General features: G+C 33.2%; 6 protein-coding genes, 3 long non-coding RNA genes and 1 pseudogene across 16 annotated transcripts in view; 4 read left to right on the top strand and 6 right to left on the bottom strand.

Moving 5' to 3' along the window:
• The first annotated feature begins 1124 nt into the window (after positions 1–1124).
• On the top strand, positions 1125–3538 carry LOC149493136 (putative CCR4-associated factor 1 homolog 8). The gene is made up of 3 exons (XM_089715612.1): positions 1125–2135; positions 2870–3027; positions 3421–3538. The coding sequence occupies exons 1-2, from the start codon at positions 1368–1370 to the stop codon at positions 2963–2965; spliced, it is 864 nt and encodes a 287-aa protein (XP_089571738.1). The 5' UTR covers positions 1125–1367; the 3' UTR covers positions 2966–3027; positions 3421–3538.
• A 9074-nt stretch (positions 3539–12612) lies between these two features.
• On the bottom strand, positions 12613–15410 carry LOC149493137 (pentatricopeptide repeat-containing protein At3g57430, chloroplastic pseudogene; annotated as a pseudogene).
• A 5583-nt stretch (positions 15411–20993) lies between these two features.
• Positions 20994–21787, bottom strand: LOC149493138 (uncharacterized). The gene is made up of 2 exons (XM_089726588.1): positions 21277–21787; positions 20994–21040 (listed from the first exon to the last, which is right to left on the bottom strand). The coding sequence occupies exons 1-2, from the start codon at positions 21785–21787 to the stop codon at positions 20994–20996; spliced, it is 558 nt and encodes a 185-aa protein (XP_089582714.1).
• Positions 21788–25741: 3954 nt separating this feature from the next.
• Positions 25742–37310, top strand: LOC149493139 (receptor-like protein EIX2). Its single transcript, XM_089715417.1, has 4 exons — positions 25742–26520; positions 28475–30191; positions 33964–33968; positions 36708–37310. The coding sequence occupies exons 1-4, from the start codon at positions 25742–25744 to the stop codon at positions 37138–37140; spliced, it is 2934 nt and encodes a 977-aa protein (XP_089571543.1). The 3' UTR covers positions 37141–37310.
• A 3699-nt stretch (positions 37311–41009) lies between these two features.
• Positions 41010–43403, bottom strand: LOC119369537 (uncharacterized). 2 transcript variants are annotated; one of them, XR_016322818.1, is made up of 3 exons: positions 42768–43312; positions 41432–42102; positions 41010–41255 (listed from the first exon to the last, which is right to left on the bottom strand). It is a non-coding gene; the product is annotated as an uncharacterized LOC119369537 (long non-coding RNA). The 2 variants fall into 2 exon arrangements; XR_005177070.2 differs by having other exon boundaries at positions 41010–42102; positions 42768–43403.
• Positions 43404–48590: 5187 nt separating this feature from the next.
• On the bottom strand, positions 48591–51042 carry LOC149493140 (uncharacterized). The gene is made up of 3 exons (XR_016322805.1): positions 50570–51042; positions 49754–49819; positions 48591–48924 (listed from the first exon to the last, which is right to left on the bottom strand). It is a non-coding gene; the product is annotated as an uncharacterized LOC149493140 (long non-coding RNA).
• Positions 51043–55193: 4151 nt separating this feature from the next.
• On the bottom strand, positions 55194–57644 carry LOC149493141 (uncharacterized). The gene is made up of 3 exons (XR_016322833.1): positions 57172–57644; positions 56357–56422; positions 55194–55527 (listed from the first exon to the last, which is right to left on the bottom strand). It is a non-coding gene; the product is annotated as an uncharacterized LOC149493141 (long non-coding RNA).
• Positions 57645–60810: 3166 nt separating this feature from the next.
• LOC105629073 (uncharacterized) lies at positions 60811–64989 on the top strand. The gene is made up of 8 exons (XM_089715699.1): positions 60811–61017; positions 62010–62159; positions 62760–62936; positions 63172–63260; positions 63346–63410; positions 63665–63767; positions 64444–64554; positions 64638–64989. The coding sequence occupies exons 1-8, from the start codon at positions 60924–60926 to the stop codon at positions 64758–64760; spliced, it is 912 nt and encodes a 303-aa protein (XP_089571825.1). The 5' UTR covers positions 60811–60923; the 3' UTR covers positions 64761–64989.
• A 3901-nt stretch (positions 64990–68890) lies between these two features.
• Positions 68891–72089, top strand: part of LOC105629080 (putative CCR4-associated factor 1 homolog 8) — a 3695-nt gene continuing 496 nt past the window's right edge. Inside the window, exons 1-4 of one of the 4 annotated variants that reach the window (XM_089715794.1) lie at positions 68891–70023; positions 70695–70852; positions 71246–71369; positions 71833–71901. In XM_089715794.1, coding sequence (XP_089571920.1) covers positions 69192–70023; positions 70695–70852; positions 71246–71314 — 1059 coding nt within the window. In that variant the 5' untranslated portion in view covers positions 68891–69191 and the 3' untranslated portion in view covers positions 71315–71369; positions 71833–71901. The remainder of the gene's footprint in view (positions 70024–70694; positions 70853–71245; positions 71370–71832; positions 71902–72089) is intronic. The other 3 variants (XM_089715795.1, XM_089715797.1, XM_089715796.1) reach the window with 3 other exon arrangements.
• LOC105629086 (leucine-rich repeat receptor protein kinase HPCA1-like) overlaps positions 71211–72089 on the bottom strand; it is a 3014-nt gene continuing 2135 nt past the window's right edge. For 2 of the 4 annotated variants that reach the window (XR_016318601.1, XR_016318600.1), the window contains exons 2-3: positions 71791–72089; positions 71249–71345 (exon numbers count right to left, since the gene is read on the bottom strand). The exon at positions 71791–72089 is cut by the window's right edge and continues 878 nt beyond it. Coding sequence is in view for 1 of the 4 variants with exons in the window: in XM_089715798.1 (XP_089571924.1) it covers positions 71304–71345 (42 nt within the window). In the remaining 3 variants the exon portion in view is untranslated. Of the gene's footprint in view, positions 71346–71790 lie in introns of those variants that run through there. The other 2 variants (XM_089715798.1, XM_089715799.1) reach the window with 2 other exon arrangements.

Here is a 72089-nt window from a genome sequence, read left to right on the forward strand (position 1 = left end):
AAATATCAACTAAAAAGGAATATTAAATCAATTAGGAATCCTAATATTAATCTAATTAACCTAAAGACTCACTATAAAGAGGCCTTTTAAAGCTATCAAAGAGAAAAGTTACAAGAGATCAATTGTTGCAACTTATAAAGGTAAATATTCTTCTAAATATATAATTGGGACATGTTAGTTTTTACCAGTTTATTATATTCATAACTTTTTTTCAGTGAATTTTTAATATTTTTTTAAGTCCAATATTCATCATCGTGGAGGTATTAATTATTGTGTTCTTAATTTTCTAATAAAAATTTATAGTTTTAAAAAATTAAATTTTATAGTTTAGTAATAAATATAAGTTTATTAGTTTCTTATATATTTAATTTAGTTCATGGTTATAACTTTTTATTTTCTAGAGTTTTTACATATTTTTGAATTAGATGGATATTATTATTATTATTATTATTATTAACATTGCAATAATGTTTGGGTACCTTTTAGACTCATAAAGGATAAATATTAAAAAATAAAAAAAAATTTAATTTAAGCACATAAAAATAAAATGTATCCTGTTCCATACATTCTATTTAATATTTTAATTAATTGCTCGACTTCTATTTTTATTTCAATTTAATATATATATATATATATATATATATATATATATATATTATGGATTGGTTTAATTAAAAATATCATTAATTTTAGTTCTATTTTAATTAGAAAATTTTTAATTTTATTGGTATTTTATTGATTGAATAAAAATATCAATAACGATAATTTAGTCTCATCCTAATTAGAAAAATTTTGATTTTATTGATTGATTCAAATTATATTAAAAATATTATTAAAGATAATTTAACTTTATTCAGAACTTTAAATTTTATTGATATTTATTGGGATTTCTATTTATGCAAAAATATTACAATTTAATATATATAATTTGAATATTGGAATTTATTTTTTTTAGAAGAATTATTAAAAAAGAGAATAATATTGTCATTTTTATCGGATACAAAAGTAAAATTAAAATGAGGATTTTTGTTATTTTTATTTTTGTTCTTTGATATAAAGTATTCAAAAGAAGCTGAGGGAAGGCTTCTAAGTCTTCAATATCTCAACTGTGACATCACCTCCGCAAACTACGCCAATGGCGGCAGCCACCGCTCCTTACTGGGCTGCTCACGCGTCTAATCCCTTGCTCACGCGAAGAGCAGCGCACACTAGATTTCCTACAATATAATATCATACGTAGTAATTCTTTTTCTACTTGGAAATCCTAGTAATGTCAGGTTTGGATTTCCATGTAGAGTAAGGAAAGATGAGTGTATCTATAAATAACATTGTATATTCAATTGAGCCATATATTTTTTGCCGCTGCCATGAATCCGATCATCCCTGTTTGGTGTTACAATTTGGTTGACGAACTGAAATGTATAGACTCCCTTCTTCATTTCCATAGAGTTGTTTATGTCGACACTGAATTTCCAGGCTTTCTTATCGATACTCCAAGGCAAGCCAGTGAGTCTCTTATCTATTCTAATTTGAAATATAATGTGGACGTAACAACACTTATTCAATTGGGCCTCACCTTATCTGACGAAAACGGCAATATCGCCGGTTGCTGGGAATTCAATTTCTCTTTTGATGCTCAAACAAAGGTCTATACCGATGATTCTTTAGAATTTCTGAAAGACCATGGTATTAATTTCGAAAAGTTGAAGAACGACGGAATTGATATTCGTTTCTTTTCGGATGCTTTTGTTCATATTTTAGCCAAACATAGGAATTTGAAGTGGATTACTTTCCATGGATTGTATGATATGGCTCACATGGTTACAATGGTTACCAAAAGCTCACTACCTCCATCTTCTCTTGATTTTACTGAGTTAATTGCAAATGTGTTTGGTTGCTATGTTTTTGATATCAAGTATATTGCGACATTCTGCGATGGTTTATCCAAAGGCGAGTTGGGGTTAGAGAAGTTAGCAAAGATCCTTCGAGTTAAGCGAGTTGGCGGCGCTCATCAAGCAGGGTCTGATAGTTTATTAAGTGCAACAGTATTTTCTAGGTTGAAGACAGTTTATGGAATTGATGAATCGAGACATGTGGGGTTCTTGTATGGCATTGGCAACCGAATTCGCAAATCAGTACGTCCAAGAGTGCTTTATCCTTCATTTACTCGTTACTGTCAGCCGAAGATTTATCATCCCATGTTGGTTGCTCCACCATTTTTTCATCCTTTTGTTTTGCACCCTATTTGCTCGAATGTGATGTTTTCATAAACACAATATGTTATCGTTTAGTCAATAGGTAAACTTAGTGCTTAATGCATATTGGGTAAAGTGTAAACTGTAGAGTTGTCCTGTGAGTTTGATCATTGTGATAATCTTAGTAAAATTCAGCTGTTCAGCTTTTCATGAGAAAATAAAGAGAAGTTTCCAATAAGAATTCATTCCATTTCTTATTTTTCCTTCCACATGATATGGATGAATAACCATTACAATATGTAGTTTTATCTGCTTGATATATGTATGTTTTTCCTTCTTCTTTATTGGTGTCAAACCATGTCTTCTGCAGCTAATTAATGGGTTCCTTGTATGTGTTTTGATGTTGAAGCTGACAGAAGGCTTTTTTCCTTCTAGAGAATGTTTAGTTTTACCTTAATGAGCTAATGGAATACTGTTATCCATTAGCTGGTTTTCTGTTCAAAATGGTCAGTTTTAGGGAAAAGAGTGAAAATTTTCCTTTTGTTCATTTGACACTAATTAGTTGCTTGATCTTGAGATTTTGTTTATCATTTGGATTATTTGAAAATTTTCATTTCGTTCACTTTTCCTTACAATTCAGCTTAATTTTGCCTTTGATGTGGTCTGTTGTGCAGGCAGGGTGGAAACTTTGGCCATTTGCACATCTTGTCACATATGGTGTGATACCAGTAGAACAAAGGTTTCTTTGGGTTACAATACTCTCAACATAAGTATTATTTTGGATTGTTTTCGAATTTTCTTGCATCGGGTGCTAAAGATGAATATTTATAAGGTTCTTCTCCACTGAAATAATCCTCTCTTTTCTAGAAAAATAAGATTATAGTGCTTCAGATGACGTTTTTTGGATCAAATGTTTCGATTTGAACTGTTATTTATGGGGATCCAAGTTTTGATTTGTAAAACACAAATAATTAACCACATATTTTGAAAAAACGGAAATATTATACAGGACATGAAAAGTGAGATCAGTTTCTCTAATTTTCCCATTTAAAAAAAAAAAAAAATTTCACGTGGTAAATTCTTCTTGCTGGTATACAAACATTTATATGATCTCAGCTTTAATGGAAAACCAGATGAATGCAAGGTCTTCTTTTGGTTATATGTTTACTAGTCGTTTGCCCATATTCTTTCTCCAAGCAGTCACCTTACTGTGCGCGCCTTCCAGCGAGGCGACTTCGACAGGTTTGCTAGGGATGCCGCTGGAGTTGAATTGTTGACAATAACTAGCATTTGAGAATGCAGAGCACACTGGATTTCCTACAAGTCTGAGCAAAGGGGCATAGTAAGATGTAAGATGGAAAGCATAAACAACACAGTTAATTAAATTTCTTCTGGGTTTATCAAATTTCTCATGTTAGTTTATTTTTATAGTCTGCAGTTAGTGTTACAGAAGAAATATTATTATTCTGCAGATCAACAAGTTGAAGCAGAGGACCAACGCTTTCACCCATGTCTAGTTGGCCACTGAATGCATTGTTTTTCAATATCCTGCGTTGCAAAAGTTTTGCAAGAAAATGAATGCTTTATTCTAAACTGCATTAGAACTATTTTCTGAATTCTCAATTGGTATTTTTAGATTTCAAAAAAATTCATGCTTGCTGTATGTTCTGAACTATTAATGGTGGAATTTGGAAATTAGACGATACAATATCTATAGTCTATAAAATTTTCAGATGTTTCATTTTGTGAGATACTAATTAAGGACTTACAGTATTGGTAAAATCTGATACCAAATTCCTGAATTTCATTAGGGCAAAGTCAAGTTGATGGATTGAAAGAATGAGCAGATGGCATCTTTCTGCTGATACTTGAGACACCGAGTAAGTACCAACGACACTAGGATTGATTTCATTTGCCATTCAACTTAAAGTGTTGATACTAGTTTTGTCCAGTTGGTAAATGACATATTGAGTGCTTTATCTTCTTCTCTGTATGGAATTTACTTAAAATAGCTCTCAACTGCATGCTGAAATCATGTGTTTTGGTGTTTTATTCCATGGTTGCTTAGATCCTTTTCAGCATATTATTTGAGATCATATTGGGACTTCCACTGTTAAACACCTTTTGTGTTTATGGGGACTTATCATGCTAAATATTGCTGGAACTATATGGTATACATGTATTACCTACTTCTAGTTATAACTCTTGCTGTGTCTTTTTTTTTTTTTTTGGCAATCTGAAATCTTTAAATCAGTGACGCTTGCAAGATTGTTTAAATTTGTAGGTGCACTTCCTGTTGAAGCATTTCTATCAAGCCGGCTGTAGTGAATCAGAATGGTCAGCATTTCATGGAGATGAAATTTAGAAGAAAATGTTTAGTCAAGAAAGATGAATTGGATGTGTGATTTCACTCACAGAACCTCGAGGGTCTGAACCAGTCCTAATGTGGATGGCATAGTTCCGTCTGAGTAAGTTCCCATCAAATAATCTGTCATCAATTAGAATGTTAAAACAAACAAGAAAAAAAAAATGAAAGAAAGGAGAATCCTGTTGCCAATTATCAACTTACACATGTATTAGTACCATATCAGAGTTGAAAAGCCACGAAGGAATCGAACCTGAAAGCCGGTTGTTGTTGAAATGGCTGCAACTCACAGAAGTTGTTATGCAATATTCATTGCTTAACAGCAAATAAAAAGAGTTAAAGACAGTGAATCACTAAGACTGACATTGCAAAAGGGGTTAAAAATTATACTGATAAGTGCTTAGCTTTTCTGAGAAGGTCCAAGCCTGGAGTGGTTGGTGTTGAAACTCGGATAGGTCCTGTCAAGTGATTATCTGCCAGGTCTAGCCAGTAGAAATTGGAGAGTTTTGCCAAAGAAGAAGGAATTTTACCAGTCAAATTGTTTTTGTGGAGGGCCCTGTGAAGAAAGATAAGATATTTAGAAATGAACAAGCAATGAAATATTCACATAATGATGATTCTTATTAGTTATTACTATGACAAACTCTTACAAGAAGGATAGCTCAGCAAGATTTCCTAATTCATCTGGAATACTACTAGTGAAGCCACAACCAGCGGGAATTCTGAGAGATGAAAGAAAATTTTGTAGCTATATTTGAAAGTTATTGGATCTTACAGTATAGTCAAATTGTTTAGATCTCCTAATGGCGGAGTTAGAGATCCTGTAAATGTATTGAATGACAAGTCCCTGATATCAATTCAATGAGTCCTCCAATGTCACCACTTAGGTTTCCTTTGATGCTCATACTTGATAACCCTCAAGCTGAAGACAGCGAAGGCATAAGTCGAAGCTTGTCTCTATGTCGTAAAAACAGACGCGACCCCAAAGACTTGGTCATAATATCGGCAATTTGATCTTGGCCAGAAATAAATTTGATTTGAATTCGATTACGCCGGACTTGATCTCTTACAAAATGGAAGTCAAGCTCAATATGTTTTGTATGAGCATGGAAGACCGGATTAGATGACAAGTAAATAGCTCCAATGTTGTCACACCATAGTGTTGCAGGTGAAACATTAAAACCGAGTTCAGACAGTAACGATAATAGCCACATAATCTCAGAGGTAGCATGAGCAATAGATCGGTACTCACTTTCCATTGAGGAGCGAGAAACATTTGATTGTTTCTTAGAAGACCAGGAAATTAAATTGGTGCTGAGATAAATAGCATAACCAGAGGTTGATTTGCGGTCATCAGGGCAACCAGCCCAGTCACTGTCTGAAAAGCATTGTAGGGAAATTGGAGAAGTATTGGAGAAAAACAAACCCATAGAGGCAGTCCTATGTAGAAACGTAGTAAGCGTTTGGCAGCAGTCCAATGAACCTGCGCGGGTTGATGCATAAACTGTGCAAGTTTGTTAACTGTAAAAGATACATCAAGTCGTGTGAGAGTAATATACTGCAGAGAACCAATTAACTGCCGATATTGTTCCCCATCAATCAAGAGTTCACCATCATGTTTAGATAAGGAGACATTAGTAGCCATAGGAGTAATGGTAGGCTTGCTATCAGACATGCAAAATTGATGCAGTAGATCACGGATATATTTATGTTGAGATAAAATAATACCCGTTGGTGTTGAAAACACCTCAATACCCAAGAAATAGTGAAGCCGACCAAGGTCTTTGACAGGAAAAATCGACTCTAAAGCTTGAAGAAAATAACTGAGCTTGTTAGAATCAGAGCAAGTCAGCAATATATCATCAACATAAATTAAAATAAAACATTGAATATTGCCTTCTTTGTAAATAAATAAAGAAGTGTCAGCTTTAGAAGCATGAAAACCAAGCTTCAACAAAAAAGTACTCAAGTGTTAAAACCAAGCCCGAGGGGCCTGCCATAATCCATACAATGATTTTTGTAATTTGCAAACATAATCCAGATGATCCGAATCAATAAACCCCGGCGGTTGAGCCATGTATATATCTTCATCAAGATATCCATGCAAGAATGCATTAGATATGTCCAATTGCCGTATCTGCCATTTAAAAATAATAGCAAGAGATAAAACAGTGCGAATTGTGGTGGCTTTAACTACCGGACTGAAAGTCTCCTTGTAATCAATCCCAGGTTGCTGAGAGAACCCTTTGGCAACCAAACGCGCCTTGTAGCGCTCAATATCCCCATTAGCCTTTCGTTTGATACGAAAAAGCCATTTGTTGCCCACAATATTTGTATGAGGAGGACGTGGAACCAATTTCCAGGTATGATTTTGTAGAAGATCATTTATTTCACTTTCCATGGCTTGTTGCCATTGGAGATACTGTTGAGCTTGATTATAAGTCCTAGGTTCATGAGATAAATAATCAAGTGTAGCTGTAGAGATGAAAGCTTGGCGTTTTTGTCGGGTGGATGGGCGAAGTTGCATTGGGTGAGTGCGAGGTGGATTTTGTTGTGGAAAGGGAGACGAGATGTCAACAACAAGATCAATGGCAGGTTGGTTTTGCGCATTATAAGGGATGATTTGATTTTGTGGAGAAACAGGTTGCGTGGAATGGGAAGTCTGGTATTGGCTAATATAGGCGAAAGAGTATGAGGTGGTAATGTATTTGTTGAAGAATGGGACTCTACAGAAGAGATCACATTAGATAAGGTCATACCTGAGTTATCTTAAGGTTTCAAGTGAGATGGTATTTGATTGCTTAATGTAAGCCAAGGCATGGTAGGTGGTGGAGAACTTTTAGGAACAGATAATTGAGACCCAATAAATCTAGACGGATCAAACTTTACATGACGAGCTAGGTAGACCCGATTGGATGTAGGATCAAGACAGCGGTGAGCACAATGCGAAGGACTGGTTCCTAAATAAATACAAGGAATTGATCGAAAGGAAAATTTGTGACGTGAATATGGCCTAAGAAACGGAAAAATTGTGCAACCAAAAGGATTTTGTGCAAGATAATTAGGAGAAGACTTATACAAGCATGAAAATGGACTTTTATTTTGTAGAATGGGTGATGGTAGAATATTTATAGTTGATATTATGTTCAGTTGCATAATTCCAGTATCTTAAGGGTAGGTTAGCATGAGAAAGTAATGTAAGTGTGGTGTCAATGACATGGCGAATTTTTCTTTCAGCAGTACCATTTTGTTCATGGGTGTATGGACATGCTATGCTATGAATTATACCATGTTGCTGAAAATATTTATGTAACCATTGATACTCACCACCCCAATCCGAATGGAATGCTAATATTTTTGACTGAAATTGTCGTTCAACAAGAGATTGAAATTGAAGAAACACATTATAGACTTCACTTTTATTTTTCAATAAATAAAGCCATGTAAACCTTGTGAAGTCATCAATAAATAACACAATATATTTATGACCTAAACTAGACAAAATAGGGGCAGGGCCCCAAACATCAGAATGAATAATTTGAAAAGGACCCGTACTTTTGTGTTCAACAGAAGCTAACAAAAGCCTAGACAATTTTCCTAAATTGCAAGCAGAACAAGGATTAAATTGAAAACTAGAGCAAGGTAACTGGAAGTCTTTTATTATTTTCGACATTGTTCGACGATGAGGATGACCCGAGGCAGAATGCCAATCAGAAAATGAGGGAATGGTGGCTGTCATGGCAGTTTTGAGAGGTGACTTTAGAGTGTAGATACCATCTTCACTTGGTCCCTGCAGAAGAGTTTTCCTGGTGACCTGATCTTTTACAAAAAAAACAGTGAGGCCAAAACTCAAAATAACAATTATTGTCAGTAGAAAATTTTTGCATAGATAAAAGATTCTTGACAATTTTGGGAACACAAAGAGTATTTTTTAAAAGAAGTGGACCATTAGCAGATGGAATTGTAACCGTACCAGTGTAAGAAATTGGTAAACCCACACCGTTTCCAACATGAAGCTGATCATTTCCGTGATATTCAGTGCCAGGGCTTAAAGACTAAATATCAGGTGTGACATGAAAATTAGCTGTTGTGTCAGGATGCCAATGATTCATGGAGGATGAAGTAGTGGAGTAATTTGCCAATGGGGTTGAGGGAGGATAGCAATTCATTGGTGAAGGTGGTGGATAATAAGGTGAAGGTGCTGGATAATAATGGGAATAATTTGCCATGGGTGGTGGGTAGCTGGGCTGATTTTGAGTTGGTCGAGAAGTTTGATTTGATCATTGGTAACGACGACGGCATTTGTCGGCAGTATGATTTCGATACCCACATATTTGACAAGGACCCTTGGGTTTCTTTTTCCCATTTGGATTTACAGTTGGTGTTGGAAGCAAGGGAGGAGAAGAATTAGTTGGAGAAGAATTAGTTGGGAGTTGGCGAGAAGCCATATGAGCTTGAGGTGGTTCATGGCAACTCTTCAAAAGAATTTCATGAGCAATAAGTTGTCCATGAAGCTCATGAAACGGTACAGGTTCAGGTCGCAGATTTAAGGTAGTAATTATGTTGTGATATTCGGCACCAATATTTTTGTAAATAATGGCGTTAAATTCAGCTGTAGAAAGGGGTCTACCAGCAGCATGTAATTCATCTTTGAGTGCCTTGGCACATTGAAGATAATTGGTGATGGAGAGATCATTTTTCTTAAACTCTTGGAGTTCAATGTAAATTTGTAGCTGACGATTTTGAGAAATAGAGCCGAAAGCCTGTGCTAAGGCTTGCCACTCGGCTTGGGAAGAATTTAACCCAACAATATAAGAGAAAACATCTTCAGTAAGGGAGGAATGAAGCCATGACTGTAAAAGTTGGTCTTGTTTGAACCACGTTACATATTCAGGATTAGGAATATCAGGATCTGTGTTAGTCGAGGATTTAATTGTTTGAGGGCGTGGAGAAGAACCATCAATAAGATGATTCATATTATGATAGTTGAGAAGTGGCTGAAATTGAGTTTTCCAGGCCAGATAGTTGTTGTGTTTGAGTTTAATAGAAAAGGAATGTTGGGCAGTGGTTGGGTGGGAAGAAATTACACTTGGATTTTGATTTGCAGTGTCAGCCATTGTGGCTCTGATACCATGTATAAACAATAAAGGAGAAAAAGAAATGATTGTATATGTTTTCTTATCAAAATGATACAAGTAGTAAGGTATTTAAAGCAAATACAACAGATAAGAATTCATATAACTAAGGGAAACACAATCTGAATAAATCATAATAATACAAAAATCACGGTAACAAATCACTTTGAAGAGGTCCTCCATTATCATAATCTTTGACCAAGACTTATAGCTTAACACCCTCAACTTTTGTTTTGACCCATTGAACACTTCAACTTATAAAATTGTATATGATAAATACTTTATTTGACCTATTGGACATTTCAACTTATAAAATTGGATCGATTAAACATTTATTGAAAAATTAAAAAAATGTAAAATCATTGTTTCAAAAGTTACATTAACCACGTATCAAATCAATATTTTGCATATAAAAGCCAAAAAATCTTAAAATTTATTGTTTTTAGTATAAGGTTGTGTGAAATTATTGCAAATAATGAAGTTCAAAATGCCACAAAGTTTTTTTGTTAAAGTTCAGGAGTTAAATAATGTATTCGGCCAAAAAATATTATTGTTAATATAGAGAGGGATACAATATCAGTAAAATTCATAACTTCAGGATATAATAAGCCACTTCCAAAATTTAGAGTGCCACAAAGTTTTTTCGGCAAAGTACAATTGTGCGTTTATGCATTTGGTGATTAATATATTGACAATCTTCAAATTTATAACAACTCTATGAACCGTTCATTTGTGATAAAAAAAAAGAAGCCAATTTTAAGGAAATTTTTCCTTAAACACAATTTCCATAGAAAACATGTTGAAATTTATTTATTTTTATAATTTTCTAAGAAAATATAATTATCCAAATTTCAAATTTTACGAAGGAATTGAATTTTTCAAGATCAGGTTTATTAGCTATACATTTTCCATTTTTCCTTGAAAATGTGACACAAAGATAAAATATTATTTTGCAGGATTTATTTATTTTTTTTTTTAAGAAAGTTTTTAATATTATTAGTTAATATTTATTGAAATATCTAAAATTTTCAATTTTAAAAACTTTTCAATTAAAAATAAATCAAAAATAAGATGTTATAATAGAAAAACTATAAATTAAAGTTTTAACAAATATAATTTAGCCAAGTTATTTAAACCAAGAATTTTAAATTAGAACCAAAGTTAAAACCCATTAAAAACTAATCCAAAATCCTTCAAGCTAAGCCCAACCCAAAGAAAACTATAGAGAAATCAAGAAAATGAATTAACAATGGAACCAAACCATTAAACCGAACCAAGAATCAATTGTAACTATTTGAGAGAGCTGAATCGGACCCTAAAAAACCCAAACCTTCTTCTTCCTTCTACAGCAGCGATCTCCGATCACCTTATCTCCACGCCAGCCCTCCCTTCGCCAATTTCAGGCCGATCAACAGCCAAAAACCGTCACTCCACGCCGTCTAACCTCCATTTCCGGTCTCCTCTTTAAGCCGCAGTTCGAGTTCCTTCATCTTTGCTGCATTTTGAGAGAGAGAGGTCGACAGCCTCCTCTCCGATCACATTAGGCCATTTCTGGCGAGTTCCTCCGCGAAAGAAGGTATAAAATCATCTATTATCTTCTTTTCATGCCAATCATTGGATCAATTTAAGGAATTTTTGTGAGATTGCTAGAAATTGCTTTGTTAGGTTTTGAAATTTGGGGTTTTTGTCAATTAGCTTAGAGATTGTTAGCGTTTCATTAATTTGACGCCAGAATTCAGCTCTCATTGGGTTTAGAAAATTTTGACTGTACTAGGCTGGCTGTAGATTCCGGCGACTGTAAATATTATAGTTGGAATGTCACATTTTGTGCGTAGATCATGAATATAGATTTTATTTATTTTTTATTTATTTTTTATTTTTTTTTGTGAAACAACGTCAGTTTGATACTCAAATTAGCAATTGATGCAATTAGGTAACTGGGCTTTGAAGCCGAAATGTTGCAGAAATCGATAGTAAATTAGTTACTTTGAAGTCATGAATGCTTGATTTTCGTTTGAAATTAATTAAAATCAATTAGTTGCATATAAAGATGGGAAAATAGAATTTACTGAATTCAATTTATTTATTAATTAGCTAAGGTTCAGCAAATTATTGGTTATTGGATGAGAATGATTGTACATTTAATAATCAAATTGAACGAATTGTTAAAATAATTGGAAAATGAATATTTTGGTCCTATAATCGATTAGGATTTTTAAATTGCAACTTATGCACTTAATGTGTAAGTATTAGTTAATTATCAAATAATGCTTATAAGTATGTGTAAGGCAATGGGTTGATGGAGAGGAATTAGTTTGCGAATGATAAAGTAAGATGATGAGGTTAACTAATGTATTTCATATATGTTTATGATGTAATTATATGTATTAGTTGAGTCGAATTGAGAATTTAGCTGGTGATGGGTTGTGATGGTGGTGGATGGAAACTTAGTTGATGTGAATTGCTTGATGGATGGACTTTGTGAATTGCTTATTGACTATTGATTTTGTAGTACTTAAACGGTTGGTAAACTCCAGTTAGTTAGGATTAGTAACTTTTACACTATGTTGGAAAAGATGAATTATGTATCTAGAATTCATTTGTAAATGAATTCTCATATTTAGTATGCTATAATTTAAAATAAGAAATTCAATAAAATTCCACAAAATTATGTTTGGAATAAATTTTTAGATGAAAATTCATTTGTCTTTATTTCCTAAAATATATTTGACATAATAATTTAATAAAAACAAATAACAAAACCAATTATATATATTAATAACTTGTAAAATAAAATTTTATTTTTCTGTGGAGTTTGGTGATATTTTATAAAGCTTGTGAAACCTGAGAGCTGGAGCACTGTCTTTGTTGAAGAAATCTTGTGCAACCAAGCTTATGGCTTTCAATCCATTTGGTGGCAAATTTTTGGATCAACTTATATAGCATAAACTTTTATTACGAATGCCGATGATATCCTGATGAACAAACTCTCATGAGAAAAGATATTATACATATGAGAAGCAGCAGAAAGGTCATCTTAATTGTGCAGTAGATGCATTGGCACATATTAAGCTTTTGGTGGTGCTTTCAAGTCCAGAAGGGCCTTCTTATGCTTGCTTCCATAGGAAAGTATTTAGAAAAGGTCATAGTTCTCAACATGTGTAGAAAAGGTCAGCCCATGTCAAATAATGCAAAATTTTGACCTCTAGCAAGACTATCTTAGATTGAAAGAAGAAAGAATTGAACACTGCACAGGCTTTTGCATTGTATGATTTCTTCTCAAATTGTATTATCTTTATCCTTTCTCTACCTGAAGCTTCAAAGTATTGTGGAAATACAATGTAGTTTACTTACAACAAATATTAGGTTAAGGAAACAAATTTTTAGTGACACTGTACGGTCCGGGCGTCTCAACCAACATCTGTCACTTCCCAGTGAAGAACTTGATTTTCACCAATAATCCCCACAAGAACATGTACCATTCTTGAAGTGATGGAACCTCCTTACATCTCTAAGGATGATTTCCCTGTCCATTAACTTCGAGATAAACTTAGCTGCAGCATGGCAGTCATTACAAACTCTAAGATTCTTGGCGACTCTAATAGTAGTTCCAGGCGGACTGTTCAGTATGCCGAAAGCTATTGCTAATTTCTCACTGTGGCCACAAAGTAAAGCTTCTTTCTCATCCTCCTCGACATTATGAAGTACACAAGAAGTATCAGGCACGTATCCTTCCTTTTTCATCCTTTCTGACAGGGTATCAAGAAAATCATGGAGTTTCTCACTTTGCGGGTGCATTAAATCCCCAGCTAGAAACTTGTGTATTTCATCACCATGCACGATCCAACTACAGCCAGGTTCTTTCTTTACTCCTATTTCCTTCATCTTCCTCCTAACGTCTGTTGCTCTATCCCAAAGTCCAGCAGAAGAATATATATTAGACAGTAAAACATAGTGGCTGGCAACATTTGGTTGTAACTTAATTAGGTGTTGAGCAGCAATTTCCCCTATTTTCACATTTTGGTGTAGTCGACATGCTCCGAGCAAGCTACTCCAGGCCCCAATATTGTCAAAACAAGAAGGTGTTGTATTGATGAATTCATACGCTCGTTCCACTTGGCCAGCTCTACCAAGTAAGTCCACTACACAAGCATAGTGATCTGGGCCAGGTTCAATATCATGTTCCTCTTTCATGCTCTGGAACAGATGTAGTCCCTCATCAACCATTCCTGAATGACTACAAGCAGCAAAAATTGCTATGAAAGTGACATCAGTAGGCTTTACTTCTCCCCCAGCCACCATATCTTTGAACAGCTGTAAGGCCTCCTCCCCATTCCCATGCATCCCATAAGCCATGATAATCACGTTCCAGGTAATAACATTTCTAATGGGCATTTGATTGAATACTTTTCTAGATAAGTTTAAGCAGCCATTTCAATAAAAAGCATCAACGCCTTCTCATCCTGCTCATTTTGTGCATAACCAGCAATCATAGCATTCCAAACCCCTATTTTCCTGTTCAAGATACCATCAAAAACTTGACGAGCACTTGCAGCCTTTCCACAATTGCAATACATATCAACTAAAGCACTACCAACAAAAGAATTCTCAACCAGATAACCATTTCTCAATGCATGGGCATGAATTTCCTTTCCAGTACCTAACATCTCCAAGTGGGAGCAAGCAGGAAGAACACTTGCAACTGTGACCCCGTCAGGTTTAACTCCTTCAAGAACCATCAGCCTAAAGAACAATAGGGCTTCAATAAATCTGTCATTTTGAGAGAAGGAACTTATGATAGTGTTCCAAGAAACCAAATTACGATCCTCAAACATATCAAAAAGACTTTTTGCATCACCTATTCTACCTAGATTAGCATACATACTCATCAAAGAATTGTTAGTGAACGTTGCCCAATGACCCTTTCTTAAACTATACCCATGAACTTGCTTCCCAAGCTGCAAGCCGTCATGCTTACCTAAATTAGAGCAAGCCAACGTCAAGCTTACCAAAGTAAATGAACTGGGTTCCAAATTCTCAGCCAACATGTATCTAAATGCCTCTAACGCAAACTCCCACTCTTCAAAACGACAAAATGCAGAAATTAATGAATTCCAAGAAACTATATCTCTCTCAGAAATTCTATCAAACATCTTATACACATCACTTATTTCTCCACATTTACCATAGAAATGTACAAGCGAATTAGCTACAGGCACAGAAGATATCTCATACCCAAATTTAACAACATGACCATGGATCTGTCTTCCCAAATTCAAGTCCCCAAGGCCAGTCACGGCCTTCAGAACTGCTGGGAAGGCAAAATTATCAGGCGAAGCACCAGAAAGAATCATTTCAATGTAAGTGGAAATGGATTCACGGAATAAATTAGAACGAGTATTAAAGCGAAGCGATTCAATCCATGAAGCCTGAGAGCGAGATTGGGAAATGGGTTTTGGAGAAGAAGTGAAGAGGACGGCATGAGGAGAGTGTTTGTGATGTGTTTTCGTGTGCTGGTGGTGGGTTTGTGAAGAAGAGAGGGAATGTGGAGAGAAAGGGAGAGAGACTGGAGGAAGGGACTGTACAGTGTAGTAGGAGCACATTGGTAGTTATTTCAGTTGAAAGATTTTGAGCTTTCAATATAATAAATAATTGCATTAAATAAGCAGCAGCCGGCAGGGAAAGGAAGGACGGGGTTTGAATGAAATTGAAGGATTAGATTTTGGACTTTTTTGGGTACGTGCGAAGTTTGTTTTCGTTCCATATATGAAATTTTTTCAGTAAGTTGGGGTTATGTTTGATGGGGAGTAAATAAACTAGAGAAAGCGCAGCCTTTGAAAGGGTGAATAAAGTGTTTGTGTTTGATTTGCATTATTAATTCTACTTCACGTGAAGTGAATTATCCAACTTTCTTCACATTAAGAAAGTAAGTTCTTAAGAGATTGTTAGGAAAGTTGTGAAAGTATAATAAATTTATCATTTTATGCTATTATCTAAACAAAAAAAGATATTTGACCTAAGTTGAGTCTGACTGAACTAGAATCTTGATAGATGGAATATCCATAGTTGTTTTAATAATTTTTCATCTGGTTAGATGAGAGATACTGAATTTAAATTTGAAATTTGCACTCTCTCTCTCTCTTACTTAATAATTAGAATCTGACAAAGCTTCATGCTCAACTTAAAGTATTTTAACATAGTTTGGACAAATACTCTCACTTCACTTAGACGCCTAACCCCCAAAATATTTTGAAGCCATAATACCGCATATGGGATGGAAGTGGAAGCAAAAAATATTTTGTGAGCAAAAAACAGAGCCCGTGAGATGCAAATACTGCATATTATGGGGCACTACAAGCAGAGTATCAGTCCTGAAGGAGAAGCTCGGTTGCAGAAGGAGACTCTGTCCCTCTTACTTGGTGAGAGCGAGCCACCATCACTTTCCAAATGGTGACCTCTGGCACTGGACCTAAAATGGAGGCGATTCACGGTTAGATTTAAATGACTCCCTTGTAATTAAACTTGATGCAAGAGGAAAGTGAGAAATAAATTTCATCAGTTTAAATTCTTTTTCAAAAAAAAAAAAGTTTCATCAAAAATATTTCCAAAGTTCTTTCTCTCCCCCTTCCTTGCATTGACGATCCCCTCCTGAAATTTCTTGCCAGTTCGCTCAATTCTCTCTCATCCCTCTTTGTTGATGGTGGTGATGCTGCTTCTCTGTTTCTTTCTATCAAGACAAAAGAAAGAAATTTTTTGGAAAAGAGAAAAGCTTTTGATCTTTCCTCCTTCATGAGTTCATGTCCATGGACGACCATGTCCATCCTACCTCTCTTCTTTGCTTTCCAGTCCTCAAGTAAACAGAATAACAATAATAAAATCTAAGCTCCATAATTTGTGAGTGAAATAATGATATAAGATTTCTTTTTATTTTTTATTTTTATTTTTATTTTTTTTTGAAAATGAGTTTTGATGAAGAATTTTATCTATAGGCCCATTACATGGAGTCTTCGTATACCCGCTAGCTTCACAATGGGTAACTAAGTAAATTTATAAGCACAAATTCTAATTGAGTCTGGTACATGTTGGGACATTTAGAATTGATTTATAATGATAATTATTGTAATATTTGTAGTTTGAAAGCAATTTACTTTTATGAGTATACTTATCGAAAAATAGATTATTTTGAACCAGACAAGATTCACTAATGATATCAAATTGGAGAAATATTTATGTCCTCTAACTAATTTTGAGTTAAGCAACCAAGAATTTGTAAAAATAATCGAACACATAAGATTTTATGTTTAAAGTTGCTCTCTAATTGCTATTTGCTCATACTCCTCATTCATCTTTTTTTTGTTTTTTAATCTTTTGGTTGCAATTTCCTCATATTCCTCGGTCATTTGCTTGGTTGCTTGGTGATAGTAGGCATGACTGGTTTTAGAACGCCGGTTTCGATTTCAAAACCTCCGATTCCGGTTATAAAAAGGATGGAACCGGAACCGAATCACTCTATTTCTAAGACGGTTGTGGAACCGCCGGTTTTGATTTTATTCCAGTTTTGATTAAATAATATAATTTAAACTTTTAAAATGCCTTTTTAGATTTGAAGCTTTAATACATAATAATAATAATAAATATTACTATTTAAAAAGAGGAAAAAAAAAAAAACATTTCCTTAAATTAGAGTGAAATTAACACATGAACTCCTTTTATGTCTAGACATTAACTTAAGCCTCACTAAATTTTCTATGTTACATAATCACCTCCTTCCATCCAAAAATTTCCCAAATTTTCCGATAGCCTACCTCATAAATTGAGGTCATAGGAGAAAGAAAAAAATAAAAGACATTGTCATCCTTCACTCTCTTTTGCTTCCATACAATAGACAAAAAAATGAATTTATGAACAATAAGAAATGAAGAACAATAGCTGTTAAGGTTTTGAACTTTATTTCACTTGAAAAACAAATCATGTACAACATTCCTCTTATATAGAAGTGCCAAGTCTATCAAATCCCTATAAAAAAACGGAAGCAACTAAATCAATATATCAAAGCCAGATATAGTGGCTGTAAATACCACCAACTAAGTCAAAGAGCAAGTTAAGCAAAGACTCCAACAACCAAATTTATTTAGTAGAGGAATAGGAAAATATTTAACCAACCTTATCTCTCCAAAAACACCTTATTGCTCCATATTTTCCACAACAGGTCCTGATATACGAACTTGATCACACAAAGACACCTTATTACTGCTGTGATCATTAACATCCCCCCTCAAACTTGGCCGAGGTCGGAGGCAAAGTTTGCTGCGAAAAATAGACAAGGCAGACTTGTGTATTGGTTTGGTGAAGATGTCAGCAACCTGTTGAGTTGTAGGAATATATTTGGTTACCAGAAGACCTTGCGCAACTCGCTCTCGAACAAAGTGATAGTCTAATTCAATATGCTTACTTCGGGCATGGAATACGGGATTGATAGTAAGATAAAGAGCACTTATGTTATCACAATAAAGAGTAGGAGGTACTTTCATAGAAACCGAAAAATCTTGGAGTATATATGTAAGCCAGGTGAGCTCTGCAGCAGTATGAGCCATTGCTCTATACTCAGCTTCGGTACTCGAACGCGAGACAGTGTGTTGCTTCTTAGCACACCAAGAAATTAAATTTTTTCCAAGGAACGTGCAGTAACCGGTTGTGGAACGCCTAGTGACTGGACAACCAGCCCAATCCGCATCAGCAAACCCCTGCAAGATCAAGGAAGAATTGGAAGTTAAATGTAATCCAAAAGATAAAGTCCCTTTAACATACCTTAGAATTCGATGAACAAATTTCATGTGCACCACTGTTGGATCCTGCATAAACTGAGAAACAAAATTCACACTGAAAGCAATATCAGGGCGTGTTAATGTCAAATACTGAAGAGCACCAACTATACTACGATACAAATGAGAATCAACAGAAGCAGCAGCCTTTTCAATAGGCGGTTTAAGTTCCAGAGGTGTAGCCATAGGTTTACTATCAAGCATTCCGAACCACTCAAGTAACGTCAAAGCATAATGCATTTGATTTAGGATGAGACCATCTGCTGTTTGCGTAACCTCAATTCCTAAAAAATGATGCAAACGTCCTAGGTCTTTCATGGCAAATTCCCGACACAACAATTCAACAAACTCATCAATTAAAGACGTTGAAGAACCAGTTAAAAGCATATCATCAACATAAATTAACAGTGCAAGTGTTCCTTGAGATGAATTAAAAACAAACAGAGATGGGTCGGCTAAGCTACAGACAAATCCAAACGACACTAAAAACCCACTCAACCTGTCAAACCAAACGCGCGGAGCTTGTTTCAAACCGTGTAAAGCTCTTTGAAGTTTACACACATATGATGGATATTGAGAATCAAACATACCTGGTGGTTGAGCCATATACAGATCCTCAGATATATGTCTGTGTAAAAACGCATTTTTTACATCAAGTTGGGGTACCTGCCATTGTCGAACCAAAGTAATTGAAAGAACTAGGCGAATAGTACCTGGTTTCACAACTGGTGAAAAAGTCTCTGTGAAATCTTGCCCGTTAACTTAATGATACCCCTTCGCAACTAACCGAGCCTTCAATCGATCAAGTGAACCATCAGACTTGAGCTTGGCCTTAAGCATCCATTTGGAACCTATTACATTCATCCTTCGTTGCCTAGGAACCAAAGTCCAGGTGTCATTGTTGTGAAGAGCAGTTAATTCGTCCTCCATAGCTTGTTTCCAACCAAAGTGCGCCAAAGCTTGCCGAACTGTACGCGGTTCTTTAGGGATCGAGGGATCCATTGTAGTCACAAGTGCATATCTGGGATTGGGTTTAACGATTCCAGACTGAGACCGAGTGGTCATGGAATGCCTTGGGGCAATTTGAACAATAGAATCTACATCAGACACCTCCTCTGCCACTGGATTAGACAAAACAGGATGTGACATTGGCAAAGACGAAGTAGGAGCAGGTGATTGTGAAGTCGAAGGCAACGCATCTGACAAAGGTATTTGTTGTGGAGAGTCAATCGAAGCAGCAGGGGTCGCTCGTGGAGATGAGGGAACATCAGCCGACGAATTGGGATTAAAATCAGAAACTGGGGATGGCAAAGGTGAAGTCGGATTTATCAAGGGAGAAGATTGATCAGTTTCAGACGCAGATACCGTAACAGTAGGACCCACAGTGGATGGTGTCTCAATTAATGGATATGGAACTGGAATTAGGGATAATGGCTCTAGGGAACTTTGCTCTGTGGGTGGTGGCTCATCAACAGACGAAGGTAGCCAGGAATCAATCACTTGTGTCGCATGGTTAGATATACCCTCATTAGTGATGGATTTGCAGGGAAAGCACTCCTCATCAAACACCACATGCCTGGAGATAATATATTTGCGATTTTTAACATCATAGCACCTGTGACCCTTATATTTATCACTGTAACCTGAAAAAACACAAAGAACAGATTTTGGATCAAATTTATTTTTTCCGGTGTCCCAAGTATAAGGAAAACATTTACATCCAAAAACCTGTAATATAGAGTAATCCGGATGTTTCTTATGTAGCTTAAAAAATGGCGAATCAAAAGAAATTGATGACGATGGTAATCGATTAATCAAAAAAACAGCAGTAGTAAAAGCATCAAGCCAAAAAGATAATGGAGCACGACAGTGAAACAACATAGACATTCCTAATTCTCGGATTATACGATGTCTCCGTTCAACTGTACCAGTTTGTTCTAGTGTGTATGGACATGAAATATGGTGAATTATACCAGTTTTAAGAAAATGAGCAGCCAATGCAGAATTAACAAATTCACCTCCTCCATCTGATTGAAATATTTTTATAGCAGCATTATATTGTCATTCCACATAGTTCTCAAAAGCAATAAACGCCGAATAAAAGTCAGACTTCGCACGCAATGGAATTAACCAAACATATTTAGTGTAATCATCGACAAGACAAGCATAATATTTAAATTTTTCAATAGATAACACAGGAGCTGGACCCCATAAGTCACAATGAATTTTTTCAAAAGGAGCAGTAGTAGAATTAACACTATTTTGAAAAGGAAATTTACTGAGTTTCCCCAGTTGACAACTATCACACACTCGATTTATTTTCAATGGACCATTAACAGTAATAAGTCCTTTATTATGCAAATTATGTAAAGCAGAAACTTGTGGATGCCCAAGACGTTGGTGCCAAACATCAGCACTACACGACTTGAACCGAAATGAAAAATTAGCCTCTGGATTGCTAGAAATTGTATACAAATCACCCTTCTTTGGTCCCTGCATGATTAATGCACCTGTCTGCCGCTCCTTCACAATAAAAGAATTATTAGTAAATTCACAATTTATAGGAAATTGTGAGGTTAATTTACTTACTGAGAGCAAATTCTTTTTTAAGTGAGGAACATACAAAACCTCAGATAATGGTAGCACATGATTATTTTTACAAATTTCAGCATTACCAATACCAGCTATAGGAATAGAAGAACCATCACCTATTATAACCGAGTCACATCCTGCATAATTATGTAAATTTGACACTATACCTTCATTTCTAGTCATATGATTTGTAGCACCGGTGTCAGACGTCCAATCGTGATCAGTTACAGTATTATCTAATGTGATTGTTGCTAATGCTTGAGGAAGAGCACTGGACTGCGTTGATGAGGAAGGAAACCACCAACATATTTTTGTGATATGTCCCTTTTTATTGCAAATCTGACAGATTTCATTTTGGTAAAGCTCACGTTCTGCCGCAGTCATGCGTCTTTTTCCTGGTGGAGCAGGTCGCCGTGGTTGGCCGGAAAAATTCGTTTGATTTTGTGCTTGAAATCCACGACCTGCAGAAGAAAAAGATGATCGAGAATTCTTAGAATCATATATCGCGTTAGATCCATCGAACTGCGAAGCCTTCTTCTGTTGCGAATAAAATGCCAGATGAGGCGTATGAACTATTAAGGAGGAATTTGCAGAGTTTGCAAACCAATTCTGCCTCTGATCATGGTTTTGAAGCTGCGAAATTAACTCAATATAAGAGGGTCTGGGAGGTTTCAACATTGTGGTTGTAAAGGTCTCATATTACGGACCTAGACTTGTTAAAAGACTATAGATTTTTTCTTTTTCTGAAATTGGGCGGCCAATGGCAGCCAAACTGTCACAAATGTTCTTGAATTGTCGAATATGATTGCTTATGCTGACATTATCATCTTTGCGAAGATATGTCAATTGTTGTCGAAGAGTAAACTCCCTCTCTTGAGATTCTTGAGCATACGAATCTTTCAAAGCATCCCACACAGCATATGCCGTGTCGAGTCCGATGACAAGCCCAAGAGATTCTTCGGAGAGAGTACCAATTATCCACCCTCGAAGTAAACGATCTGCCTTTTGCCAAGTTGCAAAGGTTTGGAGAGCTTGATCTGTGGCTTTGTCAGAACCAGCTGGATTAATTGGAGGTTCTTCAGTTAGATGATTCAAAAGTTCTTGACTTTCAGCAAGAGCTAGAACTTGCTCACGCCAAAGTAGGTAATTGGTTTGGGTTAATTTAAGAGTAACAAAATTGCCAACATTGAGAGAAAGAGATGAGGAAGCTGTAAGAGCCATTTGATAGCCTGGATTAGGCTCTGATACCAAGACAAAAAAATGAATTTATGAACAATAAGAAATGAAGAACAGTAGCTGTTAAGGTTTTGAACTTTATTTCACTTGAAAAACAAATCATGTACAGCATTCCTCTTATATAGAAGTGTCAAGTCTATCAAATCCCTATAAAAAAACGGAAGCAACTAAATCAATATATCAAAGCCAGATATAGTGGCTATAAATACTACCAACTAAGTCAAAGAGCAAATTAAGCAAAGACTCCAACAACCAAATTTATTTAGCAGAGGAATAGGAAAATATTTAACCAACCTTATCTCTCCAAAAACACCTTATTGCTCCATATTTTCCACAACAGGTCCTGATGTATGAACTTTATCACACAAAGACACCTTATTACTGCTGTGATCATTAACAACAATCATTAGTATTAATTCCTTAGTTCAATGTTATATGGCCAAGTTGAAATTTTTGTTAAAAGAAAGCTGTAGTTTGAGGGTGTAGATACTGTGGGTTGGGAACGACACTTTTTTTTTTTGGTGGTTTTACGTAGTTTGTCTCTCTCCATCTATCTCTATTACTTGGTCAAATCCCAGTTGGCCTCTGTTTAGCAGTAATGGCATCTCACATAAATTTCATCCTATAAACTAAACATCTTTCAGCCTTTTTCATTCTCCTCTGATACTACCATGAAATGGGGGAGAAAAAAAACTCGTGAAAGGACAAAGAAACTTGAAGACCAGTACAATAACATGAACCAAAGGAAAGAAAGAGGTGCAGTAGAAGATTTTCAGAAACCAAATCAAGGAAAATATTTGATAGGAAATCTTGGTACAAGCACAATAACTCAATCTTGTTGACATACAGATATTGGATTGTCGTCTAGCAAATGCGTAATGGCGTAACAGACAGATGATGAAATGTAAAAAAAAAGAAGGATAGATCTTCGGATAGACCGTTCTCCATTCTAGGGAGAGAGAGAGAGAGAGAGAGAGAGAGAGAGAGAGAGTGTGTGTTGTCTTATAGAGAGAGTTAGAAAGTGCAGATCATGTGGGCATGAAAGAGAGAGATGGATCTGTGGAGGATTCAAGGAGAGAGATGGAGGCAGAAAAGTAATTAATTGTATAGGAAATTTTGTAAATTCTAAAGGTTGGTACGTTCATTTTATTTGCCATTTGACCGAAATTAGGGTAAGTTTGGATGGAAAGAGATGATTTTGCGACGGAATGAAAATTTATATAATAAAAGGATGCATGTGTTAATTTCACTATAAATCAGAGAGATGTTTTTTTCCCCTTGAAAAAAACTAAATTAATTTAAAAAAAAATTCTCAAAAGCTACTTTAAAAATTATTAAAAAAAAAACAAAAAAATAAGTTGAGGAGTTTCTTTTAGAACATATTTTTCAAGGTTTCAAATTGGAACTGCTGGTTTGAAACCAAAACTGTTGACTACGGTTTAGTATTAGTTTTGACCGATTTGATTTTGATTCGGTTTCAGTTTCAAACCAAACCATGATCATCTCTAAGTGATGGGTTCGGCTTAGGGATGACAAATTTATTAGACCCGATGGTACCCCATCCAATCCAATTCAATTTTGGCGGGCTCGGGTAGTGAATGAACTGGTTTGGAACGAGTTCGGGTAGTACTTTTACTATCCTTATCGGGTTTTGATTGTACTTTTATCGGGTTCAAAGATTCGGGTATCTGCTACCTGTTATTTATTTAATTAAAAAAATATTTAAAATAATTATTTTTTTAAAGAAAATTATATATATACACCTTTTTTATTATAATCATTTAATATTTTTTATAATTTTTACTTACTTTTTATTTTTAAAAAATAAAATTAAAAAAATATTTTTAATACTGAAGGGGTATTTAAACGGGCTAGAAGGTATTTAAACAGATAATTATAATAAGACTCGAGAAATGTTCTGGTGGCTAAATCATTAAAAAATTATAAATTTTGTAAGTAGTTTTAATTGTAACATAAATTTAACTTTTTTGTCCTAATACCTTAAACTTCAACTTTAGTTATAATAGCATCATAGTTTCAACTTATATCCAATTTAATGAATAAAATATTATTTTTATGGGATCCAATTTAACCTTTTTCCTCAAATCAGACTCCTTCAGACTACTAATGCCCCTAAATAAATAAATATTTTATTTATATTTATTTATATAAATATTAAATAAAAAATAATCTATTCATCTTACAAATAAAATATTTTATATAATATTGACAATCAATAATGATTTTCTACAAATAAAATAATGTCATAATAAATAGAATCTATTTTTATAATATATCTAACTAAATAGCAAAAATAACCCTAAACTAATATTTTGTGTTTATAATTAATTAAAATTTATTATTTTATTTGACTTTTTATGAATTTAAATTCCTAACTAATATTAGCTAGGGTGTTATTAAATGGTGAATTTTTGGTTAACTTGACTATAAGAGAGAGTATACGTCCAACTTCTTAAAACGGGTGTTTGCCAGACTATGGCTTCAGCTACAGAAGCTTACACGGGTTACCCCATGAGGAAGCAAGTGGCAAGCAACAGGAAAAACATGGGCACTCTCATACAAGCATTTGGGGACACACTTCGAGAGGTAACCCTTTTTCTCTTCTTCTATATTATGACTTATGTGTTGAAATGATTCATTACCTAGTTAGCTTATCATTCACAAATACGATAAACAATAATTTCTTTATTGGACAAAAAAATTGTGAGTAATTCCAAATCAGATTAAGCGGTCCCTCATAATAGGGTCCGAACACCTTTATAAAAAAAAACCACATATTCAATAATTTGTTGTATCTCACCATTTCCTAAATTCATATAGAAACACAAATAACTCAATCAGAACACAATTGTTGACTTACAAGTATGAATGCCTTTGGTTTGTCAGAAAGATGGGCATATGGGTATTGCCAAAACTATTTCCCCATTTTTATATGGGTATTGCTTTAGATTACAGCTTGTGATCTTAAGCAACCTGGACGTTTCCAAGAAAAATGGACATTTAATTATATTTTATAAAAATAAATAAATTTTGAACCTTTATTATTATTATTATTTTATTCTATCTTCGATTATATTATATAAAAGACATTTGACTCTCTGTAATATATAAATTTATGTTATTATTATTATTATTATATAAATTTGTATGGAATTCTATTAAACAAATTTATATTATTATTTTATTATACCCTATCTTCAATTATATTATATAAATGGACAAATTTATTTGTTTTATGCTTAGGAGACAAAACAAGAACAAGTTAGGTAGCAATTCCCTTATTATTTTATACCGTTAAATCATTGATATCAGTATGCAATGTGAACATTTCCTCCATAAATAATACACTCCAAACCAAATCCAATTATTTGGAGTATGGGGACCAATTTTTTCCTTCTTCACTTTCTACCCATTTTGTGCTTGTTCTCTTCACAGATAGAGATCATTAAGGTTTGTTTTGGCAATGAAGTTACAAGCATAGACAAAGAGAGAGAAGCACTTGTTGTATTTAAACAAGGCCTTACTGATCCTTCTGGTAGACTTCCTTCTTGGGAGGGAAAAGATTGCTGTAAATGGAATGGAATCAAATGCAATAATCAAACTGGTCATGTCATCAATCTCGACCTTCGAAATCCTTATACATTAATCAATGGAGGAGTTGGTGACCAAGAAACTTATGAGAGGTCTTGTTTGGGTGGTAAGATTAGTCCTTCTTTACTCGAGTTGCAATATTTAAGCTATTTAGATATAAGCTTTAATAATTTTGAAGGTGCTCAAATTCCTGAATTCTTGGGTGAACTAAAAAATTTGAGATATCTTAACCTCTCTTTCTCATCATTTTCTGGATTTATTCCATCTCAACTTGGAAATCTGTCTCAATTGCACTATCTTGACCTTTACGCAGAATCACATAGCAATGCAGGCGCGTGGGAGCTACGCGCTGATAATCTGCATTGGCTTTCAGGTCTATCTTCTTTAAAGTACCTGAACATGGGCTATGTTAAACTCCAAGATGTAGGGCATGATTGGCTTCAAGCTATTAATATGCTTCCTTCTCTGTTAGAGTTAAACTTGCAATACTGTGAACTTGATAGTATTCCACTTTCACTTCCTTCCATTAACTTCACTTCTCTTTCTGTTCTTGATTTATCAGTGTGAATACTCAAATTTTGAGGCTCAAAAAGTCAGTTTTTCTAGACTGCGAATAATAAAATTTGCTACAGTAAATTTGCTACAGTGCCTGTTTTCCCGGACTACAAACAGTCCGACCGGACCGAAGGCCATTTTGGAAGTTCACCGAAAGTATGCCAATATGGTACTTAAAACGTCCGAAAAATTACGAGAATCGCAGAACTGGTCCCGGAATAATTTTTGGAGGTCCGGAACTCCCGAAAAAGCTCCTGGAGCGAGGTACGAGAGACACCACCGCACACGGCGACTCCGGCGGCTCCGGCCGCCCTGGGCAGCCGCCCAACTGCGGCGGAAGCATCCGCCGGCTCCGGCGGCAGCGGCAGCCCTGGGCAGCCGCCCCGCCGCGGCGGCAGCTGTCGCCGACCACGGCGGCACCTGCCGCCCCACCTCCTGGGCGGCACCTGCCGCCGACCCCGGCGACACCTGCCACCCCAGACCCATTTTTTGCCTATAAATAGGCCACTTACCCCTCCATTTGAGCTTGCTCGGTCTGTGTTGACGGACAATCTTTCTCCCTCACGCTTTTGCGATTCTTTTACCGCTTTTTGCATTTTTAATTCAGTCTTTATTTTTTTTATGTGTTGTGATACTTGGCCACTAAAATTAAACAAATTCTAATTAATTAATCAATATTCCCCAAGCGAGGAGCTTAATCCGGAGTTAAGAAGCGGTCGTCGATTAAATCAGGTACTTAAACGAAACTCTGTCTATTTAATTTTAGCACTTCATGCATGCTTCTCTTCTACTCCTAATAATTCTATAACTGCATAAATGCATTCATATCATATTTAGACAAATAAACTGCCTCAATCAAATATGATTAAGCTTAAATACCCGGTTAATTAATAATCGTGGTATTAATGCTAAATCCGACAATATTGGCTAAAAAGCCTAGTTAATTAATAACTACGGTTTAATTGCTTTTATTTCGAACAGTCCGGCTTAAGTCCAATTAATCAATAATTGTGGCTAAAAAGCCTTAATCAATCACGTTTTGGCAACAAATTGCCTACAATTAAATCAACCACATTTTGGCAACGAATTGCCCACGGTTCAATCAATTTTTGGCAAACAAATTGCCTATAAATTAGATTAACCACTGTCTAGCGACAAATCGCTTAAATCAGAATTCTTTGGCAAAATGCCTTAAATAAATCAACTCATTTTGGCTAAAAGCCTTAAAATCAATCAATTTTGGCGACAATCGCCCAATCAACACTTTTGGCAAACAAATTGCCTAAATCAACTCATTTTGGCTAAAAGCATTAAAATCAATCATTTTGGCGACAAATCGCCCGACAAAATCAATTTCGGCAATAATAAGCCCGAACATCAATTTTGGCAATAATAAGCTCAAATATCAACTTTGGCGACAAATCGCCCGACAACCATTTTTGGCACAAATGCCTTAAAACCAACATTTTTGGCGACAAACGCCTAATCGAATCAATCGATCCTTTGGCAAAATGCCTAAACAAACATGCACAAAGCATACACACACTCATGCATTAAGCATACACCTTCAAAGCCCTTCAAAGAAGGCCTATCGAACTACGTTGACTTTGATCTTCCATTCAAATGGAAGTACGTAGGCACGTTAGGGATTTAACCCCGAGCGGCAAGTCGAAATCACATAAACATTTCATTTGGTCCAATTACATCATTTACCTTGCAAAGCATTCATTCTTTTGGTTAGTTAATCAGCATGACATGGTCTCGGGATCCACCTCGGGTTCGCAGATTGTGCCTTAAACATTGGGATAATTAATCTAGCAATTAGGTTAATTAAAATCGGAGTCAACTTAGGGTTTTTTCCTAGTTTACCCTAAAATAATTAAACAAGGTGGCGATTCATACATTCACGTGCATTTCTGCCCTTAGTCACATGCATTACATGCCTATGATATTTTGGGTTAGGGGTTCACAATCAGACAACTCTTTCAATTCTGCAATTCCTCAATGGTTATTCAATCTTACTAGCCTTACAAGACTTTATCTTGTATGGAACTTTTTCAACGGTCCAATTCCTAGTGAATTTGCTAGACTAAAATCTTTGGAAGTTCTTAATTTATCCAATAATTTGAATCTTGGGGGTCAAATTCCTAGTCTTTTAGGAAACCTCACTAAGTTAAAGATCTTGGATCTTTCTGCTAATAATTTAACTGGTCAAATTGATGAGTTTTTGTTTGGTTTCAAGGAAAATCTGAATAACAGCTTAGTCTCATTGAATTTAAACTCCAATTCACTAACAGGAGAATTACCTGAATCATTAGGAGTTCTTAAGAATTTGCAGAAACTTCAACTTTCTGGAAACTCATTTTGGGGTTCACTTCCAAAACCCATAGGAAAGTTATCATTTCTAAAGGAATTATACCTCTCTAGTAACCAAATGAATGGGACAATTCCAGAGAGTTTTGGCCAACTCTCAAATCTAGTGAATTTAGACCTTGAAGATAATTCCTGGGAAGGAGTTCTAGATGAAACCCATTTGATGAATCTTACAAGTCTAGAGAATATCCATCCGACAACAGATTCAACAAGGTTATTAGTGTTCAATGTGTCATATGATTGGATTCCTCCTTTTACGCTTAAATATATCAAACTAGTGAATTGTAAAGTTGGCCCTTTCTTTCCCATGTGGCTTGAAGTTCAAACTCAACTCATTCAAGTAAGACTCAATAATGTAGGAATTTCTGATACCATACCTGAAGAATGGTTTTCCAAGTTATCTTCACAACTAGCGCTCTTAGATTTATCTAATAACCACATTAAAGGGAAACTTCCTCAAAAGTTGGAGTCTCCAAATTTACAATTCATTGATTTGAGCTATAATGCATTAGAGGGCCTAATTCCACTTTGGACAACAAATGCAACAGAGCTATACCTTCAGAGCAACTCATTTTCTGGGCCTATACCTGAAAATATTGCTGTCCTAATGTCAAGACTGCAAAATTTGCATCTCTCTGACAACCATCTAAACGGTACTATACCATCATCCATATGTAAATTGGAAGAGTTGAGAGTTTTTGCTGTCAGGAGCAATGGATTTCGCGGAGAATTGATTGATTGTTGGAGTAATTTGCAATCCTTGTTTATTGTGGAAGCATCAAATAACCATCTATCAGGAAGCATACCTAAATCATTAGGTTATGCAAAATCACTTACAATGTTGTCATTAAGCAATAACAATCTAGACGGTGAAATTCCATTTTCATTGCAAAATTGTTCATTGCTGTCAAGCATCAATCTTGGAGGAAATAGACTATCAGGAAATATTCCTTCATGGATAGGACTAAATTTATCAAACATTTTAGTCCTTCGCCTTCGGGCGAACTTGCTAGATGGTCAAATTCCAGAAGAAATTTGCAATCTTCCATATCTTCATTTTTTAGATATTTCCAAAAACAAGTTGTCAGGTACCATTCCAAGCTGTTTGAGCAATCTGACTGCTTTAGTCTATGGAAATAGCACTCACAATGAATATCAGAGTGCCCTGCGACGTCTGGCGTACTTTAAGGAACAAATATCAGTTATAACAAAAGGAAGAGAATATGAATTTAGCAGTAACATTGCATTACTGAATGCTATTGACTTGTCAGAGAATAATTTGAGAGGTAAAATTCCTGAAGAAATTGTTAAGAATTAATCTCAAATAATTCCACAATAACCTAGATCGTGCAAACCACTAGATTCAACAAAACAGATTGAATAAGAAAAGGTTGCGTACCTGACATCGTTGTTTGTCGATCTTGATGTGTAGAATTAGGTTTGCAGCCTTCCAGAGAATTGAAGAATCGATTTAGCGGAAGCAGTACGAAAGGAACGTAAAACTGAATCGTATTCAACTCCTCTGGGGACCACGACCTTTATATACCTGTAGGGTTAGTACAATTCCTATTTCGGTCCTTTAACGAAATAGGAATTATATAATGGTCTCTACACTTAATATCTATAATTAGTTGATACCTCAATAGTCAATTATTCACAATCAAGACCACATTTGAAATTGACTTTACAATTGGACTGCTGTACATATTTAATTTTACATATTAAGCCCACAATAGAAAATTAAATCCAACAATCTCCCACTTGGGCGAACATATGTTAAATAAAATACATACACCAAAATGAGCTCAACAAACGCAGTCATACAAGGTATCCAAAAACAATCTCGTCCATTAGTTATATTGATAAAGAGCTGAAGAAACATTCGCCATAGATCTCATGACTAAGTTCATCATCAACTACATTACCAATACCCCTAAATGACATAGATTCATTATAGAAGTGTAGCATGAAAACTACATGTAATGTGATCATCATGTCTGTTTCCAACTGGTCACCAACAAAAGTGAGATCAAGCAAAACAATAATAATAATACAGAGTGTAACCATCAACCAAAATGAGTACTCAACAAAATTTCATAATAAAACATATCCAAAATAAAATAGAGCATTCAAAAACATAATGTATGCATAAAGAGCAAACTCCCACTAAAACTAGACAGTCTCAAACAAAACGATACCCATATGAGCGGTGTGCTCATGGAAAACTTTCGGTATCACTGCCTTTGTAAGCGGATCCGCAATCATAGAGTTTGTTCCAATATGCTCTAAGGATATCTGTCCACTCTGTACCCTCTCCTTCACAGCCAAGAACTTAATCTCAATGTGTTTTGATCGAGAAGAGCTCCTGTTGTTGTTGGAGAATAAAACGGCTGACTTGCTGTCACAATACAACTTCAGTGGTCTTTCTATTCCACCTACTACACGCAGCCCAGTGACAAGGTTTCTCAGCCAAATAGCTTGATTGGATGCCTCATAAGATGCTACAAATTCAGCTTCCATGGTGGAGGTTGCCACTAGAGTTTGTTTCACACTCTTCCAAGAAATAGCACCGCCAGCCAATAGAAAAACATAGCCAGATGTGGATTTTCTACTATCTTGGCATCCAGCGAAATCAGAATCAGTATACCCAATGATCTCAAGCTGATCTGATCTCCTATATGTGAGCATATGTCCCTTAGTCCTCTGAAGATATCTCATGACTCTTTTGGCTGCTTTCCAATGATCCATTCCTGGATTGCTGAGATATCTACCTAACATGCCAACTATAAAAGAAATGTCTGGACAAGTACAAACTTGAACATACATAAGACTTCCTACAGCTGACGCATAAGGAACCTTTTGCATTTCCTGAATTTCAAGTTCACTCTTTGGACATTGTTGATTACTAAATTTATCACCTTTTGCAATAGGGGTATCCAATGGTCTAGAATTCTGCATACTAAATCTCTTGAGCACTTTATCAATATAGCTCTTTTGTGATAATCCAAGAATACCTCGAGAACGGTCTCGATGTATCTGAATCCCTAAAACAAAAGAAGCTTCACCTAAATCTTTCATCTCAAAATGCTTTGAAAGAAAAACTTTGGTTTCATGCAACAAGACTTTACAATTAGTAGCAAGAAGTATGTCATCCACATATAAGACCAAAAAGATAAACCTACTCCCACTGAACTTATGGTACACACAATTTTCAACAGCATTTGCCTCAAAACCAAACGGGACAATTACTTGGTTGAACTTAAAGTACCATTGACGAGAAGCTTGCTTGAGTCCATAAATGGATTTCTTTAATTTGCATACCAGATGTTTTGGATCTCCAATTACAAAATTTTCTGGTTGCACCATATATATTGTTTCATCAATGTCGCCATTGAGAAACGCAGTCTTAACATCCATTTGATGAAGCTCAAGATCAAGATTTGCAACTAAGGCCATGATTGTCCTAAAAGAATCCTTCGAAGAAACTGGAGAGAAGGTTTCTTTATAGTCAATCCCTTCCTTTTGAGTAAAGCCTTTTGCTACAAGACGTGCTTTATATCTCTCCACATTACCTTGAGAATCCCTTTTGGTTTTAAATATCCATTTGCAACCAATGGGTTTCTTTCCTTCAGGTAATTGAACAAGATCCCAAACTTGATTGTCTTGCATAGACTTATACTCTTCGTTCATTGCCTCAATCCACTTATGAGAGTCAGAACTCTGCATGGCATGATAGAAACTAACTGGATCATCATCTATCATGTCTACAGTATCCTCATGTTCCTGAAGAAACACTATATAATCATCTGGAATAGCACTTCTTCTCTCCCTAGTAGATCTCCTCAAAGGCATTTGAACAGACTCTAATTCTTGAGGTTGTTGAATTTGTTCTTGAGGAAGAATAGCATTGTCTTGAATTGGATCTTGAATAGTGACAGGAGCAACTAGAGTCTGTACGCTATCAGAAACAACAAAAGGAATGAGAACCGAATCATCCTTACTTGGTTCCTCTTCAAAGACAATGTTTCTTTCTTTATTTCTCCCTCCAAAATCAACATCCTCAAAAAATGTTGCAATTCTCGTTTCAAAAAAAGTTCTGGAAGTAGGATTATAAAACTTGTAACCCCTAGACCGCTCAGAATATCCAACAAAGTAGCTGCTGATAGTTTTGGAGTCCAGTTTTGTTTCATTCGGCTTGTAAGGCCTTGCTTCAGCTGGACATCCCCAAACATGAAGATGCTTTAGACTAGGCTTACGTCCAGTCCAAAGTTCATAAGGTGTTTTAGCAACTGCTTTAGATGGAATCCTATTGAGAAGATAAGCTGCTGTCTTTAACGCTTCACCCCACAGAGACTCTGGTAAAGTAGAATGACTAATCATACTCCTTACCATATCCATAAGAGTCCTATTACGTCTCTCAGATACACCATTCATGCTGGGAGTACCAGGCATTGTATATTGAGGGACAATTCCACATTCCTGTAGGAAAAGCGCAAAAGGTCCTGGACGTTGTTCGCCTGAACCGTCATATTTACCATAATATTCACCACCACGGTCAGATCGAACAGATTTAATCTTCTTTCCTAGTTGATTTTCAACTTCGGCTTTATAAGATTTGAACACGTCCAAAGACTCAGATTTTTCATGAATGAGATATAAGTAACCATAACGAGAATAGTCATCAATGAATGATATAAAATATCTTTGGCCATTTCTAGTTGCAATATGGAATGGACCGCAAATATCTGTATGAATCAGTTCTAAAACATTGGATGACCGAATGGCACCTAGTCTCTTTTGTTTAGTCTGTTTTCCTTTAATACACTCAATACAAGAATCCAAACCTGTGTAATCAAGTGTATCTAAGATACCATCAGAAACAAGATGCTCAATTCTTGATTTGGATACATGACCCAAACGTCTATGCCAAAGTACAGCTGAGTTATCAATATTCAACTTTCTTTTGGTACCTCTTGTAGTAACATGCAGGGATTCATGATAACTAGTATCAATGTCTAACATATATAGATTATCACATTCATTCAAGCAACCAGTACCCAAAACTTTTGAATTCATAGATAAAGTGAATACACTGTCTCCAAAAGAACAATGAAAACCAGATTTGTCCAAAAAGGAAACAGAAATCAAATTCCTTCTAAAAGAGGGAATAACAAAAGTATCTATAAGATCCAAAAAATAACCAGTACTTAAACATAATCTAAAATGTCCAATTGCCTCTACTTCAACCGGATCGCCATTTCCTACATAGACGTATCTTTCACCGTCAGTTGGCTTTCTGTAGTTGAGGCAGCCCCCTCTTTGCAAGCCAAATAGCAAATTTAGGACAGTCCTTTCTCAAGTGATCCGTCTTTCCACAAAAGAAGCATTTTGGCACATAAGGCTTCTTTTGTACTGGATCTACAGCAGTAGCAGCAGCAGGTTTCTCAATAGCCTTTTCAACAGTCTTTGCAGAAGGCCTCTTTCTTTTCTTGTTCTTGCCCTTCCCAGCTGAAGAAACAAAATGAGCACTCTCTCTTTTGTTAGAATTCATCTTTTCCTCCTCATCAACACAATGAGAAATGAGCTCGTTAAGAGTTCATTTATTCGGTTGACAATTATAGGAAGTCCTAATTTGTCCATACTGAGAAGGAAGAGAATTCATAACCAAATGGACTAAAAGGTCATCTGGTAAAGCCATACCCAGCGCCTTCAGTCTCTTTGCAATCTGAGACATGCTAAGAATATGCTCCCGAACACCATCATTGCCAGCAAACTTCATGGAGGTTAATTTTCCTAAAAGTGTTCCCACTTCGGCTTTGTCATTCTTGACATAAGCCCTCTCCAACTCGGCAAGATAGTTTTGAGCATTGTTCTTTTCAGCTGAGACAGAGTCTCGAACATGTTCTGGGACTCCTTTCTGCATGATCATCAGACCTAAACGATTAGAACGCTCCCACTTCTCATACTGAACCCTTTGAACATCAGTGCTCGTATCAGTAAGAGAAGCAGGTTCGTCCATCCTGAATGCAAGATCCAAATCCATACAGCCTAAAAAGATCATAATGTCTGATTTCTAAGACTCAAAATTTGATCCCTCAAGTTTAGGGACACAATCAGGATTAAATGACATGTTAGCTGACATCGGAGAAAATAAACAAATAGATAAGTATAAGCTCACAATCCACAAATGAAACAATTCACATAAGTAGAGATCAAAAAAATGGAAATAAGATACAGACACAACATTAATATTCTCATCTTTGGATGTAAAACATTAACTTGTAATTAGTATCTCAACGCAGCAATCAAATATTGATAACATAGTCCTGACAAATAATAAATCTTCCTTTTGGCCGATATATCATTGTCATGAAAATAATCAAACAATTATCACATACTTATTGCCAACATGTATTCAAAACTCAGCCAGATAGCAACCTTCCTTTGGGCCGATTAACTATCCGCAACGAATTCTAATACACCTGTCTAATATTCTAAAATAAATCAATTCAAGCAATAGAGGTCACTTTGGTGACTTATTGATCAAATCAATTTATTTTAACAAATATCAAACACAATAGGGACTTAATCACTCCAAATTTTAATCTCAAGTCGACAAATTAATTCATTTAATTGTAATTAAAACAAAACAATTGCAATTAAATGAATTGATTGTCTAAATATTTAATAATCTAAAATTATTTAGCCTAAAAATTATAATCTAGTCTTTAAGTCACTAAATTAGAGACTAAGTTATAAAATTGGACTAAATAAATTTGAATAAATAAAGTTCGGGGATCTAATTTAATTAAATATATATCCATGGGTCTAGACGAAAGAAAACAGGAAATTAGGGGCCTAATCTGAAGTTACAGAAAATTAGGGGCCTAATCTGAAGTTACAGAAACTTAGGGGCCTAATCTGAAGTTACAGAAAATTTATGGACCTAATCTGAAGTTACAGAAATTTAGGGACCTAATACGAAATTTTCCAGGGACCAAACCGTAATTGTTCATCCCTAACCCTAAAACCAACAAGAGACGGAAACTCCTTTCCGCCGACTCTCTTCAAAGAAACCTATACTGTTTTGTTTTGTTTTTTTTTTTTTTTTTTTTTTTTTTTTAAACAAGATCCGGCCACCAAAAAAAACAACAAAATATCAAACGAACAATTAATCGTCAATGGCGTTAGTTCAAAACCTCTTACCTGTTCTTGGAGAATCCGAAGAACAGTGAGAACAAAATTTTTTTTTTTTTTATTAAACAAAACCCTCAATTCGTAAATAGTAGGGTAAACAAATAAAAAGAAAACATACGAAAATCAATCTAAAATCTAGCAATTATGCACAAGGCTCTGATACCACTTGTTAAGAATTAATCTCAAATAATTCCACAATAACCTAGATCGTGCAAACCACTAGATTCAACAAAACAGATTGAATAAGAAAAGGTTGCGTACCTGACATCGTTGTTTGTCGATCTTGATGTGTAGAATTAGGTTTGCAGCCTTCCAGAGAATTGAAGAATCGATTTAGCGGAAGCAGTACGAAAGGAACGTAAAACTGAATCGTATTCAACTCCTCTGGGGACCACGACCTTTATATACCTGTAGGGTTAGTACAATTCCTATTTCGGTCCTTTAACGAAATAGGAATTATATAATGGTCTCTACACTTAATATCTATAATTAGTTGATACCTCAATAGTCAATTATTCACAATCAATACCACATTTGAAATTGACTTTACAATTGGACTGCTGTACATATTTAATTTTACATATTAAGCCCACAATAGAAAATTAAATCCAACAGAAATAACAAGCCTCAAGGCATTACAAGTCTTGAATTTATCAAGAAACCATATGAGTGGAAGCATTCCAGAGAAGATAGGGAATCTGAATTTGTTGGAAACATTTGATATGTCACATAACAATCTTTCTGGGATAGTTCCTCCAAGCTTGTCCAAATTAACATTTATGAGTCATTTGGACTTGTCTTACAACAACTTGTCAGGAAAAATTCCTACAGGAAACCAGCTTCAGACACTGAATGCTTCTTCTATTTATGAGGGTAATCTATTTCTATGTGGATTTCCTCTACAAGCTCAATGCCATGGAGACGAAATAGCAAAGACTGTACCCTCTAGTTATAAAGATGAAGATGAGTCAATATTGGCAGGTTTCTATGTTACTGTTGGACCTGGTTTTTTTGTAGGCTTTTGTGGTGTACTTTATGTAACTTTTAGGAGAAAATAACTTTTGGAGACTATATTGCGATTTCCTTTAGCCTTTTTTTTTTATTTTTTTTTTTAAAGTTGATTCTTAGAACAGTATGTTTTTTAAAAATTTGAACTTGGAATTTGGATTTTGTCATTGCAGCAAATACATGAAGATGTTAGTGTCGGTTTTGTTACCATTACATTTTTTTTTTCTATGTTAAGGTGGTAAGAATACCATTAAATATTTTTTTACACCCTTCAATTTTATCATATACAGTATCCTCCAAATTTTTCAGGAAATAATATGAAACAAGCCTTCCAATTAAAAGGGAATAGCTTAAAAGCTTATTATTTGAATTTGTGTAATGTTTTCATTGAAATGAATGATTTTTTTATATGCTTTTAGTTTAAATTTTGTGAATGAATGTTAACAAAGTCTTTAATTGGTTAAAATTAGGCTAACCTATTTAACTACTCCCTGAATTTTTCAATCAGACAAATAATTTTTAAATTTTGCAATAATTGAATCCAGACTTATTATAATAAAATTGAATACTATAAAATGTAATATTTAAATCTCATTTCATTCTTAAAATTTTATCATTTTTTTTAAAAATTGCCTAGATTTTTATAAAGATTTTTCTTTTCACTTTTTAATCTGTAAGCATTCTGATTCCAACTTATCCTGGTTTGGACCGGGGTAGAGATGCTAAATTGCTCATGGCTTACTACTCCTGTGGTCCAACATGGGAATTTATTATCTTTGCTAAGAGGTGTATGCATTTTTTTTTTTTTTCTTTGGTGGATGGAATATGCACTTTTGGCTTTGAACAAGAATATCCCACCTAAAAAAGTAAAAAGAAGAAGAATATCTTTGAATAGAAGATTTTTTTTAATTAAGTTGGACATGGACATTGATCTATTTATTTATTTTGAATAATTTATTATCTAGACTTAAGTCAATTGAAGTAGGTCTGGAACCATCGGTTTTGAGAATTAAATCAAAATTATTAGTGGTTCACAGAAGATTAAGGTTCATTTTGCTTTAAAAAACCAAAATTGACTTTCGATATAGTTCAATTTTATTTACTTGAATTCATTACATACGAAAAAGTTATTGATTTTAGGCTTTGACGATGCATGTTTCTATTTTTTTTTTTTTAAAAAAAAAAACTTGCCTAAATCCGGTCTATAGCTTCACTTATGAACCAAACAAATGAAACTAATTATTCTTTAAAAAGTATTCCGACTTTATCCTTTTTTTCAAGTGTAATGTCAGAAATATTCTCGTTTCAGTAAGAATCATTGGTTTCATTGATTTGGTCCATAAGTGAGGCCATGGACCTGGTGTAATCAGGTTTTTCCTTTTTTGGTTTTAATGCTTAAGAACTTTACTTTTTCAATTTAAATAAAAAAAATTATTTGTAATTTTCTATATTTAATAAATTAATGAAATTTAAAATTTAAAATTACAATCTCTTGATAATTAAATATTTATACTTTTTAAATATGAAATGTTAACAAAATTCTTTTCCCTTTCTGAGTTTTTGTAACAATTTATTTATTAGTAATTTATAGTTTAAAATCACAGTTGATTTGATTATTTGTATCTATTTGCAACATTGGTGATTTTTTTTTTTTTTTTTTGATGTAGGAGCATTCTAAAAATTATTGAAAATAAAATTTAAAAACTTTTCTCAAATTACGATGAAATCATTTTTTCGTAAAAAAATTATGTATAATGTCATAATCGAATTCTTTCAAGAAAAAAAATGTAAATAATACCGGAATCGTGGCTAGAAGCATGAATTGCCAAAATCAGACAAAAATGATTTGAAACTGAAAAATCGATTCGGAACTAGCGATTTCAAATTTAATCTTTGGGAAAAACTTAAACCGTTGGTTAACCGAACTCCACATCTGCTAATTATCTTTCCAGATATTATCAATAATATGGAAGTGTGTTTAAAACAAAATTTGGCTTAGGATTATCAACTTGAATCTCAAAAGAAATCAATTAATTAAATATAAACTTTTCTAAAATAAAAAGTTAAACATAGACCCTTTGAAAAATGATTATATTTCAATCTTTTTTTCATTTTTATTTGAATAAAGGCTAAAAGTTTAAAACTTTATATAACTTATAAAAATTTTTAGGATAGACTAAGAAAATTAATTTAATGTTAATTTTATTAATATAAAAAAGGCATTCTGTGTCTACATGAGAGGGGACTTGTTGTTGTACCTACTGATCTGGTAACTTTGATCTCCCTTTTCTACTGTTCTTGAAATCTGTTAATGCATCTCGAGCATCTTAAAGTTCTTAATCATCACAGGACATCTGTTAATTTAATGTTGATCTTAGTTTTTCATTGTTAGTTTTCATTTCATTTTAATTAATGATTCATTAGCTAAGTGCTTTGAGTCAACATTCAAAGAGGTGTAAAAGTTTTCACTTTATATATTTTTTTAAAAAAAATCAGGAATTTCCAATCAATCCAATTCAATTTCGAGCGGGACAAATATGAATTCGGGTATATAAATATCTTGATAGATCCGATACAGATTTTTATACCAATTCAAATCTGATCCACGATCAAGTCTACTCTCCATTTAATTCAAGTCTACTCTCCATTTAATTCCTTTTTTCAACTCTTAATCCAACGTGTATTAAGTGGCAATTTGAACTTTTTATCTGATGCTCTTAAAGAGAAATTTTGGTTTCGTGGCTAGTTGAAAGTGGAGAGTTAAAAGTAAGAATATAACGCAATCCAATTAAAATGACTGACTCGATTCAACCCAATTTGGTATATTTAAAAATATAATGTATTAGATTGGGTCAACTATATATTCAAAATTTACAGATTTGGTGGATTAAGGGTTCATCGAGAAACCCATAGATTCGGTTCAACTTGTGAATAGTAATATTAATGTTTATTTATCTACAATATGGACATAGACCGTGTTTAAATTTATTGATATTGTTGTTGATATGATTTTTTTTTTAAAAGAAATTCCACTGCTAGTTTTGTGATTTTGGTACTGGTACATGATAAACTCATTGTATGATTAGTTTACTAAGTATAATTAGTTTTATTAGCTTTGTTTAAATAAATTAGTCTTTTTTATGACGTGCATTGCACGTTGATTATGTTCATCATATACTCAGTATATATCATCTCAAATGCATATATTCATTTTATTTAAAAATCAATTTTGAAATTAAAATTTTTTTGAAAGGTTTAATTATGCATATTCTATTTGAAAATTTATTTTTAAAAAAATATATCCAATCAAATCATACAAATATAAAGAAAATAGAATTTTTTTTTTCTTTTTTTATCTCTCTCCTAAATAAAATATTTTAAATTATAATCAAAATAGAATCAAATATTTAAAAAATAAAATATAAAAATTCTTAAATGTCTCATTATCATATATATTTATTAAAAAATAAATTTAAAAAAGATAATGCTGAAAATTTTAAAATGCTTAATTATCTATATGTATTTATTTAAAAAGTAATTTTTATAAATATATCCAATCAACTAATAAAATGTATTTTCTAATTAGCTATAACTAAGGTTATTTTCTATTTTCTAATTAGCTATAACTAAGGTTATTTTCTATTTTTTTTATAATATGCATTGCATGTTGACTATACTCATTTTTATTTTTTAATATTAAATATAGATTATAATTTGTGTCTTATGCTATTTAAATTTTTATAATGTTAAAATAAAATTTCATATGAGATTAATATGAATATAACAGTTAATTAATAAAATAGCAGTGTATATATACATACTGTCACGACTCATTTCCATGGACCGGACCAGCACTAGGACCTGGGTGGGCTTAAGGCCCCCGAAGCCGGTAATAAGCCTGTATTACTTAAAACTCGCATTCTATTCACAATTGTGGATTCAGGCCTAATAATTTATTTCACAAATATATCCAAAGTACAATCCATATGATAAATGTCTATACTCTATTTATTCATTTACAACCCAATTGGAATACAATTGCGGAACTCTACTCCTTAATTTACTATCCTTTGCATTTACATATTCTTTACAATGATTATTACTCCTATCGATCCGTAACTCGTTCGTTCAATTGGGCTCCATGATTCTTCTTTCCATCTATTACCTGGGAAGGTTGGAGGGGGGGTGAGTACTAGACTCAGTGAGTAGGATTAGATAACCATCTCACCCCACACAATCATACAAATGCTAAAATAATTTTATCTGGTCATTCGTTTAATTATATGATCATGCAAATTATCACACAAATGACAATACAACAGCAACCACAATTATTATCACCTTCATGTAATCATATCACGTGAAAATTAGTCAGTGGAGTCACCGAAACCCGATGTGCCGTTCTCACACATGGCTCATCCACTCACATGTGCACCAAGGAGCCAATCCCCCATTCTGGCTGGCCGATATAATCCTCACACGACCGGTCCTCTCATTATTTTGCCAATCTCTCTCTTTTCTTATATATATATATACCAACAGGAGGCAACCCGGTCGTCTCCATCAAATAGAGATCCTCAGGCGCTCAAAACAGGAGGCCACCCTGCGAGCTGCGATCAGGTCTAAATTATCATGTGCGCCCAAATAAAGAAGCCAACCTGTGGTTAACGGTAACGGCAGGTGCACACGAGGGCGCCGATCTCCCATTTACCCGGCTAATCAGGATCCATATAACGGTAACGGTCTCACAAACCCATGGTGACCCACTTCATCGCAATTCCACACAAACAAGGCACAGCAATATCACATCACAAGTAATCAAGCAATATTTAATATCAACAAATAGTGCATCACAATATGGCAATAATGCATGATAACATTTAGTCGTGAATGCATGAATGCAGGCGAATTATCTAACACTACTCACAGTTCTTTATTGTCCTCTAAGGGGACTGCCTTTCTAGCCACATGCTTCCAGCCTTTGTCCTCGCATTTCAGAATTTTATAAACCTCTAAAATAAACAATAAAATTCTAAGTAAGAATTTTAATTTCAAAGATTCTTTTTCATATTCATTTATTAGTTTTGGTTTCCAGTCATTTAATTCACTTATTAATTTAAACTATATAGATATTTATAGATATATATTGGGTTTCCTTATTTATTTATTTATTCTAATTTATCGCCTTTAAATAAAACGTTTAGTTATCCGTTAAGTAATATTTATAATAACGCTAAGAAGAATACGAATATTGATCATAATAATATTATTAATAGTAATAATACGATTGATAATGTAATATCACTAACGATAATCATTTTAGTCGTAGTATCTATTACGGATTTCTTTACTAAGTGTTCGCCGAAATTTCGGCAGCATTTCCTCTATAAACTGTACTATCCAATTTATCAAATTTTCATTAATCCACATGCACAGCCCATCCATCGAGCAAATTCATATCCACTAATCTCATCCGCTATAACCGTCATTTATTCGGTCACTTAATTCACACAATCTATTCATCGGGCCCATTCTTAATCAAACTAAATTCTCATAATTAATACTTATGAAATATATTTAACAATATCTAATTTAATTTATTTAGCTACTTAATTAAATTCATTAATTCATTAATTCGAGATTTGTTCAGAAATTGCAACTAAGCTTTAGAGTGTACCGATTGGAAATCAGACGACGAATCCATAGCCTACGAGAAAACGAGAATTCTGCCATTTTGGTGCCTCGCCGGAGTATCGCCGGACCGCCGCTGTCGCCGCCATCTACGGTGACGGGAAAATCGAGCCTCACCAACGCTTCATGAGGCTTGCACCATTTTGCTCGAAATTTCATGGAGAACTCCGATTTGATGTCCGTTCATCGAGTTAGTGGCCCGTTTGGCCAGATCGAGCGCCGATAGCCGCTGCCATCATCGTTGTCGATCCAAGGAAGAACTACATCCCGCCTGTGCTTAGCCGCCGGAGTCGCGAACGGGGAGAGACGTGACGTCGAGCGTGATCGATGACTAGGATCGACGGCGCTGAGTTGTGGCGCTGCTGCGTTTTTAAGAAACGTGGACGGAGAGGGAGGTGCTGTGGATTGATGGTGGTGCGTTGGAGACCGTGGTCCGGTCAGTTCAGGTGGCCAGGGAGGCATGGCGCTGGTGGTGGTGGCGCGCGTCCTGGAGCTTGCGAGGGAGTAGAGAAAAAGGGAAAATAAAATGAGGAGACGATGGGTCTAGAACATTTTAGACCATGCCGGTTCAATTCGAATCGATTTGGTCTAAATCAACAGTTTGGCCCGACTTTATTCGGTTTACGGGATTTTCATCTAGTTTATAGATCTGGTTTGGTTTGTTTTTATTAATTTAATTAGGTTCTATAACATTTCTTCAATTTACTTAATATTAATATTAATAATCATGATATTCGATTTTCAAGATAATTAATTCAGGTATTAACCACACTCATATTTACATATTTAAAATACATTAATAGTTAGGGCTCCATATTCATTCTTGAAAATTTCTAAAGGTTCTCAATCCAGAAATTTTGATAATGTGTTTTGGGCTTGGGCCCAACTCACAATTTAGGCCCAAATTAAAATTGCTCGGTACTTAAGTCCGTACCATCACAAATTCAAATTTTTGATTTATTAAAATTTCAAATGTTTTGAAAATAAAAATTTGGGATATTACACATACACACTTTAGTTCAATTTCTATCGTCATTTATTTAAAATTCATTATAACTATACATATACAATTAACATCACCTAATACATACATTTTAATATATATTTTTCAAATTAAAATTTTTAATTGTTTGTATCTCACAAACATACATTCATTTGAAAGTTTAATTATGTATATTCTATTTTAAAATTTATTCTTTTTAAAAATATATCCAATCAAATTATATAAATGTAAATAAAAAATTTTATTAAAGACGTTACTGAAAATCTCATTATTCCCTTCCTATTCCGACTTACATATATTATAGATAAATTATAGATTTTTTTTTTTTCTAAATCACCATTGGCACATTGGCACATTTTATTAATGCATCCATATCCATTTTTATTTTTATAGTTCAAACTGTAAAAATCTAAATCTTCTTTCCCTTTCTTTATATTTGAAGTTAATTAAACAGTTGAGCTTTTAATTGCTGTTTTCTTAAGTTAATGTGAATATGTATTATATGTTGTTTGTGCTTATTAATATTTAATTGTGATTAAAATTTTTCATATATATTTCTAAATTTTATTTTTTAAATATATTTTAAGGCTATTAATAGAAGTATTCTATAATATTAAAGATGTTTGAAGAATACGAGCATTTTATTATTTTATTAAAAGTACAAAGCAATAAAATAAATAAATATTGAAAATAAATAAATAAAATGTGATAAAATAAAGTGAAAATAAGATATCACATATGAGAAAATTTTCTCAAAATAAGGATTAGTTTGACTTAGTTTTTATCAATTTTGTTGTTTTATATTATGAAGAAGGTATTTTATTTTAATTTTTGAAATTTATTGATTAATGATTAATAAAAAAATATATCAGTGACAAATCAAGCACTTGTAAAAATAAAAAAAAAAGCCAAAATTATAAACAACATTTAGAAAAAAAAATAGTTAATATATTAATTACCCTATAGCTTTGTCACGACCCGACTCCGTGGGTCGGACCGGCACTAGAGCCCAGGTAAGGTTAAGGCCCCCGAGGCCCGTAGTAAGCCTGAATCACTAAAATCTATTATCTCAATATAAATTTCAAACATTTAGCCTATATTAATATCAAAAATATACCTCAAAATTTTTTTATTATACCTCGGCCCAAATTTATCATCTTCAACATTACACAGTTCAAGCCCCATTTACAATACAACACATTTCTAATATGGGCTAACAGAATTACTTTGTCTATGTTGATACACGACTAAATATATGTAAATCCTACAACTGCGGAGTCACTAACTGTTTGTTATACATAGCTTCTTATACATATAGTTACATAACAAAATAATTATGGAACTAGGAAAACTTTTTAATAGCCCTGCGGCGAAGAAACATAGCTTAAACCGAATTAAAGAGAAACTTACTTCCTGAAAAATTTAAACAAGAAATGTGAGTTTTCTAAGTAGTAATAATTATTGCACAACACACGCAGTCACACAAATGTGTAAACATATCAATCTAGTCATCCGACTAGTTATATGCTCACGCAGCCAGTCACACAAATGGTATATCACCAGCACTCACAATCATAAACATCTTCATATAATCACATCACGTGGAAATTAGTCAGTGGCACCACCTGAAACCCCAAAGAGCCATCCTCACACATGGCTCGCCCTCTCATACATGTGCACCAGGGAGCCGATCCCCCATACGGCCAACTGGTCTAATCCTCACTGACCAGTCCTCTTATTGTTTTTCCATTCTCTCTTTTCTTTTCCATACCAACAGGAGGCAACCCGGTGGTCTCCATCCAATCTAGATCATCAAGTGCTCACAACAGGAGGCCACCCTGCGGGCTACAATCAAATCTAGATTATCAGGTGCGCAACAACAAGAAGCCATCCTGTGAATTTCCATATAATCTATATCATCAGGTGCACAAGGGGGCGCCGATCTCCCATTTTCCTGGCCGACGGTCAAATATCATATCATATTCAGGATCCATATCACAGACCGTCCTCACAAACTCATGGTGGTCCACTTCATCCCAATTCCACACAAACAAAGCATAGCATTTTCACAACACAATTAATCAAACATTGCAATCAAATGCAGACATATTGATCAGTTGAACATCGTAATGCAATGCACAATTAGACATCCATTCTCAAATGCAATTAAATAATTAAATAAATACCATTAACAATAAACAACGACAATAAAATAAATGATAATAATAAACAATAACAATGAAAATAATTAAATACTTAAATAATTAAATGAATAATAAAGGTAATAAATAAATAATTAGAGCACTCTATTTATTATGCATTAAGTTATAGAATTAATCTAAATAAACTTATTAATTATGTTATTAATTAAAACTAGACTAAGTTCTAGCGAAATTTCGACAGCACCTCCCCTCAAAATTGGACTATCTACCTGCTCAAATATCACAATATTATTATATATTTATCAATCAATGCACACAGCCCATCCGTCGGGCAATCAATCAATTTAAAATCCCATCCTCCTTCCAAAACAACAATATCAACACTCAATCATTAATTTACAACAATCATGTTCCAATGATAATAGCAATCATTATTTACTTCATATAATTATAACTAGCTTCAATAGCTAATTACCAAACAAATGAAAGCTTTAATACATATATAATCGAATAAAACTTATATCATTAAGTTAATTTCAATTACTTTCATTTGATAGTTTCATAATGTCTAACTATTATAGTACTCTTTATCAAGCTTTCATTTCTTCATTTTTGCTTAAAGATAACAACCACATATTTATACCTTTATTAAATTTAAATTAGCTACTAAGAACAAATGCTTCAATTAAACTAAAATTTAATGAATACCTCTACTAAGAAATCCAATTTACAACTAAAAAAAATACCGACTGATTAATTCTTAACAAGAATTAGATTACTACTTCAAATATTCCATATCAAGCAATAATCTATATAAATGATTGAGAATAGCTGCTGCCACTACTAAAAGTTTCTCAATTCTCATCAAATTTAGTCATTAAATCCTCTACATCCACAACAAGTTATGAAAAGCACATTTATTCCAACAATATAAACTTGGTTCAAGCAAAAATCCATGATTTTCTCTAACTAGAAGCTGCCATTATCTCAAAGAAACCTTGAGTTATTGATTACACTCATAAATCGTATGCTACTTAACCCATTTCCCACCAAGAACTTAATTTATAACTTCGTTTGCATTATACCGCAATAATTGTTCAAGCTAATTAGTTAAAATGGCATGCTGCCATTTCAGGTTTCTCAATTCTTTCGCCATTTCAGTTTATAGTTCAATTAAAATGATAAAGAAAATCAAGCATGGCTAACTGGCTACTATCAATCTAACGAATGCTCGACTTTTCATGAAAATTTATAATAGAAGAAATAACCTAACCATTTCTATATGGGAATTCAGTTTATAAATCAACCTAAAATAGTAAAATCAAAGCTTCTAATTATTTACACTGAAATAGTAGTTAATTTAGGGATTTAACTCTACCCAACTTGATTTATGCATGAAATTCTATACCCTTGTTCAAAGAATTCACTAAATGTATTAAAGAAGGGTGAAATTCGACTTACCCAGCTGAAAAACGCACTGAAAGACTGAGATTTTCCGTTTAAAGTGACCGGAAGTGAACTTCAAAGTCAAAACCCACTGCTGCCAGCAATAGCTTGACTGGAGGAGACAACAATGGAGGATCAGCGGCGATCGCAAGCCATGATTGTGCATCTGCTAGCTTGCTGCGCTAGCCGGAAAGGGAAGAGAGCGAGGTATAGGAACTTCGCCATCGACGAGACGAAGCTGGAGTCGACCGAAGAGAGCTGCAGCCGCCGGAAGATTGAGGAGTGAGTTGCAACGCGATTTCCCGATCGAGTCTCCTGCGGTTGCTGCGTTAGCCATAAATGAAGAGAGGAAGAGAGGAAGAGAGGAAGGGAGGCCGGAGCTGCGGTGAGGCAGCGGCACGGCAAGGAGGCACGGCAAGGAGGCGCTAGTCTCTAGTGATTGGAAAAACGAGAGGAGGAGAAGGGGAGGGTGAGGTCGACGCTGCTGGAAGAAGAAGAAAGGAGAGAAAAAGAAAGAAAGAAAGAAGGTCGGTTTCTAGATCATTCCGGTTCGATTCGAACCGGTTTGGTCTGATTCAATGATTTGGCTTGATTCTTGCTCGGTTTGCAGGGTTTTCACTTGGTTTTCGGATTATTCTTGTGGTTTTCGATTTTTGGGCTTGGTCCCAATTTGAAAATTTGGGCTCGAATTGAGCCTGCTTTACATTTGCAGCCTACACGGCCAAAATTTTTGATTTTTAATTTAATAAAAATTCGAAAGTTTTGAAAATAAAAATTTAGGGTATTACAAGCTTACACTAATTTTCACATTCTAGCAAAGAATAATGCGCGTTGTACATCGTTATTCGTTCATATATGTACTCGTGAAAAAAAATTATAATTTAACTTTTTACTTATTTTCTCTATTAAATTCCTAATTGTGTTCAAATATTAATTGTTTATTATCATAAAAATATTACTCCATAGAGTTCAAATATTAATTGTTATATATTAATCTTTTTCTCATATGTTAATTATAATTAGAAGATAGTAAGTGCCTAATTAAGATTAAAATAGCATATGTGTCACGACCCGTTTCCGTGGGCCGGACCGGCACTAGGGCCTAGGTAAGCTTAAGGCCCCCGAGGCCCGTAGTAAGCCTAAATTATTCAATCTGTCTACATGATTCTCCTAATTTCAACAAAACAGTAAGCCCATATGACTTAAGATATAAGTTTTATAAAATTTTTAAACATCTGGCCCAATATCAAATAATACATAAAATTTAACCAGGGCCTATTCACAATAACTCATAATCACAATAAGGGCTTACTAGTTTACCTACAGTTAATTACACAATAATTAATTTATAGCGTAGTGCTAACAATAAGGCCCAATTTAAATACATAACCCTATAACTGCGGAGTTCAATAATAATCTGATAATAGAGTAATTTATACATCCAAAATTTAATAACAGAAATATAAAGTTTACATTTACAACTCTGCGGAGAAGATTGCAGAGCTTCAGTCGAATCAGCTGCTTCCTAGTACCTGGGAGGTTTGGAGAGAAGGGGGGGGTGAGTTTTGCAACTCAGTGAATAATAATAAGTAATACACACCACATACAGTCAAGCAAAATGCACTCTAGTATACTGAATGAACACACAACAGTCAATCATATGACATTACATCAGCACCCACAAACAATATCACCTTCAAATAATCACATCACGTGGAAATTAGTCAGTGGAGTCACCGAACCCCCGATGAGCCGTCCTCCCACATGGCTCATCCTCTCACATGTGCACCAGGGAGCCGATCCCCCATACTGGCCGACCGGTCTAATCCTCACTTGACCAGTCCTCTCATTGTTTTTCCATTCTCTCTTTTCTTTTCCATACCAACAGGAGGCAACCCGGTCGTCTCCATCAAATCTAGATCATCAGGCGCTCACAACAGGAGGCCACCCTGCGGGCTGCGATCAAATCTAGATTATCTGGTGCGCCCAATAAAGAAGCCAACCTGTGGTTAACAGTAACGGTAACGGTAGGTGCACATGGGGGCGCCGATCTCCCATTTACCCGGCTAACGGTAATCAGGATCCATATAACGGTACCGATAATCATAATCAGGATCCATATAACGGTAACGGTCTCACAAACCCATGGTGACCCACTTCATCCTAATTCCACACAAACAAGTCACAATATATGCACAGCACAATTATTCAAACAATTTTTCAACGTACTACACCAAATACATCCAAATATACAATTATGCAACATAAAATAAATGAGCTTTAATATAAAAATATATATAAGGTTTGTAAAAAAAATGCTATGCAAATGCATGTTGATATGCATTATTTATTATTACTCACAGTGATAGAGAGCGAAATTCCAGCTTTGATGTTGTCTTGGAGGAGCAATGGATGGACCCGGGCGATCTAAGCAAAGTAAGAATGACACAAAGAAATAATTCTATCAGACAAAATATTTCTTACCACTCTAAGAATTTTATTTTTATATTCTAGCTTTTCTACGTAATTTACTCTCGAGATTTAATTTATTTATTTTTTTTTTATTATTATTATTTTATAATAATTTATATTTCTACCGAACACTATTTTATTTATTTCCTTTTGACTTGTATTTTATTTCTTACCGAAATTTATTTTTTTATTATTATTATTTTTTTTTTTTTTTCTACCGAAATTTCTTTTATATTTCTACCGAAATTTCGGCAGCATCTCCCCTAAAAAATTGGACTATCCACCTGTTAAAAATATCAACAATATCAAATATTTCCAAACCACACAGCCCATCCATCGGGCAATCAATCAAGTAACTTAATCCCGTCCTCCACATTATCCATATCAACATTAATTCATAAATTCTTCTTTAATTCCATAAACCATAATTTCCTACAATTTATTTATTACTAAAACTAAATTCTTTAATTAACCAAGTAATTTTAATTAATCAACACTTACTTTATAACTCAATTAACCATTCATAATTGCTAAGTCAATTTAACTAAATTAATTAACTACAAATAATGAATTTAATTCATTAGCTAATATTACTAAAATTAAATTAATCAACTAAAAGTATGAAAATTAAGCTAACTAAAATGACTAAATTTAGACTAACTATCATGAAAAAATTAAACTAATATTTCTAACATTAAATTATACCCAATATCTTACTGCCGGAATGAAGAGCAGGTGGAGGCTAGTGGCCGGAGGTGCGCTGGAGCAGCAGTAGGGCTGCTGTGGCGTCGGCGGAGGTGACCGATCGGCGCGCTGGAGCGGCGGCAGTGGCAGTAGCGCCTTGACAGGGCTGTGGCGCTGCTGTAGGCGCGACAGAGGAGCAGCAGTCGCGATCTGGGCTTGCTGGCGCGACGTGGAGCTGCTCTGTGAAGGTGCGACTTGCAGCAGTGAGCTACAGCAGTAGTGTGCGGTGGTCGATCTGCTCCAACTTGCAGGCGCAGCACAACAGTAGGGAAGAAGAAAGAAAGAAAGGAAAAGAAAAGGAAAGGAAAGAAAAGAAAGAAAGGAAGAAGAAGAAAAAGAAGAAGAAGAAGAAAAGAGGAGGTGGAGGAGGAGTGGTGGTCGGAGGTGGTGTCGCTGGTGGTCAAGAAGCGCAGAAAAAAAAAAAAACGGGGGAGGGGAGTGAGGTGTGTGCTAGAAATAGAGGAAAAAAGAAAATTCTAGATGGTTTGGGTCCAACCGGTTCGATTCGGTTCGGTTCGGCCCAAATCTTCGGTTTCCAATTGGTTTACGGGTTTTTCAATCGATTTTTGGTTCGGTTTCCCACAGAGTTCACATTAAAATATTAAAATAAATTTCCAAGCTGTCGGTTTATTAAATTTAATTGGAAAATCTTTGAAAATAAAAATTCGAGTTGTTTCAGTCTTCCCCCCTTAAAAAAATTCGTCCTCGAATTTTGAAAATAACAAGAAACTAGGATACAATAATTGTTTACGACAATGGTGGTTATGCTTCTCACATAAAGTTGCAAGTTCGTTAGTCAGAGTGGTGAATCTAATTTTTCTTAAATTTAATAATTAAGACAAACCAATGAACAGAACTGGGAAGAAAATCTAATTTATAGAGAGGGTAAGATGATTATAAGATAAATCCATCCCTAAAGTTAATTTAAACGTGAATCATACTATGTCTACAAGTTGTCACCTCAAGTCAAATATTCATAACTTAAAGCACAGATTCGACACTAATATTTACCTTTACACGTAAGAATTTTATTCACTTATAACATCTGCTCAAGTAAGGGTTATTGATCTCATTAGCTCTATATCATGTGTCCTTACATTGATGTATCGTCATTTATTCTCTCACTAGCTATCATAGGCAATGATCATCACTCCATAAGAAACTCATACACCAACCCATTATGTAATCTTACTGATATAAGAATCCACATATTCAATCAAATTTATTACTATTCCAATTTAGAATCCTTATTATTATTATCAATTCTACCATTAAATACCATTCAATCCTTTCCAATTAAAGAGAACAAATTCATGGTATTACTATAAGCTTATTTCAAACAAAATCATGACATTTCTCTAGCTAAGTGCTATCAACTGATAGGATATACTGACTTCTATCCCAATCTAATCACATATTTATCAACTAAACTATTTTCCAACAAAAGATATATAATTTATTCTCAATTCCTACTAATGAGAATTCTCATAAAAACAAATAATACATCGACTATATAGAGAAAATTTCAATTCACAATCAAGTCTCTATTTTAGTTATTAACCTCTCTATCCTTCTTCCCGAATTATCATATCATACCATTTCTTAACTAATTATGACAACAACTTATGCAACTAGCCAAATTAGTTGTTGCCATGCCGAATAATTCTTAATTTATTTTCTAAAATTCGCAAACACAGTTCTATTATACTCCATTCCATCATGAAATCCAGTCTACATTTTTTTTTTTTTTTACAAGCTTAATCAAGATGTAAAATTCTCCAAACCGTAATTTATATCCAATTTACCTAGGTCTACATATCCAGAAATCCTAAACAAGTAGTGCCTTTGCTCTAGCTAAGTATGAGATTAAGGATATTAAACCTATAATCTAATTCCTGATTACACTATGTCCATTGTTTTATGTTTATTCTTAATCCCATGAATTCTTAAAGAATATTCAGATAATAATATCATAGGGTTATTCCTTTTCTCCAAGTCTATCATAATGTCTATCACCTCCAAAATTGTAAAATTTATACCTAATACGATCTAGGAAGATTTTCAACCTTAATTATGTTCTCTCTATATTCTTTACTCCAAACAGGGTTAATAGCTCATTGAATTCCTCAACATCTGAGTTTCAATGTACCAGTCCTCAAATGCACCTAACTAATTAAATATTTCTTTAAACCATTAGATATGTCGCAAACTACCATTTATAACACAATTCTATTCATTAATTTGTTAAAACTATCCCAAATTCACCTTTTCCTTCTTATACCAAGTTTCACTGTTCCATGCAAATGGTAAATTAAAACTCAGCTTGCTTACTAATGAATGAAAATACTCTAATTACCTTCATGTTCTACCAAGGACATAAATATAACTTCCCTTCTTTATCTAATAAAACAAGCAACTTGCAAAAGTTGCACTAATTAATAGAAATTCCTTATTTTAATTGCTTTACGTCAAGAAATTAAATTTATTTACATTCGTTGTCATCTCAAGCTAAGTCCCGTGATCCTTTATCAGCTACTATTCCAACTAGATGCTATCAAATTACAGTAGTCAAAATTCTCTTCTCTCTTTCTCTCCAATAGAAAGTCTATCTTTCTTTCTGAATATAAGTACTAAATTCTTTTGTCATCGGGATTACAATCCTCGAATCATTTATCTATTTGTTTAACATAAGACATTCAATAACTTCCTACCTTTGATCTCTTTTTAGATTTAAATTTACTATTTATGAACCACTAAATTCTCGAAACTCACCTCGCAAAGACCCGATTAACTCAACTCAAAAGTTTGGTTATAACATTATCAATTATTTATTTAATATCCTATTAGAATTATCATCGACAGTGATAATTATTTTAAACCTCAAAGCCATTTTTCCTACCTTCAATAGTATACATGTTCCATCATTCTATCTTTAATAATATTTCGCTCCTTTTTTGTTTAACTACACAGTCTTAACTACTTATTCTAAAACATCTGTTAACTTTCTAAATTTTTATAAATTTTAAATTTATTTACAGCATAAAATTACTATTTATGATCATTTAAATTCTTAATATCCACCTTATCTCTATTTATTTTATTTTATTATTTTTTTTTTTTCAATATAACAAGGAACTTTACAATTACACAAATATTATTCTCCTTCAAATTATATTCTAATTATCATTTTCTAATATAATTATCACCCAACATGATAGCGTTCCAATCCCAAGTCCACTAGTTTCCTCTATTATCTTTTACTTTCATTTTATTATACTAGATCCATAAACTTAGTCTGGCTTATTAAACATCCTACATATACTAGGGTCTTACTTATGTCCCGTCTAATACACTCATGAATTCCCAAAGTATAGAAGTCTTTATCTTAAAACTGCTGAGGTATCACTATTTCTAGTTTTATCAAATCTTGTTACCCATAATCCTTAATTTATTAAACCTCTAATTACTGACTATCATCATTTAAATCATATTAATTTATACCCTTCACGTTTCTGTAATTGATTCTTTTCTTAATATCCAAACAATAACAGGACTAAATCCATCCTTACTTATCTATTTCACTAGTATTATATCAATTCAATAATTGGACAATTATCTCTCCATGTCCGATGTCATTTATCAGTACACTTAATCATCATAGCCCACTATTTACATAACATAAGTACCTTAATTCCCTTATGGAGTCATTAACTCCTTCTCAGATCATAGAATCTCCCATTAAACAAAAATCATTGTTTGTAATTCACATACCATCGAGTGTGCAATAATTATTTTAAATATCAAAAGGCTAAATACCATTAGATTTAATTCTTACTTGTACCATATTAAACCATAAGATGCCACAATCCACACAATATCCACCACTAAGTACATCATGATTAAAGTAGTTTATCTTTTACTAAGAATCACAATTTACTTTTCTTATAACCACAATAATTTATATTATTCCCTACATTCATACACTTGAAACGAAATAGCTGATGAATGCTACAATACACTTTGTCCCACCAAGCAGTAATTACTCATAAATAAAACTCACTTCATATACTCATTCAATACTCTAATTAAATAGATTCTGATGTCCTTGAATCCGAATCATTTAGTTCTCTTGTTAAATTATTAGCAACTCATTCTCAATTCCGCAAGCACACCTATACACACATTCATGCATTCTTAAATATGTATTCCATAGAGGGATTTTTTTTTTTTTTTTTTTTTTTTTATATATATATATCATCCCCTTAGCATCAGTAACCAAATCACATCTCTAAAGAACAAGGATACAAATTTAATTATACTAAACAACTTGACTTTAACCTAACTGCGAATAACGCTGAAGGGGAAAGCAAGGAAGACAATGTCAAGACATGACAGGAATTACTCCGCAGTTACATCTAGACTTATGAACTTTTGCTCTGATACCACTTTTGTCACGACCCGTTTCCGTGGGCCGGACCGGCACTAGGGCCTAGGTAAGCTTAAGGCCCCCGAGGCCCGTAGTAAGCCTAAATTATTCAATCTGTCTACATGATTCTCCTAATTTCAACAAAACAGTAAGCCCATATGACTTAAGATATAAGTTTTATAAAATTTTTAAACATCTGGCCCAATATCAAATAATACATAAAATTTAACCAGGGCCTATTCACAATAACTCATAATCACAATAAGGGCTTACTAGTTTACCTACAGTTAATTACACAATAATTAATTTATAGCGTAGTGCTAACAATAAGGCCCAATTTAAATACATAACCCTATAACTGCGGAGTTCAATAATAATCTGATAATAGAGTAATTTATACATCCAAAATTTAATAACAGAAATATAAAGTTTACATTTACAACTCTGCGGAGAAGATTGCAGAGCTTCAGTCGAATCAGCTGCTTCCTAGTACCTGGGAGGTTTGGAGAGAAGGGGGGGGTGAGTTTTGCAACTCAGTGAATAATAATAAGTAATACACACCACATACAGTCAAGCAAAATGCACTCTAGTATACTGAATGAACACACAACAGTCAATCATATGACATTACATCAGCACCCACAAACAATATCACCTTCAAATAATCACATCACGTGGAAATTAGTCAGTGGAGTCACCGAACCCCCGATGAGCCGTCCTCCCACATGGCTCATCCTCTCACATGTGCACCAGGGAGCCGATCCCCCATACTGGCCGACCGGTCTAATCCTCACTTGACCAGTCCTCTCATTGTTTTTCCATTCTCTCTTTTCTTTTCCATACCAACAGGAGGCAACCCGGTCGTCTCCATCAAATCTAGATCATCAGGCGCTCACAACAGGAGGCCACCCTGCGGGCTGCGATCAAATCTAGATTATCTGGTGCGCCCAATAAAGAAGCCAACCTGTGGTTAACAGTAACGGTAACGGTAGGTGCACATGGGGGCGCCGATCTCCCATTTACCCGGCTAACGGTAATCAGGATCCATATAACGGTACCGATAATCATAATCAGGATCCATATAACGGTAACGGTCTCACAAACCCATGGTGACCCACTTCATCCTAATTCCACACAAACAAGTCACAATATATGCACAGCACAATTATTCAAACAATTTTTCAACGTACTACACCAAATACATCCAAATATACAATTATGCAACATAAAATAAATGAGCTTTAATATAAAAATATATATAAGGTTTGTAAAAAAAATGCTATGCAAATGCATGTTGATATGCATTATTTATTATTACTCACAGTGATAGAGAGCGAAATTCCAGCTTTGATGTTGTCTTGGAGGAGCAATGGATGGACCCGGGCGATCTAAGCAAAGTAAGAATGACACAAAGAAATAATTCTATCAGACAAAATATTTCTTACCACTCTAAGAATTTTATTTTTATATTCTAGCTTTTCTACGTAATTTACTCTCGAGATTTAATTTATTTATTTTTTTTTTATTATTATTATTTTATAATAATTTATATTTCTACCGAACACTATTTTATTTATTTCCTTTTGACTTGTATTTTATTTCTTACCGAAATTTATTTTTTTATTATTATTATTTTTTTTTTTTTTCTACCGAAATTTCTTTTATATTTCTACCGAAATTTCGGCAGCATCTCCCCTAAAAAATTGGACTATCCACCTGTTAAAAATATCAACAATATCAAATATTTCCAAACCACACAGCCCATCCATCGGGCAATCAATCAAGTAACTTAATCCCGTCCTCCACATTATCCATATCAACATTAATTCATAAATTCTTCTTTAATTCCATAAACCATAATTTCCTACAATTTATTTATTACTAAAACTAAATTCTTTAATTAACCAAGTAATTTTAATTAATCAACACTTACTTTATAACTCAATTAACCATTCATAATTGCTAAGTCAATTTAACTAAATTAATTAACTACAAATAATGAATTTAATTCATTAGCTAATATTACTAAAATTAAATTAATCAACTAAAAGTATGAAAATTAAGCTAACTAAAATGACTAAATTTAGACTAACTATCATGAAAAAATTAAACTAATATTTCTAACATTAAATTATACCCAATATCTTACTGCCGGAATGAAGAGCAGGTGGAGGCTAGTGGCCGGAGGTGCGCTGGAGCAGCAGTAGGGCTGCTGTGGCGTCGGCGGAGGTGACCGATCGGCGCGCTGGAGCGGCGGCAGTGGCAGTAGCGCCTTGACAGGGCTGTGGCGCTGCTGTAGGCGCGACAGAGGAGCAGCAGTCGCGATCTGGGCTTGCTGGCGCGACGTGGAGCTGCTCTGTGAAGGTGCGACTTGCAGCAGTGAGCTACAGCAGTAGTGTGCGGTGGTCGATCTGCTCCAACTTGCAGGCGCAGCACAACAGTAGGGAAGAAGAAAGAAAGAAAGGAAAAGAAAAGGAAAGGAAAGAAAAGAAAGAAAGGAAGAAGAAGAAAAAGAAGAAGAAGAAGAAAAGAGGAGGTGGAGGAGGAGTGGTGGTCGGAGGTGGTGTCGCTGGTGGTCAAGAAGCGCAGAAAAAAAAAAAAACGGGGGAGGGGAGTGAGGTGTGTGCTAGAAATAGAGGAAAAAAGAAAATTCTAGATGGTTTGGGTCCAACCGGTTCGATTCGGTTCGGTTCGGCCCAAATCTTCGGTTTCCAATTGGTTTACGGGTTTTTCAATCGATTTTTGGTTCGGTTTCCCACAGAGTTCACATTAAAATATTAAAATAAATTTCCAAGCTGTCGGTTTATTAAATTTAATTGGAAAATCTTTGAAAATAAAAATTCGAGTTGTTTCAATATGGATCCAGTACTCTTAAACTATTGGTCTGATAATAAAAAAACTTTTCAATATATCTTAATAATGCTAGGGTCCTTTTATTATTTTAATTTAATAAAAAATATAATAAAAATATTAAATAGAATTATAGCATTAATATATATATATATATATATATATATATATATATATATATATATATATATATATATATATATATATATATATATATAATATTTGCTTTAGAAAAATAACTAGTATTTTAGGTCGCGCACGATGCTGCGTGTATTTTTTTTACAGCTAATTAATTTATATCATAAATAATTTTATACATTCGCAATAAATTTAGAACAATTTATATAATATGTATTTACATTAAACTTATGATATTTTACAAAGAATTTCTGTATTTATATTATCATGAAGTAACTAATTATACAAATAAGTAAAAACAAATTTTGGTCATATTTATCTTCATAAGCTTCTCTTTTTCCTCCTCTTTGCATCTGCTAAAAATAATTTTATAAACTCACATGAAATTTTTAATAGTTTACACAGTGCATTTTTTCTGTGAATTTATAATAATTTACAAAGTAGATGTAAAATGCATTCACAAAATGATTTATAAATTTCGTTCTTATCTTTTAAAAAATAGACTAAAATATCCTTATAGTTTATTTCCGTCATACTAAAAAGTCTTTCCATTCAATTTTACATTCTTTCCGTAATGTATCCTATAAAATGATGAAAATTTCCTTTTATTTTTAAAAATATGGAGTCCGACTAGTTTTATTTTTCAAACTACGAAGACACTATTATAATTTTTTCAATATAATATTTTAGCATCTCTCTTTTGACATTTGTATTTTCTTATTAACTTTATAAAAAAAGATGTAAAAATTAAATAGAAAAATCTAATAATACGACGAAAGAAAATTTATGAACAAATTGATATATTTTAAAAAAAATAAAGACAAAATAATTATATTTTACAAACTACGGATATTTTTCCAAAATAAGTTTAACATGTGGTAACTGCGGACTTTAGTGCGGCATCACGTTTTTCGAAAACTGAAAAGAATTCAAGGGAAAAAAAACGACAAATCAAGGTAGTTGGGACTTCGAACAAACCGAGCATCACGTTTTTTGCGTGCATCTTTCTTTCTTTTCTCCTTTTCCTATTAAAAATTTCAAATGATAACGTCATTCGAGAATTTTGTAATGTGTTTTATTATTATTATTATTATTATTATTGAGGTGATAGTTGTGTGGTGAATTGCAAGAACACGTATAAAGGCGGTTTGATTCAGCTGATTGATTTTTAACCGCTAGATTATTTGTATTTAGTATTTGCAATTGTTTTATATGAGCAGCTAACTTATTTAAATATTATTTTATTTGAATTCCATTAATCTTGAAAAAATAACTATTAATAGAATTTTCAATATGATTATTTTACATATAGTTATTTAAAATAATAATTTCATAAAATGTTGTTTAAATTTTAATTAATATTTTTTATTTATATAATATATTAGAATAAAAAATAATATATCTATATAATATATATAAAAGAGAGTAATTTGCTTTATATGGAAACTAAATGTAAATAACACAATTTGCTACTTTATTGTGTTTTAGATTATAGAATTTCAGAAGCATAAATGAGAAATAAAAAAAAATAAAATTTCATTCAAGTAATTTATTAACTGTGTATATAGATGTGTTTTTTCATTTCTCAATATATATATATATATATATATATTTTTTTTTTTAAAAAAAGCTCGTAGTTTACCTAACATTTTAATATTTATCTATTTATTTTTTCAAAATATATAGTTTCATTAATTATTGATGATTTTTTTTTGAAATATTAATTATTGATGATTAATGAATATTAATATTATAAAGTCACACTACGATGATAACTAATTAACTTTAATATCATGTTATAATCATAACTAATTACAAAGTTGTTCACAATATTTTAGGAGAAATAGATATAGATGCATAGCTTTTACTATTGCATATCTTGTTAAAAGACTTCACATAATACTTAAAAAGGTATATCTTAGTATTGCAACTTTTTCAGCATATCTCTATAAGATATAATTTTATAATTCATTTCACGATCATTTTATTATATAATTTATTATTTTTGAATGATGTTGTAAAAGATTATTTTATTCTTTAATATTCATCCGCGCATCGCGAAAGTTCTAACATTAGTTCATTTTTTTTAAAAAAAAAAAATATACATTATACATTACAATGTAATAAAAATAATTATATTTTGATTAATTATAGTTTTAATGGTCATTTTAAATTTTAGTTTTAGTAGCAATCGCTATTAAAATTTTATCAACTCCAATATTAATATTTTAACCGCTATCAACTACTACCAGCCACAAACACAGATAAAGCAAACGGACCTTAGATTTGTAATTGCATTTTTATCTCTTTTGTATGGAAATATATCACTAAAATTTAAAGCTAATTTTTCTAAACTATACATTATTTTAAATAAATAAATTTAAAATATAAAATTCTTTATAAATGATATAATTTTATTAATTATATCAGTTTTATAAAAATGTATCTAAAAAACTGAATATATAACTTTTATTTTTGATATGATTGAATATATAGTATTTGATTTGAAAGATAATTATAAATTTATAAATATATTATCATTTTTTCATTATAAAATTATTTATGAGTATATTTATTAATTTTTTATAAACAATTATAAAATATTAAAATTAAGTTTAGCAGTCGGCTACATTTACCGTCCGGTTTTAAAAACATTACCCAGAACTAACAAGAATTAAGGAATTTGCCAATTTTGACAGGGAGCCACCCTCTGATTCTCACTTGGGACCCACTTTGTTCTTATCTAATACGCAGCTGTCTAAGAACCCAAGAAAGTCATGTTCTACTCTTCACTCTTCTGGCTTCATTTCATATATATAACAAAAAAAATCATAAGCTCTTACCGTCAAAGATGATTGATTCTGCCATTTCAACACCGACTCAAATATACTGAGAGAGAAGATGGAGCCAACTGCAAACGTATCATCAATTTTTGTATATCCAATCAAGTCATGCCGTGGCATCTCAGTTTCTCATGCTGCACTCGCTCCTACTGGTAAAACCAGCCACTTTACAACTTGCTGGTTCTTCTTCTTTGCATTTCTCTGTTACCCATTTGGTGTTTTTGTTTTTTACTCATCTCTTATATGACAAATGGTTTATTCATCTTTATCCTCTTATCAGATTCTTGATTAAATAATCTACATGCGTTTTATTTTTTTATTTATGTTTTTTGATGGAATTTGCCAAAGAACATGGAAAAATTTAAAGAAGAGAGAATCTGATGTTGAGCCTTTTCCACTTACTGTTTGATTTTGATAAATTATGGACAATGAATCAAATTGCTGTTTTGCCATTTGTATGTTTCCTTTTATAAGTTTCTTGGATTAAATAATTTGCATGCCTATGGGTTTAATTTATTTATTTATAGATTTTGGTAGAATTTGCTAAGGAACATGGAAAATTTAGAGCAAGATAGAAAATATGATGTTAAGCATTTTAGAATGCTCAATTGTGATTGATTATGGGCAATGAATGAATTTGCTAGATTATGTAACTTGCAGTTGATTTGACATTGGTGAGATTGCTTCTTGTCCTAACAATTATGTGCGAGAATCGTTCTGAATAACACTAATTGATTGGTCTATCACTTGTATGCCTGCATAACAATTGAAAGGCACAAATTACAGTCAATTTATCATTGGGGTTGGGGTAGGAATTGGTAATGGAATTGGTAATCGATTTGTTTAAGCATAGATAGGTGTAAGGTTCACTTTCAGTTCACTTCCAAACTATATGAAATTTCAGTGGACAGATATAGATTCTGTAAGTAACAAATGTCTCTGTGTATTTCATATCCTCTCTACTAGCGGAGCAGATTTTCTTGAATTTGCAAGTTGAGACAAATGTTGTGTATAATGTACAACTCAGTAGTTGTGAAAATATTAATCTTTTGCTATATCATTCCGTGTTTAACAGTTGGACCTGCTAACATAGATTCAGTTTTTTACATTTCATTTGAATTTTTTTGTGTGCTTTCATATACAGGATTCCGATGGGATCGAAACTGGTTAGTTGTCAATTATAAAGGGAGGGCATATACCCAAAGAGTTGAGCCGAAGCTTGCTCTGGTTGAGGTAGAGCTGCCTCACGAGGCATTTTTAGATGGTTGGGAACCCACTAAGAACTCCTATATGGGTAAGATAAACTATTCCATATTCTTTGATCTTTATTCCTTTAAATGTTCCTTATCAAGAGTTGTGCTCTTTGAGATCTAATTTGTAGTTTCCTGTAACATTTCTAACAAAACTGAATTTCAGTCTTCTCCTATATATTAATTACTAGACAATTATTTTCCTCTAATTTATTCACCCATTGGACCTAGCACCTTTCTAGAACTGCAGAGTTTTGCTCAAAGATATAAATATTTCCAACTATCTGTGTGCTATAACCATCATGTAAAGTTCTACTCTTGCAATTTTTTTACATAAGGAAATAGCCAAGGAAAAATACTCCTAATTTGAACAGTATGAGTACCAAGTGAAGTTTTTCACGATCTTCAAGGTTTGTGCATTGCTGAAGATTGAACAAGCTAGCTAAGAGACATAATATAATCCTGTGGATGCTTTAGTTATATCCTTCAACTTTATTAATTATTAGACACTGTATAATTTGTATGCATTGCTAAAAGAAGAAGAAAATCGTGTGCATTCTTCTCATATTATTCATTAATCATGTTCATGCCTTTTGTTTTATATGATTTCTGCTTTGACCCATTATTTGTTCACTCTTTCACAGTAATAAAGGCTCCTGGGATGGGTGTGCTTAACATACCACTGACAAGACCTCATGAAGTAGCAGATGGTGTCTCAGTGTGGGAATGGTCCGGCTCTGCACTGGATGAGGGAGCTGAAGCTGCAAAATGGTTTTCAGATTATATTGGAAAACCAAGTCGGCTAGTGCGTTTTAATGCAGGTTAGGTTTCAATTTTGGTGCATTTTGCAACAAAAGGACAATAATTGGGCTACTTATATGAATTTCTCAAATGTGAAGTGCATTTTAGGTTGTCTGGATGGAGTGAAAACATTTGAATAGTATCGAAGATTGGTTAGCATAGGCCATGTTTTGGCATATTATTTGCATCCTTTACTTTGTGGGCCCACGCTTAAGTTGAATGCTTTGCTCATATTCATTTTCATCACTGCTGCAGCATCAGAAACCAGAGCCGTCGATCCTAATTATGCTCCTGGACACAATGTTATGTTCTCTGATCTCTTTCCATACATGCTATTATCTCAGGTTGTCAACTTGTGACATGAATTATAAGGTCTCCTTGCCTTTTATGTGAAACTCGGGTCTGAATCTTGTCAATTATCTTCTGCAGGGATCATTGGATGGACTAAATAAGCTTCTGAAGGAGCCTGTTCCAATTAACCGTTTTAGACCCAAGTACTTAATTAGACCAATTCCTATCTCTTCACCTTTAGTTAAATAATCCAATTTTCATTTAAAATAAAATTTAAAAGCCGTGCACTTTTTCTAGAGGCCTCTAGTAATGTCTGACTGTTTTTAATTGCTTATCTTTCAGATACTATGGGATTTCCTTAATAATTTTTCATCGGCACCAATTTTCCCTTTTCCTATTTTGATTGAACCATATGCAGGGGTCTATGTCTCTAAAATTGTTGTACTGTGTGACACAGCATTCTTGTTGATGGTTGTGAACCGTTTTCCGAGGACTTGTGGAGAGAAATTAGAATAAATAAGTTCACATTTGAAGGCGTCAAGCTTTGTTCCCGCTGTAAGGTATAATGCTTATGTTTCTGCACTAACTAGTTTTCTTATGGAAGTCATGTACAATTAGCATTATGTAAGAAGATAACTACACAAGGTACAAGCTATCATGGGTTGTTAATGATACTGGCATGGGTGTTTAATAATGCTATCCTTATATTAAACAGATAAAAAAAATTGCTTTTCCCAACTGCTTTTGGTGGATTAATATTGTGGGCTTCTTGGAAAGTTGAATTAGCTATGGTGATAATCATATAAAATAAGAAATATAGTTTGTAGTTGGGGTGTAGAGAATGAATAGGTGCTTTCTGAAGATCAAGGTTGCAGGTAGGACATATCTAGTGGTGAACCAGCAAGGAATGTCTTGTCTCTAGACTCTCTTGTTCTTAATTCATCTATCATATGACTGAAGAATGTCAACTTCTTTTCCCCACATCAAAATGTCATTAACTTATGCATATACAATCACAGCTATTTTGGGATTAGGGATTAGTTAATATCGCTAATTTCCTAATTGGATATCCTAGCCCTGTGTGCAGGCCTTTCAACTGTATGCTTGCTTGTGATCCCTCTTATCTAGCCATGCTAACTAGAAATGGTGGTTGCAAAGTTCAAATAGATAAATCTTTCACATTTTGCTCCTTATCTGTATGTTCTCATGTTTAAAAAGACATTTTACGTCTTGCAGATACCCACGATTAATCAAGATACAGGATTAGCAGGGTCAGAACCAAATGAAACTCTAATGAAAATCCGATCTGATAAAGTTCTGCGTCCGGATAAGAAACAACAGGGAAAGGTGTGATCAATATTCAAAACTTTGAACTATGTTTTACCGTAGACACCGTCAGCGCAAAATAATTATGTGAAATGTTACTGCAGATATACTTTGGGCAGAACATGGTTTGGAAAGCCAGTGATGGAGGGAAAGGAAACATATTGAATGTGGGAGATCCTGTTTTTATTATCAAGAAAGTCTCTTCTGCAGCTGAAGCTGCTGCCTAAACCCTATTAAAATATCAGCAAAACTTTGTCGAATGTCTACTAGCACAATTTGTAAGTTGCAGACTACGAGATCCATCAAATACAGTGATGAAATAACATGTATTTATGCTATGTACCAATTCATAATAAAGGAACAAATAAAATGCCTGTAAAATAAATTATACTCTCTCCGTTTCGCTTTAAGTTCTCATTTAGGATTTTGAGAGTATATTAATAATTTTTTTTTCAATTTTACTTATATTTATTAGATATAATTTATTTTTACGTTTACATTTATTTTTCTCTTTTTAACCATTATTTTAATTGTAGTTAAATTAAAATCTTTATTACAAGTTACTAACAGTTTTTCATTATATGAAGACATGGAAAAATGAAATGGAACTACTATTATAATGATGGTGATTTAATAATGATGGTGATTTAATATGAGATAAAATTAGCATTGATTATAGTAAAATTAAACGGGGAGTTATTAATTTTAAGAATCATAATTTAAGCATTTTACTGTGTATTTTTAGAAAATTAATGTGTTTCAATTTTTTTATTAATTCTTTAGAAAATAAATGTTTTCAAATCATTTTTTTTAATTTTTATAAAAAGATGAAATATTTTTGTTAAAAAAAAAAAAAATGTTGTGTTAAAGTGGAACGGAAAGGGTAGAATACGCCCATATATCATAAATGATATAAAGGTTTGTAATATCATAAATGATATTTTCAATGGTCGGTTAGTGCCTTACGCTTTCCTTTATAGCCCATATATAAAGTCGAATCCTAGAATGAGTAAGAATGAAGATATCACATTATTATATATACTAATCAAGTTTATATCATGTTCTTACATTCTCCATTTTCAAACCAACCAGTCCAATTTAATTTATCCAGTATTATCCAACGTTGTATTGATTTAATATGAAATAAGATACCATTGATTAATTAAAACAATTCAATTGTTTAATAAAAAAAAGACTGATTACTTAAATTCACTCTTGAATTTTGCAATTATAATCTTGTGGTATCGTGAACTTTGTGAATGACCTATCATGTACTTGAATTTGTAATATTGGTAATATTACCCACATTTGACTTTTATCTACAAAATATCAATTTGATATATAGTTAGCATGACTTTTAGAATAATAATTTTTAACTTTTAAGGGGTATTTAATTGATATAGTTTTGCAAGTTGAAGTGTTTAATAAAATAATTTTGAAAATTGAAGTGTTTAATAGGTATATTTTTATAAGTTGAAGTGCTTGATAGATTAAAATAAAAATTGATGGTGTCACAAAATTAAAATAATAAAATTCAGGCGTGAATTTACATATTTAGCAAAAAAATTTATAATTAATTTGAGATATATTTATAGATAACATCGGTCAGAGACTATTCCTTTTAATTATCCAATGTCAAGTGACTGGATCATATTTGTACAACAATTAATAGTAAAACAAATAAATAAATAGCAGCATATTATTTAGGGAGAATTATTATTACGTCCCAATATAAAAAATGAATATAGTAGTCTGTCTCTGTTTTTTATAAAAATACATGATTATATAACCAAGTTTTAATCCCGTTAGATACTTTAATCCTTCTGCAATTTTTAATGTGTTTAACGGTTAGTCAAATCTTAAAAAAATGGTCAGATGGGAGAGCAAAGTTTTAAATGACAATATTGGCCCTAACCTTTCCTCTCCAAAAGAAAAAAAAAAAAAAACGAGAGAAAAATATGAAAAGGAAAGGCATAAATTTCTCATGAAATGGAATTTACATATAACGTAATAACAAGAAAGCATTTTCCATATTGAAAGCAAATCCAGTAATAACTCATTATTTCTCATAAACACGAGCGCACAAAGGCACCAACCATGAATTGATTCCGCAGGTACAGAACTGAGCAATAGGCCAACCATTGGCAATCTACCCAGCATGCCTTTGGGAGAATCATAGTTTCAGATTAATGGGTCCACTTTTGCTATTAGAGCTTTTGGACTTTCTGAATTGAAAATTGCGATTTGATGATTCTCACTTGCAAGCCTTCTCTTTATTATTATTATTATTATTATCTAAGTCACAATTACCATGTATGAGTCTATTGTCAATAGCCATAACCGTTAGTAGAAGCCCCAATCTCTTCGTTGTTGTAGCTGCTGCCGGTGGCCTGAGACCGCTAAGAGAAACTGTAATGCTCTCACGATGAAACGGGATGAGGACAAGGAAGGAGAGAGAAAGACCGAGGTGTGCTGATTTTAGTTTAAATGAAGGATATTTTTGTCTTTTCGAATAAATTAACAGCAAAAAGTTTAAAAATTAACGGAAGGACTTCAGAGTCGAACAATATCAAAATTTAAGAATGTAATAATATATTTTGAAAAAAGCAGAGATCTACTAGTGTATTTGACCATAATAAAGGGATCTAATAATAATTTTTTCTGTTTGGAAAGAAGAGGAATCAAAATAATAAAGGAAAATAATGATGAATTGTTAATTTTCTTTCATTATTATTTTCCACCTTTGTATTTGAATAATGAAGGAAAGAAAATAAATTTAGTTTCCTTTGTTTGATGGGAGGTAACAGTATTTCCCGACCTATTCAAAATCAGGGCAAATTTCAATGAAATTTTTTTAAGTTTTGAATGTTTATTGGATTTACGTCTAGATTTTAGATTATTTATTCAAAATGAATTCAATAATTGATACTTAAACCATTAAAATATTTATAAAAATTAAAAATTTTAAATTTAATTATAAACTTGATTTATGTATGCATATGTCAATATATTGATCGTTTTGCGAGAATTTTAGAAAAAATTATTTTTTATTTTATTTTTATATATGAGTAAGTATAATTTGGATATTTAGAATCTTGAAAATAATTATTAATTATAACATTCGCATGCCAAGTGCGAAAAGATCACTAGTTTTATTGGTATTTTATTGATCGATTATAAATTATTTATTTTAAAAAAAATCGTTAAAAAATATTAAATTTCAACTAAAAAGGAATATTAAATCAATTAGGAATCCTAATATTAATCTAATTAATCTAAAGACTCACTATAAATACGCCTTTTAAAGCTATCTAAGAGAAAAGTTACAAGAGATCAATTCTTGCAACTTGTAAAGGTAAATGCTCTTCTAAATATATAACTGGGACATGTTAGTTTTTACAAATTTATTATATTCATAACTTTTTTCAATGAATTTTTAATATTTTTTAAGTCCAATATTCATTATCGTGGAGGTATTAATTATTGTGCTCTTAATTTTCTAATAAAAATTTTAGTTTTTAAAAAAATTAAATTTTATAGTTTAGTAATAAATATAAGTTTATTAGTTTCTTATATATTTAATTTAGTTCATGGTTATAACTTTTTATTTGCTAGAGTTTTTACATATTTTTGAATTAGATGGATATAATAATAATAATAATAATAATAATAATAATTATTATTATTATTATTAGTGTCATTATCATTATTATTATTATTATTATTATTATTAGTTTTAACATTGCAATAATGTTTGGGTACCTTTTAGATTCATAAAGGATAATATTAAAAAATAAAAAAAATTTAATTTAAGCACATAAAAATAAAATGTATCCTGTTTCATACCTTCTATTTAATATTTTAATTAATTGCTGGATTTCTATTTTTATTTCAATTTAATCTTTTATATATATATATATATATATATATATATATATATATTATAGATTGGTTAATTAAAAATATCATTAAGAATATTTTAGTTTTATTTTAATTAAAAAATTCTTAATTTTATTGGTATTTTATTGATTGAGTAAAAATATCAATAACGATAATTTAGTTTCATCCTAATTAGGAAACTTTTGATTTTATTGATTGATTAAAATTATATTAAAAATATTATTAAAGATAATTTAGTTTTATTTAGAATTTTTAATTTTATTGATATTTATTGGGATTTCTATTTATGCAAAAATATTACAATTTAATATATATAATTTGAATATTGGAATTTATTTTTTTTAGAAGAATTATTAAAAAAGAGAATAATATTGTCATTTTTATCGGATACAAAAGTAAAATTAAAATGAGGATTTTTGTTATTTTTTATTTCTGTTCTTTGATATAAAGTATTCAAATGAAGCTGAGAGAAGGCTTTTAAGTCTTCAATATCTTAGCTGTGACATCACCTCCGCAAACTACGCCAATGGCGGCAGCCACCGCTCCTTACTGGGCTGCTCACGCGTCTAATCCCTTGCTCACGCGAAGAGCAGCGCACACTAGATTTCCTACAATATAGATTTGTAATTTAGAATCCTTTTTCTACTTGGAAATCCAAGTAACGTCAGGTTTGGATTTCCATGTAGAGTAAGGAAAGATGAGTGTATCTATAAATACCATTGTATATTCAATTGAGCCATATATTTTCTGCCGCTGCCATGAATCCGATCATCCCTGTCTGGCGTTACAATTTGGTTGACGAACTGAAATGTATAGACTCCCTTCTTCATTTCCATGGAGTTGTTTATGTCGACACTGAATTTCCAGGCTTTCTTATCGATACTCCAAGGCAAGCCAGTGAGTCTCTTATCTATTCTAATTTGAAATTTAATGTGGACGCAACAACACTTATTCAATTGGGCCTCACCTTATCTGACGAAAACGGCAATATCGCCGGTTGCTGGGAATTCAATTTCTCTTTTGATGCTCAAACAGAGGTCTATACCGATGATTCTTTAGAATTTCTGAAAGACCATGGTATTAATTTCGAAAAGTTGAAGAACGACGGAATTGCTATTCGTTTCTTTTCGGATGCTTTTGTTCATATTTTAGCCAAACATAGGAATTTGAAGTGGATTACTTTCCATGGATTGTATGATATGGCTCACATGGTTACAATGGTTACCAAAAGCTCACTGCCTCCATCTTCTCTTGAGTTTACTGAGTTAATTGCAAATGTGTTTGGTTGCTATGTTTTTGATGTCAAGTATATTGCGACATTCTGCGATGGTTTATCCAAAGGCGAGTTGGGGTTAGAGAAGTTAGCTAAGATCCTTCGAGTTAAGCGAGTTGGCGGCGCTCATCAAGCAGGGTCTGATAGTTTGTTAAGTGCAACAGTATTTTCTAGGTTGAAGACAGTTTATGGAATTGATGAATCGAGACATGTGGGGTTCTTGTATGGCATTGGCAACCGAATTCGCAAATCAGTACGTCCAAGAGTGCTTTATCCTTCATTACTCGTTACTGTCAGCCGAAGATTTATCATCCCATGTTGGTTGCTCCACCATTTTTTCATCCTTTTGTTTTGCACCCTATTTGCTCGAATGTGATGTTTTCATAAACACAATATGTTATCTTTTAGTCAATAGGTAAACTTAGTGCTTAATGCATATTGGGTAAAGTGTAAACTGTAGAGTTGTCCTGTGAGTTTGATCATTATGATAATCTTAGTAAAATTCAGCTGTTCAGCTTTTCATGAGAAAATAAAGAGAGAAGTTTCCAATAAGAATTCATTCCACTTCTTATTTTTCCTTCCACATGATATGGATGAATAACCATTACAATATGTAGTTTTATCTGCTTGATATATGTATGTTTTTCCTTCTTCTTTATTGGTGTCAAACCATGTTTTCTGCAGCTAATTAATGGATTCCTTGTATGTGTTTTGATGCTGAAGCTGACAGAAGGCTTTTTTCCTTCTAGAGACTGTTTAGTTTTACCTTAATGAGCTAATGGAATACTGTTATCCATTAGCTGGTTTTCTGTTCAAAATAGTCAGTTTTAGGGAAAAGAGTGAAAATTTTCCTTTTGTTCATTTGACACTAATTAGTTGCTTGATCTTGAGATTTTGTTTATCATTTGGATTATTTGAAAATTTTCATTTCGTTCACTTTTCCTTACAATTCAGCTTAATTTTGCCTTTGATGTGGTCTGTTGTGCAGGCAGGGTGGAAACTTTGGCCATTTGCACATCTTGTCACATATGGTGTGATACCAGTAGAACAAAGGTTTCTTTGGGTTACAATACTCTCAACATAAGTATTATTTTGGATTGTTTTCGAATTTTCTTGCATCGGGTGCTAAAGATGAATATTTATAAGGTTCTTCTCCACTGAAATAATCCTCTCTTTTCTAGAAAAATAAGATTATAGTGCTTCAGATGACGTTTTTTGGATCAAATTTTTCGATTTGAACTGTTATTTATGGGGATCGAAGTTTTGATTTGTAAAACCCAAATAATTAACCACATATTTTGAAAAAACGGAAATATTATACAGGACATGAAAAGTGAGATCAGTTTCTCTAATTTTCCCATTTAAAAAAAAAAAAAAATTTCACGTGGTAAATTCTTCTTGCTGGTATACAAACATTTATATGATCTCAGCTTTTATGGAAAACCAGATGAATGCAAGGTCTTCTTTTGGTTATATGTTTACTAGTCGTTTGCCCATATTCTTTCTCCAAGCAGTCACCTTACTGTGCGCGCCTTCCAGCGAGGCGACTTCGACAGGTTTGCTAGGGATGCCGCTGGAGTTGAATTGTTGACAATAACTAGCATTTGAGAATGCAGAGCACCCTGGATTTCCTACAAGACTGAGCAAAGGGGCATAGTAAGATGTAAGATGGAAAGCATAAACAACACAGTTTAATTAAATTTCTTCTGGGTTTATCAAATTTCTCATATTAGTTTATTTTTATAGTCTGCAGTTAGTGTTACAGAAGAAATATTATTATTCTGCAGATCAACAAGTTGAAGCAGTGGACCAACGCTTTCACCCATGTCTAGTTGGCCACTGAATGCATTGTTTTTCAATATCCTGCATTGCAAAAGTTTTGCAAGAAAATGAATGCTTTATTCTAAACTGCATTAGAACTATTTTCTGAATTCTCAATTGGTAGTTTTAGATTTCAAAAAAATTCATGCTTGCTGTATGTTCTGAACTATTAATGGTGGAATTTGGAAATTAGACAATACAATATCTATAGTCTATAAAATTTTCAGATGTTTCATTTTGTGAGATACTAATTAAGGACTTACAGTATTGGTAAAATCTGACAGCAAATTCCTGAATTTCATTAGGGCAAAGTCAAGTTGATGGATTGAAAGAATGAGCAGATGGCATCTTTCTGCTGATACTTGAGATACTGAGTAAGTACCAACGACACTAGGATTGATTTCATTTGCCATTCAACTTAAAGTGTTGATACTAGTTTTGTCCAGTTGGTAAATGACATATTGAGTGCTTTATCTTCTTCTCTGTATGGAATTTACTTAAAATAGCCCTCAACTGCATGCTGAAATCATGTGTTTTGGTGTTTTATTCCATGGTTGTTTAG

This window comes from Jatropha curcas, chromosome 10 (genome assembly GCF_041381405.1).
Source record: "Jatropha curcas cultivar XTBG-Jc1 chromosome 10, XTBG_Jcur_1.0, whole genome shotgun sequence".
NCBI lineage: Eukaryota > Viridiplantae > Streptophyta > Magnoliopsida > Malpighiales > Euphorbiaceae > Jatropha > Jatropha curcas.

Bases quoted from the DNA above. Each gene is read 5' to 3' on its own strand.
- LOC149493136 (XM_089715612.1), top strand. From the start codon at position 1,368: ATGAATCCGATCATCCCTGTTTGGTGTTACAATTTGGTTGACGAACTG. The intron at 2,136-2,869 runs GTACGTCCAAGA...TCTGTTGTGCAG, and splicing joins GCAACCGAATTCGCAAATCA to GCAGGGTGGAAACTTTGGCC.
- LOC149493139 (XM_089715417.1), top strand. From the start codon at position 25,742: ATGGGGACCAATTTTTTCCTTCTTCACTTTCTACCCATTTTGTGCTTG. The intron at 26,521-28,474 runs GTGAATACTCAA...ATTTTGGGTTAG, and splicing joins TCTGTTCTTGATTTATCAGT to GGGTTCACAATCAGACAACT.
- LOC105629073 (XM_089715699.1), top strand. From the start codon at position 60,924: ATGGAGCCAACTGCAAACGTATCATCAATTTTTGTATATCCAATCAAG. The intron at 62,937-63,171 runs GTTAGGTTTCAA...TCACTGCTGCAG, and splicing joins GCTAGTGCGTTTTAATGCAG to CATCAGAAACCAGAGCCGTC. The intron at 64,555-64,637 runs GTGTGATCAATA...ATGTTACTGCAG, and splicing joins ATAAGAAACAACAGGGAAAG to ATATACTTTGGGCAGAACAT.
- LOC149493138 (XM_089726588.1), bottom strand. From the start codon at position 21,787: ATGTTGAAACCTCCCAGACCCTCTTATATTGAGTTAATTTCGCAGCTT. The intron at 21,041-21,276 runs GTATAGTGTCAA...TTTATTGTGAAG, and splicing joins TCATATGACTAGAAATGAAG to GAGCGGCAGACAGGTGCATT.